The 72,089-nt window shown below is 45.5% G+C and overlaps 1 protein-coding gene across 1 annotated transcript; it reads right to left on the reverse strand.

Annotated features, from left to right (window-relative positions):
• Positions 1-11,464: 11,464 nt before the first annotated feature.
• On the reverse strand, positions 11,465-49,354 carry LOC309797587 (forkhead-associated domain-containing protein 1-like; the record flags this gene model as incomplete). The annotated part of the gene is made up of 4 exons (XM_082646079.1): positions 11,465-11,520; positions 12,533-12,803; positions 29,053-29,259; positions 49,262-49,354. The coding sequence occupies 4 exons, from the start codon at positions 49,352-49,354 to the stop codon at positions 11,465-11,467; spliced, it is 627 nt and encodes a 208-aa protein (XP_082502205.1).
• Between the last annotated feature and the right edge of the window lie 22,735 nt (positions 49,355-72,089).

Here is a 72,089-nt window from a genome sequence, read left to right on the forward strand (position 1 = left end):
AAATAAAATAAATAAATAAATAAATAAATAAATAAATAAATAAGCTAATGCACCCAAAGCACCTGCACCGGGGCCTGAACATGGTAGGCACTTAATCAAATCTAATATTGTTCTTACAAGGCTAGAAACTTGCCAACCCTGCACTCCCTGGAACTGTACTCCTCACCATGCTGTGCTCACTGCCCATTTCTAACTACCCGGGTGGCTCCCCCCAGGCTCTACCTGAGAGCTGTCACCCTGTGTTGTGACCCCAAGGCCCCGACCCACTTGTCTCTGAGCCCTACCTGGTTTTTCAAGCTCTGGATCTCTCTCTGTTGGGCATCGTCCTCTTCATGCAGAACCTGAAACTTGGGCGGGATCACCCTCTCCTTCTGCCTGGAGGCAGCTGTTTCCAACAGCTTCTGGCTCAGGTTGGCCACTTGGTTCTGCAGGCTTGCTATCACGGTGTCTTTGTATTTAGATTCAAGTTCAAAATCGGAGAGACGGCTGACTTCTTTTCCCAGCAGCAGAATTATTTCATCCTGGGTGGAGGCCAGATGGGAAATTTACTAGGTGTGGGTCTGGGTGTAAGGCTGAGCCCATTTAAAGAAAGACAGGAAAAATATGGTATCATTCTTTGGGAAGGTGAGGGCAGGCAGGGAGGGAAAAAGCAGACTTTCAAGGCTATCTCTGTCACTTCGAAAATCTCATAGAGACAAGAATTGGGTTAAAATGAGGTAAGTGTATATAGACTCCTGTAATGGATGTCTATACCTCACAGGTACGGAAACTTTCCTTTCCCCGAGAATTAGACTTTCATATTAAGAACAACCATCCCACTTGGGAACTTTTGTTGCTAGAAAGTTTACTTAGAGTGTTTTCATTTATAATATATAGCCTAGCACACTGGGGACCTAGGAAAGGTAGTTAGGAAAACAACATTCTGTTTGACCACATTCTGCCTATAATGAGTGTTATTTGTTTTAAGTTAAAACATTCTTAACTATTTGTTTTCCCTTTCCTCTCTTCTAATATTTCCTGCCTCTTTTGGCTATTCATGTATGAATTTTTTCCAGGTAACTCAATCTGGAAAGTAAATGAGACAGGAATACTGATTTATTTGCATGGGCTCATGTCAACTTTCGGCTGGAAAAACAAAATTGCTGGTAGACTGTACCCACAGGTATAATTAACCCTGTCCTCCATCTCTCCAGTGATAAAGCTCTGCAGCCAAAGAATTGGTTAGGTTTTCCAAAAAAGGAAAAAAAAATTCCCCCAAACTTCTCACCAGACGTTATCAATAAAATGTCAGAAAAACTGAAGAAGAAGAAGAAGAAAAAATTCCCCAGAGGCCTTTTCCAAAGCAGTCACGGGAGGAGGTAAATGGGCAATTTCTGGGCCAGCTCATTCCCAGGAGAGCCGTCCAGTCAGCCTCACGACCTGCTAGCTCCGTGACCTGGGGAAGGACAGGGTCTTGCTCATGAGAAAGCCTGTCTGACATTGCCAGCTGCTGCCAGGGGCCTTCCTTTGGGTCCTTGTGAAAGTTGGTGGCAAAACTTCAAGAGAGAGCATCAGACATATTCCCTACTCCTGGGCAGTTTCCCCTGTTTCACCCTGTTATGATCAGCCAGGTGCTTATTCATTTTTCATGCAACAAACATTCATCGGGCAGCAACTAAGTGCCAGGCCCCGTGCCAGTGCTGGAATATAAGAAGTTTGCAGAGGGCAGTGGACAGCTGTGGGTTCTGCTTTCCTGGTGAGGGTCCCCTTGCCCTTCTGGAGGGAGCGTTCCTCCTTCCATGGGGTCTGGGTAGGATTGTCAGTCATGTGCCCTGCTCCTTCCTGTCCCACCTCCCCATGTGCATGTGGCCCAAGCTGGTCAATCAGAGATTTCACACATCGATTACAGAGGGAGAGCATCTTGCCTTCTTTTGGATCATAAACTTTAAATATGTAGGCTTGTTTGCCTGAGTTTGTCTTTTCTGACACACAAAGCCAGCGTCATGTAGAAAGCCAGACTCTGAGGGAAACAGAGGGGAGAGGTTGGTAGTGAGGAGGTGTTCTGATGACATTATTCAAGCTCCTGGATCTAGCCATACCTGAAGCTAGTGGTCCTTTAAATTTTCCAATAAGTTGAGCTAATCGATGCTCCCCCTCAAGCTAATTTGTTTATTGTCACTTGAAGGAGTCCTGGCAAGTTAGGGTAGAAATGGCTTATAAAGAGAAAGAATTCTTTCTATTATAAATAGAAAAAATGATAAATGGCTTATAAAAATTTTCTATAAATAGAAAAAATTATAGTGGTTGCACTATATTTCCAAGTTAAAATTGAGGCAGGTTGAAAAATGGCAACAAATACTTTGCAGTTTTGCCATCCAGTCTATTTCCCCACCCTCTTGTCTGGGCTGGCCCCATGACTTGCTTTAACCAACGGAATGGAGTGGAAGTGATGCTGCATGATCTCCAGGCAAGTTCTTACAGGCTGTGCAGCTTCTGCTCTGGCCCCCTGGGAACCCCGAGACCACCGTGCTGTGATGAAAAACCACATGCACAAAGGGGCGCACCAGTCCAGGCATCCTGGCTGAGGCCCTAGATGTGGGAAGGAGGCCAATGGAGACCGACCACCAAACTGGCCAAGCCAGCGGCTGACTGAGGCCGCATGAGTGAGGCCAGGGGACGCGAGCAAAGGAACCTTCCAGGTCAACCCATAGATTCTGGGGAATAATGAATTGCTGTTTGAAGCCGCTAAGTTTTGGGATGGCTTGTTACACAGCGATAAATACAGAATCTGAGCGTGGCTTCTCGCCTTTCTGCAACATTTTTCAGAGTCTGGTCCCAGGATGCCTGGGTTGGAACCCCCTGCCTCCTGAAGGTTTGGATTTCCGTGTCTGACAAGAACCCCAGGTAGGTCTCCTCCTCACAAACTCTGAGAATTGCTGCAGGAGCAGGCCCTGGCCCTGAAGGAAAGCGAGATATTATAGACTGCTTCTTTTAGAGTAACTTTCGAGTCGTGTCTAAGTGGGGAGAAATTGACCTGGGCCCTTCCCAGGATGGCTTGAATCCACCTGTTCTGCTTGCATCCCTGCTTTAAACCTCTCTGGTTCTTTAACGAGTCTCTTGGCCCAGGCCTCCCTGACTTCAGGGCTCAATTCCTCCTGCTAGGAACGTGTTTTTGCATCACTGTTCCATCACTGAAGGTTGACCAAGTGATTACTGTGTGGGAGTTAGAAGTACCCGCTGAGAAGCTAACCAGACCTCGCTTTGAATCCTAACACTGCTCCTTGCACTGGGCAGCCGTGAACACATCACTGAACCTCTCTGAGCTTCAGTTTCCTCATCTGCAAAGTGAGGCTGATAAAATCTATTTTGAAGTTGGTGAAGATTAACGAGCTAATAAATGTCAAGTGCACAGGACATGGCCCAGCACACAGTAGGTGCTCAGTACCTTGTAGTTGTAGATGTTATTTGGGATAAAATGAGCAGTGGCCAAACCTGGCTGAATGTCTTGGGAGGAAGAGGTGGTTTCTTGGAAGTAGGAAAAAGGGACAGTCCTTGAGACACAGAGAACAAGAGGCAGTGGCAATCTCTCCATGGTCCCTCTTGCTGCTGTAGCTCTGTGCTTCCCCAAGACCCCTCACCTTATCGTGCTGGGACAGGTCCTGGTCCACAAAAATTTCTCTGTAGGGCTCTGCCCCAGGAATTTCCTCGGCCACTGATTGTTCCGACAGTTCCGCCGCGTTGGTCCACACTAACACACAAGATCAACAGAGAATGCAGAGGAGACTGTGAGTTTCCCCAAAGTCTTAAAGAATATTTTCAGATTAACCTTCACATTCATGAGACTTATGCACTGAAAGCATTACAGGAGGACTGGAAAGGGTAAGAGCTGCCTCATTTCTCTTCCCCAGCGTTAACTGCACTGATGCACTGTGGTGTGCCTCTTTCCAGACTTTTTTCTATGCCGCATAAGAGCTGATGACCTTGGGCAAGTCATTTGCTCTTTCTAAGCCTTCGTTTCCACATACATAATTCAGGATCCCTGATAGTCTCTGTTATAAAGGGCTATCTGGAGATTAAATAGAATAATGATATAGAGCAGGGGTTGGCAAACTATGGCCCTGCGGCCAAATCTGGCCTTCTGCCTATGTTTGTAAATAAAGTTTTATTGCAACACAGCCACAGTGATTCATTTACATATTATTTATGGCTGCTTTCCAGCTACAAAGGCAGAGCTGAGTAGTTGCAGCAGAGACCATGTGACCCACAAGTCCTAAAGTATTTACTATCTGGCTCTTTACAGGAAAAGTTTGCTGACCCCTCATGTAGCGCATTTAGCGCTAAACATTAGCTATATTTTTTATTGCAGTCATATCTTGTCAAAAAACAAAAATGCATTTACATGACAGAGATTCTTATCCAGCTTACTTTTCAGCTAACAATATCAAAAACATCTCCCCATGTCAGTATTTGTAGCTGTACTTGGTTCTTTTCCAGGGTAGCATTGTGGTCCATTGTCCAAGTGTGCCAAACGTGTTTAACTAGGATCCACTTGATAGACATTTAAGCTTTCCTATATTTTTTTCTTATTTACCCCAGAATTACAAGACTTTTTTATATGACTTTCAGGGATTATGGCATTGTGTTTGGGGACCCCACTCTGTATCACATCAGACATCTCGCAATTCACTCACATCAACACTGAATACATTTCTTTTTATTGGTGTAGAAACGTTTGTAAAGATTTCTATAATTCTACGTGTGAGATCACTTGGGCCCAAGCAGCATATTTTAAATTTCCAAGCGACTATGGTTTCTGGACAGTCACTGCACATTCTTATCTTCTTGTGAAGTGAGAAACTGAACAAATTGTTTTCAGTGGTGATGAAACTTTAATGAGTATTAACATTAATGATGAATGAAGCACACACTGTCATGTTTGTGGACATTCATCATTTATTCATTTTGCTTCTGTATTTTTTATTTATGCATTTTAGAGTCAAAGATTCCTGCCCCCCAGCCAGGTCTCAAACCTGTTTGTGGACCCCAGAACCTCTAGTGGACATAGCTGATGGCCTGTGGTGCCCAGAGAATGCACAGCCTTGCGTGTTGAATGAGCAGCCCTGGCCACAGTGTTTCCTGGGGCACGAGGAACACAAGGGCCTGGAACTTCAGCAGCTGCCCATTTTCTCTCCCTCCACCTCCCAACTAGGTCCATGATTAGAAAACTTTTATTTGAAGCTCACTGCCCCCATCTGACTCTCTTGGATCCTGAGCAGCAAAGTCCTAACTGACTATAGCAGCCGTGCCTGATAGAGAAATAAAGGGAGCTACAGAATGCAATTTTCAATTTTCTCGTAGTCACGTTAAAAAGGTAAAAAGAAGAGAGGAATTTTTAATGATCAATTTTATTTAACCCAATACATTAAAAAGCATCATTTCAACACGTAATCTACAAAAAATATGGAGATATTTTATATTCTTTTCCTTCGAGGCATGAAGCCTTTGAAATCTGGGGTTTATTTTACACTGATTGTGTATCTCAATTTGGAAACTGAATTTTCAGGAGGAAGATTTCATCTGTTCTCAGATTCCTCAAGAAATCGGCTCCCACTGGAGGAAGGTACTGCCTGGCCTGTGTCCCCAGGGAGGGCCACGGGGTCTGACCCTAAATGGGCCCCAGTCCAGTCTCAGCTTAGAGTTCTGGCATCTGATGCCATCTCTAGGGGTGACTCCGGCTGCCTCTGCAACCCTGTCGTGGCTGTCTTGAGGGACCCTTCCCCGCAAGATGATGGCCGGAGGGGGGACTTCATCAAACTTACAGAACAGGCTGATCGATGGGGTCCCTTTATTAGGGAAGGTGTGTTTACCGAAAGTCTTTGTGGGGCTAGAATTTGCTCTGAGACTCGCTTTCCTTACACCCAGGCAGGGAGGTGCGGGAGCAGTTACACCTCACCTGCCCCAAACTTCTTTACCGGCTACTGTTATTTATCAGAAAGAACCTAAGGGCCATGTATGACCAAACCGGCTTAACTCTAGCTGCCGGATCCTTCGGAGGTCCCAGTGGGGAGAAGCCCCAGGGAGGGTCGGGAGGGCTGGGGCAGTGGGAAGGCGGATATGGGGACGCAGGCACTTTAAGAATTTTCGGGCATGAGCTGTTGGCCAAAGGGCAGGGAAGTTACTTTAATATTTTAACAACCCCCAGCTGTCCTGGTGCGCTCCAATAATCACCAGTCTGCAGCAGGGGCAGTATGTGTGCACCTTAACTGTGTCTTTCAGACATTGTAAGTTGTAAATAAAAGTTAAATAACAATCATGGTTAGGTAATAACTTAATTTTTAAATTTTAATATTTAAAATTTAAATATTAAAATTATTAAAATATTAAAATTTAAATATTAAAATATTAAATATTTTAATATTTACTGAATGTTCGCTATGCACCTGGCGCTGTGCTCAGCACTTACACTCAGGATACGATTTCGTCTTCATAACAACCCAGTGAGATAGGCATTATTATTCCCATCTCCATTTTATACGTGAGAGGTATGAGGCACAGAGACGTCAAGTCATCTGCTCAAGGACACACAGCTGGTAAGTGGTAGAGTCAAGGGATGAACCTAAGTTTGTTGGGTTCAGAGCCTATGCTTTTAACCACTATGCAGTCAATGTATTGAAGTGGGAAGATGTTTATGATATATTATTGAATTTTAAAAAACAGGTAGGGAATTCCTTGGCAGTCCAGTGGTTAGGATTCTGTGCTTCCACTGCAGGGGGCACAGGTTCCATCCCTGGCTGGGGAACAAAGATCCTGCAAGCTGAGTGGCACAGCCAAAAAAGGAAAAAAAAAGAAGGTTACCTATGTTAGGTTCATATGATCCCATTATTGTGAAAATATATATATATATATGAATCAGGATGCTATTTTCATAGATCACTCCACATATTTTCTTTTCTCAGTAATTCTTCCCCACCTCCCATGAGCTCTTGCCATTAAGATTTGGCCTTGGAGCTGACGTTTTATTGCCTTGTGGTAAAGGAAGGATGAGTATTAACTAGAACAGGGTGATTTTTCCCCCAGGCAAAATGACGTTTTCATTTTTGACAACGTCTGGAGACATTTTTGAGAACCACAGTTGGGGGGGGGTGGTGGTGTTGCTACTGGTATCTCTGGTGGGTAGGAGTCAGGGATGCTGCTAAACACTCTACAGTGGACAGGACAGATCCTTCAACAAGGAGTTATGCGACCCACCTGTCACTGTGCCAAGATTGAGAAACCCTGACCTGATCTGCAGTAAATAAATCCTTGGCTTTGGGTTTTCAAATAGAATTTTTCAAGTCTAAAGCAAGGTGACAGTCTAACAGTAAACCAATTTAATTGGAAGAGCCCAGCTTTGCTAAGAGAGGAAAGAGCTTTCTCGGAACCCTTAAAAAGAGGTGTTTTCTGTCAAGAGACAGCATGGAGGACTGGAGCACAGAGTTTTCTCTAAAGCGTGGAGTAGAGAGGCCCAGACAGAAAGGAACTCCCCATGACACGGGAAGATGAAAGTCCTTTTCTGAGGACGCGGAGTGTGTCAGGGGAACGAGGGCAAACGTTTGGAAACATGAGACCTGGCTGAGAGGCTGAGGAGATAGAGCCCAGGTAGATGTGAGGGAATCTAAGCCATACGAATCATCCTTCATTTCTCCAGGGGGGATGCAAGTCCTTTAGAGAAGCCCCAAGTTCAACATGGCACTGGAGAAACCGGTGATTACAGTGGAAAAATTTAAATGGTGGAGTGAAAAAAAGAAAAGAAACAGCCCATGTGCCATGTGTCCAAAGGACGCATTAAAAAAACAACCCCCAAAACCCTGTATATATGTTCATAAAACAGAACATGATCCATACAACAAAATGAATGAATCTCAGAAATACTATGCTGAGTGAAAAAAGCCTTCCACAAAGGAACATGTACTACATGGTTCTGTGTACTTGAGATTCTAGAACAGGAATATCTAATCCATGGCGGGAAGAGAATTCAGAAGAGTGGGTGCCTCTGGGGCCTGGGGCTGGGAATTGACTGGGCAGGGACATGAGGGAACTTTCTGGGGTGATGGTAATGTTCTATATCTTGATAGGAGTTTGGGTTACATAGGTGTACACGACCATCAAAACTCAATGAGCACACTCAAGATCTACACCTTTCATGGTGTGGTAGCCAGTCTCCAAGATGGCCCCACTGATTCTTGTCTCCTGGTATTCAGACCCTTGCATCATCCTCTCCAATACTGGATGGACTTTATATTAGTTAGCTTGCGCTGCCATAACAAAACACCATAGGAAGTCTTAACAAAAGAAATTCATTTTCTCACAGTTCTGGAGGCTGGAAGTCCAAGATCAAGGTGTGGGCAGGGTCAGGCCTCTCTCCTTGGCTTGCAGACGGCCACCTTCCTGCTGTGTCCTCACATGCCCTTTTCTCTGTGCACGTGCATCCCTGGCGTCTCTCTCTCTCTTCTTACAAGGACACCAGCCCTTGGATTAGGGCCCACCCAATCATCTATTTAAATACACTATCTCCATATATGGTCACATTCTGCGATATTGGGATTGAGGCCTCAGCATATGAATTTGGGGGGAATGCAATTCAGTCCGTAACAAAGCTTCTCTATGTAACCAAGGATATTGCAGAAATGACACAGTTTGATTCCTGAGGTTAGATCATAAAAGACATTGCAGCTTCTGCCTCACTCTCTAGGACCACTTGTCTGGAGGAGCTGGCAGCTTGAGGATGCTCAAGCAACGTATGGAGAGGTTCACTTAGTGAAGAACTGAGGCCTCTTACCAAAAGCCATGGGAGTGACCCATCCTAGAGGTGGGTCCTCCAGCCCCAGACAAGCCTCCAGAGGACCACAGCCCAGCCACCACCATTACTGCCACCTCATGGACAATCCTGAGCAAGAATCCCCCAGCTAAGCCATTTCCAACTTCCTGACTCAGAGAAACTAGGAGATAATAAATGTTTACTGTTGTTTTAGGCCATTACATCCTGCAGTAATTTGTTATGCAACAATAAGTAGCAAATACAGGTTTGGGCACCAGGAGTGGTGCAAAATTTAACAAAAACCCTACGATGTGGAGTGGTTTGGGATGGAACAGTGGCCAGAAGCTGGAGGACTTTGGCCAAGAGTCTTTGAGAAAGCCTCAATAGTCTTAGTAGAAGCCCGATGGCCTTTGAGGAGGCAGTGAGGGAAGGGTTCCAGGAAAGTGAGGAAAATGTTACTGGGGTTAAGGGATCCTTGTTAGGTGGTGGCAGAAGGGTTCCTAACACGTTGCCTGTGGTCAAGAGGAAGGTAGAAAATGTTTGTGATGAGGCTGAATGGTCTAGCTAGAGAGAGTCCCAGACAGAGTCTTGGAAGGTGCTGCCTGGTTACTTCTTGCTACTTTTAGTGAAATGTGAGGGGGAGAGACAGTTAAAGGAAGGGCTGTTAAACCAGGGCAATGCTCTGGGCTTGAAAATTCCCTGCCTCCCCCGGTGGCAAATGAAATGTAAGAAACAGGTTCTGGGCAAAGATCAAATCAAGGGCACTCTCAAGAAAACACAGTCTAGAGAAGAAGCTGAGGGTGTGGTTGTAAAATCCTTTGTTAAGAATACAGATCCAGGGCAGTGTCCAGGAGAACCCTTCGGTCAAAGAACTGGGCTTCTAAGAAGCTTTGGTCCTTTGTCAGTCTTTGCAGAAGTCCATGGTGGAAGGGCTTGGGTCCAAAAAAATCTGTGGGTGTGGGTTTTGCCTAATAGGATGAACCCCAATAAGAAGCACTGCCAACTCAGACTGACAGAGACCCACAAAAGTCAAAGAAGCGTCTGGACCCCCAAGCTTCTACAGGCAGGAAGCAGGCTATAAAACTATGCAGCCACATCCATGGGACACCTTTCATAGGAAAGGGAGGACGACTCAGAAGGCAGAACTCAGGGACCAGCGGGCAGAGCCAAGAGCCCTGGAAAGTCATTTCTGGACAAGAGTTCGACTGAAGCCCAATCAAGGAACTGCCGATATTTTCCCAGCTGGACTTCAGAACTGCTTTGGGCCAGGGACTCCTGTGTGTTTCCTGTTTTTCTTCTTTTGGAACAAGAGGAGTGTATGTAGCAGTTATGCTATGTCTGTCCCACCAATATATGCTGGGTGTGTGAGGGACAGACCCTTTGTTCAGAGGTCTTCAGATTTCTGGAAGTAGTGCTTGATGAGCTGAATGTAAGGTACTACACCCATGAGCCCCATCTGTACCTGGATTTGATTTAGACGAGATTCTGGAATTTGAGCCGATGCTGTTACTGGGGTGAGATTTTGGGGGGCCTCTGGAGAGAGGAGGAGGAGTGTGAATCATTGAGGACCCGAGGGCAGGCTGTGGTAGCCAGCCTCCAAGATGACTGCTGATAATCCCCGCCTCCTGGTCTTCAGGCCCGTGTGTAGTCTTCTCCCACACTGGAGGGTGACGCCCCGTGTAACCAGCAGGATATTGCAGCAATGACAGAGCATGACTTCTGAAGCTTAGTCACAAGAGATGTTGCCATTTCCATCTTGTCCTCCAGGATCACTTGCTCAGGAGGAGCAGCTGCCGTGTCCTGAGAACGCTCGAGCCACTCTCTGGGGAGGTCCATGTGGTGAGGAACCAGGGCCCCCTGCTGACAGCCATGTGAGCACGCCGTCTTGGAAGTGGGTCCTCCGGCCCAGGTCAAGCCTTCAGATGACTGCAGCCTTACGAGGGACCCTGAGCCACAGCTGTCCTGCTAAGCTGCTGCCAAATTCCTGACCCACAGAAACCGTATAGATGATAACACATGTTTGATTTTGCTTTAGGCTGCTACGTTTGGGGAGAATTCGTTATGCAATCATGATAACTAATACACATTGTGTGTTCATTTTACATGAAGGAGACAAAAATGTTGAATTCTAGTTAATGGTATATGTGCTAAAGCATTTAGGGGGAGGACTACAGATGTGTGCTATTTATTTTGAAATGCATCCAAAAAATAAGATGGATTAATGCAGGACAAGAAGGATGGGTAGACAGAAATGTAATAAAGAGTACAGCAAAGTGTTAGCGGTAGAATTAGGAGGAGAGGTGTCTCTGTAAAATTCTTTTTGCTTTGCTGTAGGTTTGAAAGTTTTCACATTAAAATGCTGGGGGGAAATGGCTGAGTAATTTCTTAACTTGGGTCGTAGGTACATGAGCATTCCTTAGATGATGATGATGATTATGTAAACTGCAGAGATACCTTTCATTTGCCCCTTAGTCTGTATATTTCAGAATAATAACTATTATTTGAATGGCTGAGGGAAGTGACTAGGTGAGTGGTCCTGAGTGAGACCAGGGAAGGGTGTGGAGGCATCGAGAGACCTGGGGACTCAGAGGGGTCTGGGGCTGGGACGCAGAAAACAGAGAATGGGACCTTCACACCAGTGGCCACAGAAGAAACCTGCGAATCATGCCAGGGACTAAGTCGAGCCAGCTACTCTGCCAGTAAGGCTGGCAAGGCCGAGAGGATGGTGACAGACAGGAAGTCTCCTGCCCAAATGCCTGAGGCCTTCTCGGGGGGAGGGGGGAGAAGGAAACCCTGATGGCTGTGTGTCCCCAAAGTGACCAGGCTGTGAGTGACAGTCACTGAGATAACCAGCCTTAAATTTGACTGAAAAGCGTTATTTTGATTAGATTGAATACATAACATCCGGAGAAGTAATTTTCTCCATAAGCCTCAGTCTCCTCTTACCTGTAAAATGGTAATAAAATATTTAAAAACCTCCTAAGGCAAGAGGGATTTCAGTTACCAATATGTCTGTACATCTGAGTCGAAGTATATAAATTTAGATTCTGATACACATTCATATATATTCATATATACGTACAAACACACACACACACACACACACACACTCACCACAGAGGTACTGACGTGTGCAGATGGGCAGAGCACAGTCTTGGAGGAGTTTGTACCAAAAAGTCAACAGGGAGAATTCTGGTGATAAGGGTGACAGCTTATCTTTTACTGTTTTCTAACTTTCTGCTTATCCCAATTTTTTCACATCTGATTATGTTCTACTTCAGAACCAGAGAACATAAGCAAAAGCCAGAGAAAGACAAATATCATACCATATTGCTTATATGTGGAATCTAAAAAAAGGTACAAATGAACTTATCTACAAAACAGAGATAGAGTTACAGATGTAGAAAATAAACTTATGGTTACCGGGAATAAGAGGGGGGAGGGATAAATTGGAAGAGAGGGATTGACATACACAATACTATACATAAAGGAGATAACTAAGGACGACCTACTGGATAGCACAGGGAACTCTCCTCAATACTCTGTAATGGTCTATATGGGAAAAGAATCTAAAAAAGAGTGGATACATGTATATGTTGAACAGATTCAGTGTGCTGCATACCTGAAACTAACACAACACTGTAAATCAACTGAACCTCAATAAAAATTTTAAAAAAAAGGGGAAAGCAGAAACTGAGACCCATCCTCCTAGCAAAAGCCCCTCCCCTAAGCCACCAAGGAAGCGCCCATGAGTACCTTGCCTGATGATGGGAACGCTGTGGGCGGCTCTGTCCACCTCGAAGGAGAACATCTTCTTGCTGGCACTCATGGGCTGCCTGTGGGAGGCTGGTGGGACCATGGGGGGCTCGGGGGACCCCTGCGACCAGCTCCTCTGCACTGGCGCTGGCCAGATGCCCGGGTAGAAGGGGGTCTGTGTTGGTGAGGGTGACTGGTTCAGTTGCTGGGTGGCCCAAGGTGGCTGTGGCCTTGGCCAAGGTGCTGGGCCCCTCACCCATGGGAAGGAGACCTGCAGGGGCAGACAAGAGGGTCAGGGGAGGTTACGAGCAGCTGGGGTGGTCTTCACCTTTCTGTCCCGGCGACATAATTGCTGCCCTAGATTTCGGCGTATAAGTCACTTCTCCCAGGAAGCCCTCCCACACTCTCCCCAAATTTGGGATGGCGGTCCCCACCATGGGTCACCTTGCACACTATCGCACCACCATTTATTGGGTGCAGCCTTCGTGCCAGGCACCCAGTCAAGAGATTCACATGCATTACCTCATTTAATACCCCTGATGCTCTGTGACGAGCCCGAGGCTGAGCAAGACCTAGTGACTTTCCCAGGATCACAGATTTGGCAGTGAGCGTCTGAGCTGGTACAACGCCACCTCTGAGCTCTGAGAGGCTGACAGCTTTTTGTCTACCTTGCTCAGCACCGTATCCTCAGCTCCTAGAATAAACCCTTGGCTCATACACAGTAGGTCCTTAAATACTGGTTGAAAGAATGAATGAACACATCTCCGAGATTCAAGCCCAGCTCTCCAGGACACACACATCCACACTGTGTATCTCCCTGGCACTCCCATTCCACCTGTTCCCCGAAGCCGAGAGCTCTGGGGTGGCAGGCACCCCAACTGGCTCGAAACCCAAGTGGCTCATTAACCTGTGATCCTCAACATCTGCCACATCTGATTCTTGCCAGACGCTCCATAAATATCTATCGAGGGAACCTTTTTTCATCTGATCCAGTGGAAGATGTCTGTAGCTACTTTCATTAGAGAGCACATCAAAATCCATCTACACCGGGAGAAGCAAATGCTGAGAGGTGCTGACACCTGGCTTTGTCTTGGTTAATGCTGTTGTGGCCATCCCTCCCCGAGCCTAGTGGTTAAACCGTGACATCGTGAATGCTACCATTTACTGTAATTACTCACCGATTTCTCGCGATAGCCCTGAAGGGGAGGAGCTCTCCTTATTCCTAGCTTACAAATGAGGCTTGGAGAGGTTAAGGACTTCACCAAGCTCAGGTGGTGGTGGAGAGGGTGGTGGGACTGGGGTTCTGGAAAGCTCTTTCCCTCTCTGTCTCTCTCTCCCTTCTCTGCCCCGCCCCCAGTCTCTTGGCAGAAAAAAACACACTTTTCAAGGAAGAAGCTAAGTTCAAAGGTTTGCCGCCTGTGGCGGTCACGTTTCTCTTTCTGCAGACTGCAGACACGTAATGAGAAACAGGACAGAATGCTTCCGAAATAGGAGCACTGGCAGACAGAACTTCCTATAGCTCCAGCTGGATTGTATTCAAGAGGAAGGTTCTCCACTCACTCAGGTTCCCAAACCAGTCTTTTAGCTACAGTCTTTCCCAGCCAAGTCAAGAATCCGGTGAATTCCCCTGAAGACTTTTTTGGAGTCAGGGAGAACACTGTTCGGGAAAATCAAACTCCAATTGCCTGGTGACACCTGGCCCAGCATTTATGATGACACTGGCCCCGTTGAAACCTGTTTTAGGAACGGACTTGGCAGTGTTCCAGAACTCTGTTACCTTATGTGAAGATTCGAATTTCTCTCCACTGTGGGCACCTTGGTCTCCACCTAAGCTTTCTTCCTTTCTCTCCTTTCAGAAGCTGAGGTGTCCTGCTCCTGCCTTGCACTCACTTCTCCATCCATCCGATCCCTTCCCATCCTCTCCTCTGGGGCTGTCTTGCCTCAATCATTCCTACAACCTTTCCTCATCGATTTAATAAAGATTTATCGAATGAAAGGGCTGAAGGTGGGAAGGGGGAAATTTGAATATGTTTTACCCCCGCCTGATAGAAAACAAATCGAGAGACCACGGGTAGTGTGGAGGAATTCCCTTTTGTGCTGGGATGCTCAGGTAGATGTGCCTCACTGCCCACTAACTGCCAGGGTGCTGAAGGGAGTGGTCATATCTCATGCCTCAAGTGGTTCACTGCCGTAGTGGACAGGCCGCAACCCACCTGGCTCTTCTGGAAATTCCAGGAATCTCCCTTCTAATCTGTCCGCCTATTGCTCTGGGTGGGGCTAAGCAATAAACCTTTCACACTCCCTGGACATACTGATTGGTTCAGTGGTGGGACAAGTGATCCACTCAGAGCCAAGGAGACCCAAGAAGACTTGGCTGGACACCAGGATCTGGAGTGACCTGGTGGGACTTCAGAATGCAGCCAGCATGAGGGAGTGGAGCCCAGACATGGAGAGAGGGAAGCTGTTTATTTATTTTTCAAATTGTGGTAAATAACCTGCAACATAAAATTTATCATCTTAGCCATTTTAAAGTATACAGTTCAGTGGTGTTAAGTATATTCACATTCCTGTGAGATGGATCTCCAGAACTTTTTCGTCTTGCAAAACGTAAACTCTATTAACCATTAGAGAACAACTCCCCATTCCCTCTGCCACCCAGCCCGTGGTGACCAACATTCTGTCTCTATGAATTGGACTACTCTAAGTACCAAGTACCTCAAATAAGTGAAATCACATGGTACTTGTCTTTTTGTGACTGGCGTATTTCACTTAGCATAATGCCCTCAAGGTTCATCCATGTTGTAACATGTCAAAATTTCCTTCTTTTTTTTTATTTTATTTTTTTTGTGATAGGTGGGCCTCTCACTGCTGTGGCCTCTCCCGTTGTGGAGCACAGGCTCCGGACACGCAGGCTCAGTGGCCATGGCTCACGGGCCCAGCTGCTCCGCAGCATGTGGGATCCTCCCGGACTGGGGCACGAACCCGTGTCCCCTGCATCGGCAGGCGGACTCTCAACCACTGCGCCACCAGGGAAGCCCTTCCTTCATTTTTAAGGCTAAATAATATTCCATTTATTTATATAGTTTAGAGTGTATTTTGTTTATTCATTAAGCGTCATGGGCACTTGTGTGGTTTCTACCTCTTGGCTATTATAACTATGCTGCTGTGAACATGGTGGGGAAAATAAGGAAGCTGGTTTTGAGCCCTGCCTGGGGTGCTACCCTGAAGTGTTCCATCCCTGAGGCTGGCTAGAGCTGGTTTCTGTCGCTTGCAGCACATAGAGCCGAACGATAGGGCCCCTAGGGGGAAGGAGCCAAAGATGTATAAACGCAGCAGAGACTCCAAGGTCTTCGGGGTTAAAAATTAAAAAAATAAAGTTTTGGTTTTTTCTTTTTCTCTGAAGCATGTTGGTTGAGGGTAGCTTTAGTTGGATGGTTAAAGTTGGTTTTCTCTAGTTTGCTGGCTTGCTTTATCAGAGGGAAGGTCAAGGTTTTGGGCTGTACAGGAAGCATGGGGTCAAGGTCAGTTATCAACAAGTCTGTTTGTATTATTTATTTATTTTAGATTTAATTCTGTTTATTTTTGGCTGTGTTGGGTTTTCGTTGCTACGTGCAGGGTTTCTTAGTTACGGCGAGCGGGGGGCTCTTCGTTGTGGTGGGCAGGCTTCTCCTTGTGGTGGCTTCTCTTGTTTCGGAGTGTGGGCTCTAGGCGCATGGGCTGCAGTAGCTGGGGCACATGGGCTCAGCAGTTGTGGCACGTGGGCTCTAGAGCGCAGGCTCAGTAGTTGTGGCACATGGGCTTAGTTCCTCCGCGACATGTGGGATCTTCCCAGACCAGGGCTCGAACCTGTGTCCCCTGCGCTGGCAGGTGGATTCTTATCCACTGTGTCACCAGGGAAGTCTTCAAGTCTGTTTTTAGAAACTTTAGTTTAAAAATACACGCTAATGCCTTTTCTCTTTCTTTGTGTCTGTTCTCTGACCATATGGTATGTTGCCATGGTTGGGTTTTTTGTTTTGTTTTTGAGGTAGCATATGTGATACTCCTGATTTCTTTTCCATACTACCTTTAAAATAGCAGGTTGGGGCTTCCCTGGTGGTGCAGTGGTTGAGAGTCCGCCTGCCGATGCAGGGAACACGGGTTCGTGCCCCGGTCCGGGAAGATCCCACATGCCACAGAGCGGCTAGGCCCGTGAGACATGGCCACTGAACCTGCGCGTCTGGAGCCTGTGCTCCGCAACGGGAGAGGCCACAACAGTGAGAGGCCCGTGTACCAAAAAAAAAAAAAAAAAAAGCAGGTTGTCAACCACCTGGATTAACCATGACCACATCCACGGCTGAATTTATATTAGCTTTAATAAACACAGGTCAATGATTTACTCAAGAAATCACTATCTATTTTTTTTCAAATTATCTATTTGTTCTTTGTGTTATTTCCCCAATATCTGCTTCTAACCCTGAAAAGAGTATAAGTTGAACGGGAGACCCTAAAAAAAATTCGAAGTAGTTTGCACATCGAGTGCCTACAGTACACATGAATTCTGCCAGGAAGCCCTGGAGCCTGCAGAGAAGGTGGAAACTTAGACCTTGCCCTTGGAGAGCTTGTTATGTGCTCTGCCATTTGTAAGTAATTGTGGACAATACAACGACTATGAGCCACTGTGTAGAGAAGCCACAGATGTGCCACAGACTGTGCTGGGCACTTAATGCATGTGGTCTCATCTGATCTCCAGAATAATCTTGCAGGAGGCATTTTACCCCTCATTGTGTGGATTAAGAAACTGAAGCTCAGAGAGGTTAAATGACTTGCCCAACGTCTCACGGCCAGGAAGTGGTGACACTATTGGACTCCAATACCTGTGCTCTTAGGACTTCTAGGTTACTCGAAGTCATGATTTATTACCTGCTTTCCATACTCACAAACGGATCTTAGATGATTGGTTAGTGAATGATAGGATATTTTCCGAGTTAAAAAAAGGAAATGAACATTAGATGGTGTGAAAAAACACAAGACATCGCATGGGCTACTTAGAAATGGGATTTTCTAGGAACACTGACAACTGTCTTATGGAAGTGTTATTCATCTGGTACATGCCACGCCCTGGAAGCAGCTCAGAGGACCCCAGCCTCCATCCGGGAAGACCTGTGGTATGTTCACTGCTGTACCAGAGGAGTGCTGGGGCCAGCTGGTACCCGCCCACGAGAACCGATTGTTAAATGTCCAGGAATTTTGCCAACTGGTTGATAAACACAGCCATTAATAAGAATTAACTTCATAAATTTACCATTAAATTATATCAGAAAAAAAGGTGATACAAACTTAAAACTCACCTCTTCTTAATTATTTTACTCTATTTTATTATTACCTATGCTCTTGAGGTTATTTCACTCTACTATATGTTTCTGTTGGAAATGTTACATAGTAATGTGTTACCACACCTCTCTTTCCTTCTCTGTATTCAGGGATGTGTCATTGGGAGCTTGAAATTGACCGTGGAGGGCGTATTACACCATACAAATCAGGAAATGTTATAAATGAGGGCTTGGTTTTTAAAAAGTTCTATAAATATGTTTGATAATGGTGGTTCATGTAGAGCTTGATTTTGTTTGTTTGTTTGTTTTGTTGATTGCCTAGACTTAAGACGGTAATGGAGAAAATGTTAACAATGCAGATTATACAAAAGCATGTTGTGTCTTAGCCGTTATGTTATGAATAGAGCAAAAAATTGGGGAAACGTTCTTCCAGTATTTAAAAATTATTATCTGATGCAGCAACAAAGTCACTCATGTCACTGATGAACATGTGAAGTTCTAACGTCTTTCTTTTTTCACTTGTATTATTCATAAATCCAAAATATCCAAAAATACCCACGAGTGCTCAGGTTGGGAACTCTCTCATTCGTCAACTGCAATGAGAAATTGGCTATGGATACAAGAGTTCACCTAAAGTCAATGAAAGCATTCTGTGAGACTCAGCTGGCTATATAGAATTTACAAGAAAGAGTACTGCATTTCTTGTTACATGGAAAGACTGTGATACACATTCTTTATATCAGTAAACCTTATGCTATGCACCCATGTACTTTACTTTTTCCAGAGAGCTGGTCATTAAATATTTACCAGCAATTTCTGGCTGTGCTGGCACCCAGCAGAGTGCCTACTACTCATGGTAGGTGTTCGCTGACTGAGCTGAACAGTTGGCAAATGGAGTGTAAATAAAAAGCACTTTGATTCTGGGGCTGGGATGGGGAAAACACATGCTAAGCCTGGTGCATCTTGTAACAGCAGAGAGTAAGCAAGTGCCCAAAACGAAAAGGTGGGGAGATGCTCAAGGACACAGCAAGCAATCTGAAAGAGCTCCCAGTGGCCAAGGCTGGAAGAATTTGAGCGAAGAAATATTTAATGAGTATTGGATTATAATTCAAAGTGTAAAATCAGTATACATGGATCCATACTGACATAGATACATTAGTGAGTAAATACATAAAGGAGGGAGAAGAGACCGGCTTCCTTACAGAAAAATTTAACATACATAGATGTGGAGCTTAATTCCCATGGTCTGGAAGGGCCTGGGGGGTAGGGGTGATGGTGGCGAGCAGGGACACTGACCGCAGCATGGAGGAGCCATGGACCTGGAAAGACAGAATGGAGACTAGAAAACATGGCCAGTAGATCTCAGAAGCCAGGAGAGGGTGCTACTTGGTGCCAGGACAAATGGCCTTTATCTCAACAGCTACCGGGGTGTCACCGTAACTCAGAGACGGGTAATAATTCTATGTCCCCAAGAAAAGGGTAAATCACGTACGGGGCTTCAGTGTGAGAAATCAGGGTTATACATTTAGAACACAGAACCGCCAAGTTATACATTATTTTTAGGTTTTGGAACTTAAAAGAATTAAGTCCCTTTGAGCTGTTCAGAAAAGCCATTCGTTTGGGTTTTTCCCAGCTGTGTTAAAGGAGATCTGGCCCATCTAATTTTCCCATTTTCTTGTAAATCTTCAATCTTACGGTTTTTCCTTTCCTTTCAAGTTCTAATCAGCTTCCTGGTCAGTCCATAAAATGGGAAATAGAATCTAATGAGAAAACAGCCGGATTTTTGCAAATAGCTTTTGCTACCCCTAGACTTGGCCTGCTTCAATTGGGTCTTGCCAGATAGAGAGACGGAATGAATGAATGAATGAATGATCATCAACTAAGTTCAGAGAAGGAGCAACGTGGTTCTGATTTGGTAACAAAGGGTGTGGTCTGCCAGAGGAAGCAGGACGCGGCCTGGTTCCTGACCGAGTCTGGGTTCTGTCTCAGCAGGATGCTAAGGGTTCAGCCCGCGCTCCCGTCTCCACCTCCCCCGATGTCATTTGCATCGCCTGTAGACATCTGGTGACAACACAGCCTCAGGGGTCCTTTTGTGTGAGTTTCTGCTGCAGAGGCCGAGCCTGAGGCTGTCTGCTGCCCCGTGCCCTCCACTTCACTGGTCTCGGGAAATCGCCTTTGATATAAAACACCCAGCCTCAGGAGTTCTCATCACATAAGTAAGTCCCCACGGGACCTGTAAGAGCACAGGGTAGAGGAAATCCTACAAGGTCAGGTAGGAGATGACAAAGCTTGACCAGAAAGAGGCTTTGTTCTGAAGGGCACCATACTCTCTGGTCATTCACTCAGTTGCCGGCTTCTCAACCCCCGGTACAGTAAAGCCACATCCTCCTCAACAACGGGCCCTATTCAGAGGTCCCAGGAATGTGGAAACATCACCCTTCTTGGGGATGGACAACTAAGGCCCTGACTCTGAGCTTCTCATCACACCAGTTCACCACAGGAGAGAAATGAGCAACTCTGCTTCCTTGGAGACTGGCCTGGGACTTTTCCAATGGAAAAGTGGATTATTCGTCATTTTCCTCCCCCCAGATCCTTAGTGGCAAATCCTGTTAGGAAGGCTCCACTTAGGCAATAGGAATGCTTCCTAATGTCATGGACATCTTCTTTGTTTTTGCCTCCCCTGCATCCATTTCTTCCATCTTCTGGATGGGCACCTTAATTTTTTTTCAGGGAAGACACCCTTTCCCTGACAATCCTGAGTCCATAGAACTCTGACCCTTCCACCCCAGGGGTGAGACCATAAACCAGGCCTGGCCAATCAGAGCATTCCTGGCCCATGGCCTCAGTGATTGGTTCAGGGGAAGCCACGTGATCCAAGCCACTGTCAATGAAGATGCTGGCTCTATCCCTGGAACTGCTACTTTGTAGGGTGCTGGGGCTGCTGGTGGCCACTTTCCTACAGGTGAGGCAAGAGTCTGTCTGAGATTGGGAAGCTAACAGGGAAGAAAGAGTCAGATTCCTGACCATGATTTGGGCGCCTGGATCCAGCTGGGCCTAAGCTGCAGCTTTTGGCCTTTTCAGTTCCATGAGCTTTTTTTTTTTTTTTTTTTTTTTTTGCCTAGGCTAGTTTTAGTTGGTTTTCTGATACTTGCAAACAATCAAATTTCCTGGACAGTATGCTTACTGAGACTTTAGCATAAGCATCACTATGTACTCAGAGTGAAAGTTGTTTTAAAGGTTATGACATGCTCAAATAAAACCCACCAGACTGTCATCATGCACCAAATTTACCTTTCAACTTATAAAAGTAAAGCAGCATCTCCAGAGAAGAATGATTTAAGACCAAGGAATCAATCATAAGACAAGTAGTAAAACGCTGCTTAGAGAAACTTTGATAGATAAATAGTTCTCTAGCTACAGCAGGCTTCAGACTACAAATCCCAAATTTCTGCTTCAAAAGTGACTCAGGGAAGACATTCCATAGTTTTATTTATTTAGCTTTTTGGCCTCGCCGTGCACTTGTGGGATCTTAGTTACCTGACCAGAAATTGAACCCAGGCCCTCAGCAGTGAGAGCACTGAGAGCACTGAGTCCTAACCACTGGACCACCAGGGAATTCCCAACAGTCCACAGTTTTAAAAGAAAACTTTCCAGTTGAAGAAACAGGCAAAATTTGTAATATGCATCTGTTGTATATATAATATGTTAATGTCTAGTACATTTATCAGATCCATGTCAATGTAATTATATTATTACTATATTTGCAAATGCATATATATGTGTATGTATATTTAGAACCACATATTTCCAGCTCTCTTTTAAAGAGGTATTGAAAAGACTGTTCAAAATTTAGTTTTCCAGCTTGTCTGTTTTTTCTTATTCCTCAGTAAACTTAAGCAATTAACCAGCACATTTCCTGGCACACAGTAAGGCTCAATCTGAGTGAGTTCTTTCTCCCCAGCTCCCCCCTCTATTTTAAGTTCTTCTTTTAGAAACCAAGTCAAATGAAAGAGGCAGTACTGCATAATGTTACAAGCAGAGGCTGGTAAACGTTTTCTGTAGAGCCAGACAGTAAGCATTTCCAGCCCTGTGGGCCATATGATCTGCCCAGCTTACTCTGCCGTTGTAGCCGACAACACAGGCAATACTGAAATGAATGGGATGGCTGTGTTCCCAGGAAACTTTACAAAAGCAGGCGATGGCCCGCATTGGCCTTGGGCCATAACGTGCCGACCTCGGGTTAAGACCTTGGGATCCGGCGTCACACAGACTCTGGTCCGGCTCCCGGCTCTGCTCCTTCTCTGGGACCCTGACGAGTGTGTCATTTCTGTGCCTTGTCTGTAAGACATAGGGATACTAACAGCCATTTCTTAGTCTGTGAGAAGTGGGTGAGATAGTGCACGTGAAATGCTGGGAACACTTCCTGGTCCATAATAAATGAGCATAAAACATTAGCCATCAGGTATGATCACCATCGTCAAAAAAGAAGAAGAAAGGGGGCAACTGAATTTGTCCAGGAACGGCAGCAATATCCCTGGTAAAGAGTTAGTGGATGGACTTCCCTGGGGGCGCAGTGGTTAAGAATCCGCCTGCCAATGCAGGGGACAGGGATTCGAGCCCTGGTCCAGGAAGATCCCACATGCCGCGGAGCAACTAAGCCCATGGGCCACAACTACTGAGCCTGTGCTCTAGAGCCCGCGAGCCACAACAACTGAGCCCGCATGCCACAACTACTGAAGCGCATGCACCTAGAGCCCATGCTCCGCAACAAGAGAGGCCACCGCAATGAGAAACCCGCGCACTGCAATGAAGGGTAGCCCCCGCTCGCCGCAACTAGAGAAAGACCGCGCGCATCAATGAAGACCCAACACAGCCAAAAATAAATAAATAAAATAAATAAAATAATTAAAGAAAAAAAGTTAGTGGAGCCAGGGACTTCCCTGGCCGTCCAGTGGTTAAGATTCCACGCTTCCAATGCAGGGGGTGCAGGTTTGATCCCCGGTTGAGGAACTAAGATCCTGCATTGGTGTAGCCAAAAAAAAAGTTAGTGGAGCCAAACAAGCAAGGAAGCCAGATAACTGAAAATGCATTTTCTTCTATTATCAGTGGCTTTCGTTTTTACCCACATAATGAATCATCCCCTGTCAGAGTGTGAAATTGCAGGTTGGACTGGGAATTGCAAGACCTTCCTTAACCGCTGGGCAGTGAAGGACCTGCCTGGGCTCTCACGGCCCCACGATGCTTCGTGCTATTAGGAAAAGCCTCCAAGGGACTCAGGAGAGCTGGCTTTTAATCCTGTCTCTGGATCTATATGACTGATGCCTAACCTTGGGGAAGTCGCTGAAACTCTCTGAGCCTCAGTTTATGCCATGATAGGGGTGGTCCCAGGGACCTCTATAAAAACAACTGAAGGGGGAAAGGGGACCTGGGATTAATGAGTAGCTCCTTGGCAGAAATTGGAAATTGAAGCTCAGAAAGGTAAAGTCAGTTGCAGCTGGCATTTCAACTTGGGTCCATCTAACTCCAAAGGCCTTGCTTTCTCGATTGTGTTCTGCAGAGCTTCCCCATTAAAGCAGCAAGGAATATTGGCCGACAGAGGGCGCTCTTCTCGCAAGACAGGACGTCATGACATTGCAGGGACAGAGGACAGTATCCAGGAGCCACGTGGGAGAGTCTGGCTGGACTGGGAACAGGGCAGAGCAGGCTACAGGGAAGGCCAGACACAGGCAGTCATGGGGATGGGGGCTGCCGCCAAGGAGCTGTCAACCCCCTCATGGAACAACTCGGCACGTCATTTGTGGCGCCTGGCTTCCTTTTTCATTCTGGCCATTTCCATCCGTTTTGCCGTATTTCAGAACAGAGAAAGACACGATTGATACATACGGGTGACGTGGGTTTCCTTACTCAGCTGCCTTGTAAGAACGGCGCCACTGTGACTAGCACAGCTTGTTTCCACACCTCCTTTCCCAGAGCTCAGAAAGCACGAGTAAAGGCAACAACCAACAAAACCCACAACACGGCAGCACACCTGACTCTGGGACTTCAATTTCCCACGCCTGGTGCCAAGACTCTATGGGATTAATCAACGGTTTCTTCAGGGCATTGCAGATGGCCCTGCGGGTTTTGTCCTGCACAGTTTCAGTGGGCGCCATCCACATGGACTACGTTGTGAATGGTGACCCTGGAGTTGTGCAATATGGCAGCCCTAGGTTATACTTTGATGAGAGAGGTATAATTTACAAAGTATGGTCCTGGGGGCTTCCGTGGTGGCGCAGTGGTTGAGAGTCCACCTGCCGATGCAGGGGACACGGGTTTGGGCCCCGGTCCGGGAAGATCCCACATGCCGCAGAGCGGCTGGGCGTGTGAGCCTTGGCCTCTGAGCCTGCACGTCCGGAGCCTGTGCTCTGCAACGGGAGAAGCCACAACAGTGAGACGCCCGTGACCACAAAAAAAAAAAAAAAAGGATGGTCCTGGGCACAACCTGGCTGCCAATGCACTTTGTCAAACAAGAGTTTTTCTTTATATTTTTCCATCTTGTATGTTATTCTATGGGTAATTTATCTGCAAATATATTTATCTGCTAGCGGGGGCAGGTCTTGGGAGGTTTCCCTGTCCAAAAGGACACTTACAAAGGAGGCATCTTGGCTGCTCCATGCTGGTTTGCTTGACTCTAAAGCTGAGGGTTATCATGTGCTTATTAGGTGCCAGATGCTGGACTACGCAATTTACGCACTTTGCCCACTTAATACCACAGTCACTCAAGGTGGTAGGAACTATTGTTACAGGAGTGGGGACCGAGGCTCTGAGAGGTAGATGATTTGTGCACGTCCAGTATAAAAGCCGGTCAAGAGCAGGGCTGGGACGGCGCTGGAGTCAGCCTGACCTCAGGGCACGTGCTCTAACCACTGTGACATCTGCAAACACATCTGGATTCCTAAGCGCCCCGCACCTCACCCCCCTCCCCCAGTAAAATGCTGTCACACCCTCCTCTATTGGTTAGGGTCACCACAAAACCTGAACTAAATGCTTTCATTTGGGAACTCTTTGTCGGGAGAAGAACAGTTCTCATCATACTTAATCTGTATGATATCAGGGCAGTCCTCCGTGGAAACTCCATCCAAGGAGGAAACACAGCGCCCTCACCAGGGACCCCAAAATCAATTGGAAACAAGAATAGGCCGGAAGCAAGACGGCCACGAATTTTTTAGAAAAACTGGGCTTCAAAATATTTGATGACAGATGCTCTTCAATACCTCTCCCTTTTCCCCTCTTCCTTTCTCTTCTTTTAAATAGCCAGCAGGTTGGGGACATCAGGAAGTGGAATTTGTAGGAAGGTGTCAGTCAGTCCACAGGCTGCCCTCACACGGACGCTGCAAAGGACCCCTGCATGAATATGAGCATCATGGATGGAAGCTTCTCAAGCTGGGGACGCCCCGGCAGAGAGCACTTTTGAGAAGATGGGGCTGTGGAGAGTCCTGCAAAGTGCCCTGGGCACAGGCCAGGGGAACACTTGTGCAGCTGCCTGCAGTCAACCAAGGAATGAAGCAAGGTGCAAGTGCGTGTAGGAATAAGAATTGAAAAACTCCGTGTATATTCGAGTGACCGTGAGAGTATGCTTTCCTCGGTGTGAAAACCAGTCAAGGCTACTGCTCCAGCTAGCATCAGACTAAATGGTTTTCTCCCCTCCTTTTTCCGCAAGTGGGGATAGTGTTTAATTTGCACTGACAAGCTGTGTGGCCCTGGGGAAATTACTTAACCTCTCTGAGTTTCGGATTCCTTGTCTGTAAAATGGGGATCATGGGAGAACCCATCTCATAGGTTGCTGTGAGCGTGAAATAAGGGAGAGCAGGTGAATTGCTTAGCACAGTGCTGTTCACGTCAGTGATTCCTCCTGCTGCTCTCCTGGTTTCTCTTCTTACAAAACATCTTCTTCCGTCTTATCTGCTCAAGGTTAGAGGTCGTCATCACTGTTTCCCACAATTATATAAGAAGCACCTTGTAAAATAAAGTCCCCATTCCATAGTTGTACACCCGTGTTCATAACAAACTTACTCAAAATGGCCAAAAGGTGGAAGCAACCCAAGTGGCCATGGATGGATGAGCAGATAAACAAAATGTGGTGAATCCATACAATGAAATATTCAACTGGAATGAACCATGAGGATATCATACTAAGTGAAATAAGATGATCGCAAAAGGACAAACAATGTAAGATTCCATTTATATGAGGAACCTAGAATAGTCCAATTCACAGACACAGCATGGTGGGAGGGGAGGAAGGAAGCAGGGGGTTTGATTTGATGGGCTTAGAGTTTCAGTTTGGGAAGATGAACAAAGTTCTGATGATGGATGGGGATGATGGCTGCACAACAGTGTGAATAGATTTAATGCCACTGTGAACTGTACACTTAAACATGGTTAAGATGGTAAATTTTATGTGTATTTTACCATAATTTTGAAAATTAAAAGTTAAAAACAAACCCCAAAATGAAATACCTCCAAGGTTTCTCCAAGGTTTGGGGTGATAGAAATGGATGAAAGTGTTCTGAAAGCAGGTTGTGGTGATGGCTGCACAACTCCATCAATATATTCAAATTGATTGAATTGGACACTTAAAATGGGTGAAGTTACTGTTATGTAAATTGTACTTCAGTGAAGCTGTTAAGAGCAAGCAAGCAAACAAACACTTGCTGTGATCCGGAGGAAACTTTGGAGGATGAAGGAGCTGTTCACTGTCTTGATTGTGGCTGTGGTTTCACAGGTGTACCCATATGTCAAAGCCCATCCACTTACAGACTTTAAACATGTGCCGTTTATGGCATGTCAATTATATCTCAAGAAAGCTGTGTTTTAAAAAGGCAGAACAGTATTCCATATATAAACAAACTCCTTATAATATATTAAACTCCTTAGAATATATTAAACAATATAATTTATTAAACAATGCCTCCTTTGTTTTGTTTTTTTTTTTTTTTTTTTTTTTTTTGCGGTATGCGGGCCTCTCACTGTTGTGGCCTCCCCCGTTGCGGAGCACAGGCTCCGGATGCGCAGGCCCAGCGGCCACGGCCCACGGGCCCAGCCGCTCCGCGGCATATGGGATCCTCCCAGACCGGGGCACGAACCCGTATCCCCTACATCGGCAGGCGGACTCTCAACCACTGCGCCACCAGGGAGGCCCTAAACAATGCCTCCTTTGGATGGAAATTTAGGTTTCAAATTTTATGCCCCTATCAATAATATTTCAATAAATATCTTTGTAGGAAAAAAAAAAAGAAAAAAATGCAGATATTATTTGCTGCTCCCCTATTCTTCTCCCCACAGGCAAGCCACAGAGTCAGAATTTCCCAGGGAGGGGGCCTGGGAACCTGTAATTTTACTGAACATTCCTGAAAATTCCTTGGAATCAGACATGTTGGGGCACATTGATTCAAACTTCATGAACTTGGATTTTCAGGCTTGGGAGTGTGAAATCCCCTTTTCTTTGATCCCTAAAAAATTCTGTAAGTGTTCCATACAAATGATTCTAAATTTCGGTTTCCCTCCTATTGGCGGTGCATCAGAATCATCAGGGAGCTTGTGAGAATGCATATTCCCAGGCCCTACTCCCAGGGAGGATGTGTATGGTTGCCAGATTTCGCATAAATAAAGAAATGAATAAATCAATATATAATAAACTATAGGGTGTCCGTTAAATCTGAAGTTCAGATAAACACCGAATAATTATTTTAGCATAAGTGGTTCCTTGCAATACTTGGGCCACACCTGTACATAACAATTATTTGTTGCTTCTCTGAAATTCAGATTTAACTGGGTGTCCTGTATTTCATCTGGGAATCCTAAGTATGAGTCCTCAGGCCTGGGGTGAAGCCCACATCTGCACTGTGGGTCTGCTCCCCACGTGCTTCTGACGAGGCGGATCCTTAGAACCCATGTTGAGAACCCCTGATCAGGTCAACACCTTCTGGGTCAGGAGCCCCTCCTCAGGGCGGCCAGTGGATCCCAGTGCATCCCACAAGTGAGCACACTTTAATGTTGGTCCAAGGAGGAAAAGGGGGCTGAGAAGCAGCAGGAGAAAACTGTCCCAGGTTTTCAAAGCCAAACGTGGTGGATGCGGTGTCACGAGCCCTGCAGCCTGAGGGACGGTGCTCATCTTCTCTGAGTGGGTATTTAGGGCTGCCTAGGGGACCCACACCCAGGATTCTGCCTAGATTCTCTAAACTTTATTTATTTATACCCAGCCTCGTCCCCGAAAGGACTTTAAGCCTCGGAGGTCTCAGTCCATGCAGCGTTCTTGGTGCTGGGGAGTGAGGTTAACACGCCGTCTCTCTGGGACACACACGACAGGTATTAATTGTGTGCTCACCACGAATGGGCATTATTCTGGGAGTTTTACAATTAGAACCATCTCATTTAGCCCTCGAGATAAGCCTGCAAGGTCATTGCTGTCGTTGGCCCCATTTTGTAGATGAGGAAACCGAGGTTCCGAGGGGTCCAATGGTTTGTGCAAGAGTGCACCGAGTAGGCCAGTGGCAGAGCTGGGGTTCTGACCCAGGACTGTGTTGCTAACCAGCCCCCATCCTGCCTCCCTACTGAACCAGATACTTCTGGTGACTGAGCTTTGCTGGGCGAATTTTGGCTTACGTTCCGCTTAACCTGGGGCCATACCTTAGGTCCTGATCCCGGGAACATTTCTGATCCGGTGTGATAACAGCTGGCAGGCCTTGAGCGTCTACTCTGGCCAGAGACTTTGACTTTTTATACATAGATACTCTCTCAACGCCCTGCACCGCTGAGAAGACCCAGACCCAGGCATACAGAGAAGCCTGGCCGAGGTCACAAAGCTAGGAAGTTGCAGAGCACTGATCTGCCTAAAAAGGAAGCATCCATCTCTGCATCTTCAAAAGCACACACTTGCTTTCCACCTCCCCTCGCCAAGCTTCACTTTTCAGGAAAACGCTCTCCCTCGGGGCTGGTCGCTAGGCAACCCTTGCATGTAATTCCACGAAATGCCCAGAAGAGGGCGCGAGGACTCGCTCTCCCCGGGCACCCACGCGATGGGGCTGAACTTCGCAGAATCGCGAAAGGAAGAGTGACGCGCTCCAGACGAACTCCACCTGTGGCCGTACCCGAGCCCTAGGCTGCACGGAAGGTGACACAACACGGCACCTCTGCACCCCACCCCACCCCACCCCCGCAGGGGCCTGGACTCACCGAGGCTGGGTTTTCGATGACCAGTTCGTAGGTCAGCCCTCTGGACCCAAACCTCAGGATGTCTCCGGGTAGGAGCTTCACAGCCACGTTCTGAATGTGGCACTCATTGACGAACGTGCCGTTGCAGGAATTGAAGTCGTGGAGAACAAAGCTGCTTTCGGCCTCATTATATTCAATGAGTGCGTGATGGTTGTCGACGTCTGCAGACTGAAATGCAGAAGGGGGACAGTCAGAGCCAGGAATCTCAGGAATAACAAGGAATAACTAGTGCCACTGACACTGGGGGCCCCAATGTGCTAACCACTTCATCTGGCTGGACGGTCACTGCAATCCTCATTTTAAGAGGAGGATGCTGAGGGTCAGAGAGGTTAAGTGACTTGCCTAAGGCCACACAGCTAGTGAGTGGAGGGTCACCAGACCCTGACAGCAGACCGAGACTAGATGCCCAGTTTTGGGGTAGGGCGTCAGGCAACACAGAGGCAAGAGGGAACTCGGGGGGAATTGGCCAGGAATTGGCCACGTGATAGTTCTCTGATCCCATGCAAGTATCCTTTTGGTTGTCCCGAGTGGCAAGACAGCAGAAATGGTCCAACACAAACCAGAAAGGTCAGTTGGCAAGTGACAACTGTCCATTTACTGCAAGTGTTAAAGTTCAGGGGAGGTTTTGTAATAATTGTTGTTTTCATTTGTTTGTTCTATTCATTTTTAAAATAACATGTTTTTTCTAATAATGCAGAAAATGAGAACTAGAGAAAAACACAAAGAAGACATTAAAATCACTTAGACTCCCGTCCCCCAGAGGCAGGCACTGAGAACACGGTGGTTCACATCATTCCAGTCTTTTCTCTATGCTTACAATCTTTTTAAAAAGTTTAAACACGGGCCTCCCTGGTGGCGCAGTGGTTGAGAGTCCGCCTGCCGATGCAGGGGATACGGGTTCGTGCCCCGGTCTGGGAGGATCCCATATGCCGCGGAGCGGCTGGGCCCGTGAGCCATGGCCGCTGAGCCTGCGCATCCGGAGCCTGCGCGTCCGGAGCCTGTGCTCCGCAACGGGAGAGGCCACAGCAGTGAGAGGCCCGCATACGCAAAAAGAAAAAAAAAAAAAAAAGTTTAAACACAATTGAGCTCACACCACAAAACATAGTTTTATAACTACCTTTTAAAAGCCTTGGTGTATAATGAAGGTTTATCCCATGTGATTAATTATTACTGTTGCTTCTTAAAAGCTACTCAGAATTACCAAAGATGATCTATTTTTCAATAGGAGCCCTGGTGTGACCACATTTCCCTCAAAAGAGAGAGACCCCAGACAGTGATTTGTCAGTGGCGTCAGAAACCTCCTGTGTAACCACTTTAATAAGAAGAATGAGCAAAACTCGGCACCAAGGAGGAAATATCACATCCCCCCCTGGCCCCGGCGCCCTGGACTATGGGCTGCAGGGCACGTGCGAAGTCCTCTGTCTTCTCAGGACACTGCCTATGAGCCATCCACTCCAGCCTGAGACTTTGCAAATATTTTCTAAGTCAGTCTTCTCAGAGTGCCTCATCCAACTTTCATAGAGAGTACTTGGACTTAGAAATCTATACTAATGTCCCACAATATAATTATAACCAATAGCTTTTATTAATAATAGCTTATAGTATATGAATAGATAATAATATAACTGCATATATTAGTAGAATATATTAATGACACATTATGTGTAATTACACAAATGCCAGGAAATTTGCTAAGTGCTTTACTGCATTATCCCGTTTCATCTTCACAATAATTCAAAGGGATACTTCCTCATTTCAAAAAAAATTTAATTTTTTATTGAAGTCTAGTTGATTTACAATGTTGTGTTAGTTTCAGGTGTACAGCAAAGTGATTCAGTTATACATATATATAATATCTATTCTTTTTCAGATTCTTTTCTATCACAGGTTACTGCAAGATATTGAATATAGTTCCCTGTGCTGTACAGTAGGTCCGATAGTTACTCATTTCTTAGATGAGGAAACTGAGGCATAGAACGATTAAGTGTGCCCACAGTCAGCCACTTTGACTTGCTTGGCTTGTTCCCAGGTTTGCCTGATTCAAATGACTGTGCCTTTACCCACTTTTCAAATTCCTACCAAACACTTTGGCACTTAAAATACTGAAACACAAGAAGAAAGCAGGAGTAGCTCTATTAATTTCAGGCAGAGCCAACTTCAGAGGAAGGAAAGTTATCAGGGATAAAGAGAGGCGATACATAGTGATAAAGGGGTCGATTCTCCAAGCAGACATAACAGTCCTTCATTGTATGTACCCAACAATAGAGCATCAAAGTATGGAAGGCAAAAACTGATAGGACTGCAAGGAGAAGCAGATGAATCCATCATGGTAGCTGGAGACCTCAACAGCCCTCTGTCAGTGACGGGCAGACCCACCAGGCAGAAAATTAGTAAGAATGAAGTTGAACTGAACAGCACTACCATCATCTGGATCTAACTGGCAACCACACAGCTTCATCCCACAGCAACAAAACACACATCCTTCTCAAGCTCCCATGGAACATTCACCAAGCAGACCACATTCCAGGCCACGAAATATACCTCAACAAATGTAAAAGAATACAAATTATGCAAAGTACGTTTTCAGAACACAATGGAATTAGGCTAGAAACCAATACCAGAAAGACAGCTGGAAAATCCCCAAATATTTGGAGATTAAACAACATACCTCTAAATAACAGATGGGTCAAGGAGGGAGTCTCATGGGAAATAAAAATTTATCTTGAGCTAAATGAAAATGAAAATACAACCTATGAAAATTTGCAAGATGCAGTGAAAGCAGTGCTTGGAGGGAAGTTTATGGCATTGAAGGCATACATTTGAAAAGATCTAAGCTTCCACCTTATGAAACTAGAGAAAGAAGAGCAATATAAGCCTACCACAAGCAGAAGAAAAGAAGCAATGAATGAAATAAAAAGCAGGAAAACAAGAGAGAAAAGTCAGCAAAATAAAGAGCTGTTTGGTCTTTTTTTTTTTTTTTTTGTAAAGATCAATAAAATTGACAAACCTCTAGCAGGATAACCAAGAAAAAAAGAGAGAAGATACAAATTACTCAAATCAGAAATGAGGGCTTCCCTGGTGGCGCAGTTGTTGAGAATCCGCCTGCCGATGCAGGGGACACGGGTTCGTGCCCCGGTCTGGGAAAATCCCACATGCCGCAGAGCAGCTAGGCCCATGAGCCATGGCCGCTGAGCCTGCGCGTCTGGAGCCTGCGCTCCACAACAGGAGAGGCCACAACAGTGAGAGGCCCGCGTACCGCAAAAAAAAAAAAAAAAAAAAGAAATGAAAGCGATGGCATCACTACTGATCTCATGGACACTGAAGGGATACTAAAGGAATATTATGAATAATTCTATGCCCACAGATTTTATAAGTTAATGAAGTGGACCATTTCCTTGAAAGACACAATCTACTGAAACTCACACAAGGAGAAATAAATACTCTGAATAGACTCATATCTAGTAAAGAATTTGAATCAATAATGAATAACCTTCCAAAATGGAAAGCACCAGGCCTGGATGGGTTCACTGGTCAACTCTATCAAACATTAAGGAAAGAATGATCCCAGTTCTCAATAATCTCTTCCAGAAAATAGAAGAAGAGAGAACACTTCCCAGCTCATTCTGTGAGGCCAAGCTTATTCTAATAGCAAAACCAGATAAAGATATTGCAAAACAGGAAAATTGCAGACCAATACCTCCCATGAACATAGATGCAAAATCCTCAACAAAATATTAGCAAATTGAATCCAGTGATGTATAAAAAGACTTCTACACCACAGTCAAGTGGGATTTATTCCAGGTATGCAAGGCTGGTTCAACATTTGGAAATCAATTAATGTAATCCATCACATCAACAGCGTAGAAAAGAGAAATCGCATTATCATAACAGTAGATGCAAAAAGAGCATTTGACAAAATTAAACACCATCCATGATAAACTAACAAACCACCAAACCACCACAACAACTCTTGGCAAATTAGGGATGGAGGGGAACTTCCTCAACCTGATAAAGTACATCTATAAAAACCCTAAAGCTAACGTCATATTTAATGGTGAGAAACTAGAAACTTTCCAATTAAGATCAGGAATAAGGTGAAGATGTCCCCTTTCACCATGCATTTTCAACATTGTACTGTATGTCCTAGCTAATGCAACAAGGCAAGAAAAGAGAATAAAAGATAGATTGGGAAGGAAAAAGAAATCTTCTTTGGTGAGGTGTTTGTTCAGATCTTTTGCCCATTTTGCAGATGGCATGATTGTCTATGCAGAAAATCCCAAAGAACCGACAGAAAGCCCTCCTGGAACTAATGAGCAATTGTACCCAGGTTGCAGAATACATGATTAATATACAAAAGTCAATTGCTTTCCTATATACCAACAATGAACAAGTGGAATATGAAATTAAAAACACAACACCATTTACATTAGCACCAAAAAAAAAAATGAAGTACTTAGGAATAAATCTAACAAAATACTTAGCTATATGAAGAGGTATATGAAGAAAACTACAAAATGTTGATGAAAGAAATCAAAGTAGTCTAAATAAATGAAGAGATATTTCATGTTTATTTGAAATTCCTTAATGATATATGATGTTTAACATCTTTTCATATGCTTATTTGACATCTGTAGATTTTCTTTGGTGAGGTGTCTGTTGAGCTCTTTTGCCCATTTTTAAGTTGGGTTGTTTGGTTTCTTATTGTTGATTTTTAAGACTCATTTATATTGTTTATTTATTTATTTTATTGAAATGTAGTCGATTTACAATGTTGTATTAATTTCTGCTGTACAGCAAAGTGATTCAGTTATACATATATATACATTCTTTTTAAAATATTCTTTTCCATTATGCTTTATCACAGGATATTGAATATAGTTCCCTGTGCTCTACAGTAGGACCTTGTTGTTTCTCCATCCTGGATGTAACAGCTCACATCTGCTAACCTCAACCCCCCACTCCATCTCTCCCTCAACCCCCTCCCCCTTGGCAACCACAGTCTGTTCTCTATATCCATGAAGACTCATTTATTTTGGATACATGCTTACAGCATCTTTCTTCATAACTGCCAAAAACTGGAAGCAACCAAGATGTCCTTTAAAAGGTAAATGGATAGACAAATTGTGGTACATCCATACAATGAAATACTAGTGATAAAAATAAATGAGTTATCAAATAACAAAAAAGACATGGAGGAATCTTCAATGCATATTGCTTAGTGAAAGAACCTAGTCTGAAAAGGTTACATACCATATGATTCCAACTGTATTAAATTCTGGAAAAAGTAAAACTATAAGGAGAGTAAAAGATCAGTGCTTGCCAGGGGCACGGGGGCTCTGGGGCTCAGAATGAAGAGGAGGGGCACAGAGGATTTCAGGGCAGTGAAAATATTTTTTATGATACTGTAATGGTGGATACTTGTCACTATACATTTGTCAAAAGGAAAGAACGTACAACGCAAAGAGTGAACCCTAATGTAAACTATGGACTTAGTTAATAATAGCATATCAATATTGGTTCATCAGTTGTAACAAATGTACCGCACTAATGCATGATGTTAATAATAGGGGAAACTGTGTGTATTGGAGGGGTGGATATATGGGAACTCTCTCTATTCTCTGCTCAATTTCCTGTAAACCTAAAACTGTTCAAAAAATAAAGTATTTAAAAAAATGAAAACACATTAGTTCTTTGGAAAATGTCACCCACATCATCTTCATCACCATTGCCATTGATCTTTGTGTCCTTTGAACATTTGATAACCCATGAATGAGAGAAATTCTGTGTGTTACATTTTGTTTGTCTCTTGCCAGGCTTCACTGCTTTCAGTTCCTCAAAACCTGTCAAGCCATTATTAAGAAATCAAAGCAAGCAGGAAGTTTTAAATGACTCCACAAATTTGGGTGAGCCTCTACCACATGTTAGGCCAGGAGACAGCTTCCTAGTTTGGCCCTATAATATCACTCGCTCCCTTTACTTGGAAAATTGCTAAATGCTGCTACTGTACAGACGCCCTGCTGCTAATACAGACTGACTCTATAAGCCCCAGCCTACTGAGCTGTCCAACTATGAGATGAACTGTTATTTATTTATTATTATTTTTATTATTATCCTTATCATCCTCTAACATATTTTGAGGGCTTCCTGTGAACTGGGCCCTGCTGAAGCATTTTGTGTGCATTTTTATCATTTAATCTGCATGACAGCCCTAAACAGGGTCTCTATTATTATCTCCATCTTAGAGATGAAGAAGCTGAGACTCAAAAGGTGAAGTGAGAGGACAGCATTACCTTGATACCAAACCCAGACAAAGACACTACAAGAAAACTACAGACCAATATCTCTTATGAACACTGATACCACAATCCTCAACAAAATAGGAGGAAACCGAATTCAACAGTACATTAAAAGGATCATACACTATGACCAAGTGGGATTTATTCTTGGAATGCAGACTTGATGGTTCAACATATGAAAATTAATCCACGTAATACATCACATTAACAGAAAGAAGGAAAAAAATGATCATCTCGATTGATGTACAAAAAGCATTTGACAAAATGCAACACTCTTTCATGATAAAAGCACTCAACAAACAGGGAATACAGGGAAATTACCTCAACATAATAAAGGTCAAATATGAAAGGCCCACAGGTAGCATCATACTCAAAGGTGAAAGACGGAAAGCTTTTCCTCTAATTTCAAGAATAAGATAAGGATACCTGCTTTTGCCACTTCTATTCAACAAAGTACTGGAAGTCCTAGCCAGAGCAATTAGGCAAGACAAAGAAATAAAGGCATCCAAATTCGAAAGGAAGAAGTAAAATTATCTCTGTTCACAGGCAACATGATCTTACATGTACAAAATCCTAAAGAGTCCATGAAAAACCACAACCCTCCTAGAACTAATAAATAACATTCACTAGCAAAATCGTAGGACACAAAATCAACACACAAACATCAGTTGTGTTTCTATATGCTCACAATGAACAATCTGAAAAGGAAGTTAAGAAAATAATTTCATTTACAATAGCATCAAAATGAATAACATATTTTGGGATAAATTTAACCAAGGTGGTAAAAGATGTGTACACTGAAAACTACCAAGTGCTGCTGAAAGAAATTAAAGACACAAATAAATGGAAAGACACCCTGTATTCGTGGGTTGGAAGACTTAATATTGTTAAGATGTCATTACTACACAGCAGGATCTACAGATTCAAAATCCCAACAGCAGTTTTGGCAGAAATAGAAAAATCCATCCTAAAATTCATATGGAATCTCAGTGGGCCCCAAATAGCCAAAAGAATCTTGAGAAAGAAAAGCAAAGCTGGAGGTCTCACACTTCCTGATTTCAAAACTTACTGCATACAAAGGTACAGTAATCAAAACAGTGTGATACTGACATAAGGTCAGGCACATAGGCCAATAGAATAGAATAGAGAGCACAGAAATAAAACTTTGCATGTATGGTCCAATGATTTTTGACAAGGGTGCCAAGATTATTCAATGGGGAAAGAGCAGTATTTTCAACAAATGATGCTGGGAAAGACTGCAAAAGAATTAAGTTGAACTCTTACCTTACACCATGTATAAAAATTAACTCAAAGTGGATCAAAGGCTTAAACATAGTCTAAAACTATAAAACTTTTAGAGGAAAGCACAGGAGGAAAGCTTTATGACATTGGATTTGGCAATGCATTATTGGATATGATACCAAAAGCATAGGCAGCAAAAGTAAAAATAGATAAATTCAACTATATCAAAAATTAAAACTTCAGTGAATCAAAGGACACAATAAACAGGGTGAAAGGCCATCTAGAGAATGGGAGAAAATAGTTGCAAAACACAAATCTGAAAAAGGGTTAATATGAAGAATATATAGAGAACTATAACTCAACAACAACAACAAAAAAGAACCCCCAAATAACTTGATCAAATATGGGCATAGAACTGGAATAGACATTTCTCCAAAGAAGATATATAAATGTCCAACAAGCATATAAAAAGATGCTCAACATTACTAGTCATTAGGGAAATTCAAATCAAAACCACAGTGAGATACCACCTCATACCCATTAGGATGGCTACTATCAAAACCAAACAAACAGCAACAGAAAATAACAAGTGTTGGCAAGGATGTAGAGTAGGGGAACACTTATGCACCGCTGAGAATGTAAAATGGTGCAGCTGATATGGAAAACAGTAGAGCGGCTTCTCAAACAATTTAGAATAAAATTATCATATGATCCAGCAAGTCCACTTCCGGGTATATACCCCAAAGAATTGAAAGCAGGAACTTAAAGAGTTATTTGTACACTCATGTTTATAGTAGCATTATTCACAATTGCCAAAAGGTGGAAGCCACCCAAGTGCCCACTGACTGATGATTGGATAAGCAAAATGTGATCCATCCATACAGTGGAATATTATTCAGTGTAGGAGGAAGGAAATTCTGACACATGCTACAACATGGATGAACCGTGAGGACATGATGTGAAATAAGTGTCACAAAAAGGCAAATTTTGTATGATTCCACTGTGTGAGGTACATAAAGTAGTCAAGCTCATAGAAACAAAATAGAACGGGGGTTGCCAGGAGCTGGGGAAGCGGAAACGGGGAATTGTTGTTTAATGGGTACAGTTTCAGTTTTGCAAAATGAAAAATTCTGAGGCTGGTTGCACAACAATGTGAATAACTTACAACTACTGATCTGTACACTTAAAAGTGGTTAAGACGGTAAACTTTATAGGTATTTTACCATGATTTAAAAAATGGCTAAGATGAAGGGACTCACTCAACATCAGGATGCTGGCACAGGGCAATGTCAGGGTTTGAACCCAAGGCTAATTCCAAAACTTGTACCTTTGATTTGTACCCTGTGATTTTCAGAGTAGAGAGTGATTTAACAATGAGAGAGGAGACAGGCAGGACCTAATATACAAAACAAGTGCATTTTTTAAGGCTCCTGCATTGAAAATGTCTTTAAAAAGTATATAGTGAGTCCATAAAATATTGAGACGTTTAAACTTCTATTAACAATGACCATCTGCTCTGATGACCCCTGTGCTTTAAGGAAGCCTCCTCAGGAAGCTGACTTAGTTATGACATTGCCCTGAGGTTCACTGACATTGTCGCTGAGGTTCGACGTGTACCTGGAACCGTCCTTTGGAGCTAGGTTTCAACCTTGCATCACCTGGCACTGGGAAGCCCCATCTCAGACCATAACCTCCCACTCCCGGCCTTCCTTATCCTCTGTCTCGTCCTCTCCTTGAGTCACGTAGCCTTTGCTCCCTGTTTGCTCCCTATGGGTAATGCCCTATACTCACTCAGCCTGGGCCCTGCTCAAGCTCACCAGCTCCTTCAAGTCCATCCCGGCCCCTAAACCCTCCTGCCACCCTCACACTTCTGTCCTGAGGCTGGCCTAGTGCCCTTTGGGCCCCCCAGCCAGCAGGTCCCTGCTCTCAGGCTTTTCATTCTACTTTGACAACAGCCTCCTAGGTCTTCACCTCCTGCACCTGCCTGCATCCTCTGTCTGCTTCTCCCGACCCTCCTCCATCCCTTTACACGGCGCCTTCTGCCCAGCAGGCCCACCTGTGCGGCTACATCCATGGGCTGATGGGCTCCTTGTGTCTGGTTTCTTGTTGGGTTTGGCCAATGGGGGGGTTAGATATCAGAGCAGGGAGGAGAGAGCTTGGGGTACTTACTCCCCTGGCTTCCATTCTCTGGGGCCACACAGCTTCCCTCAGAGGACTCTACCCAGCCCTCGGGGTCTCCGGGTCCCAGGAAATGCCCCTGCCCCTCACCCCTCAGCTCTGGGTGTGGGAACAGTCCTCACTCATACTAGCTCTGGGCCCTGCACTATCCTTTGAGGTTTCTCTGAGCCCTGCCCACTCCCTATGGAGTCCCTTCAGGAAACTCCCCTCCATCACTCCACACCCCTTTGAATGTGCCTTCAGCTCCCTGCCAGGACCTGGACTTCCCAGGCATGGAGAAGCTCCTAGATGGGACCTTCAAGGCTTCTCCTAGCTGCCAAGGGCCTCCGGGTGGTCCTGCCTTCATCCCACCCTGGTCTGGTCCCTCTCCTCAACCATCTCCTCTTCTGCATCCTCACCTTGACAGTGTAACTTCCGTCTAACCTGTGAACATGCTCACCACCCCCTCGGCCTGGAAACACCGCCTCTTCCCCCTTCCTTTCCTTTATTGTCAAATGGCTTCAAGAGGTTCCTCTCCCGCTGGGTCCTCAACCCACTGCCATTGCCCTCGGGGGCCTCCTCGGGCTCTCGGCCTCCCTGTGACATGTGACACAGTTGTCAGAGAGAGGCACATGGCCTGGTGGTTCAGGGGTTGGGGGAGCAGGGCAACGTGGTGGTTATTAGACTGGGCTCGAGTCCAGCTCTCCTACTTCCTAGCAGGGTGACCTTGGGCAAGTGATACCTCAGCTTCCTCATCTGTAAGGTAACAAAAGGACAGTCTTATAAGCTACTGGTGATGTATAAATGATATAATACATACAAAAGCACTTAGAAGAGAACATAGGGCAAATGGGAAATGTTCTCTGTTATGAGCAAGAGGATGGGCTCTGGAGTTAGAAAGCCTTGAGTTCAAGTCCCACCTCTGCTACCTTCCAGCTGTGCAGCCTGGGGCACGGTTCTTTGCTTCTCTTTGGTTGCTCCCTGAGCAGCAAAAATGAGTTTGATAAGCTGGGCTTCGTAGGATTGACAAAAGGTACTGCTTGGTGACATGTTCAAAGGAGTGGGATAACATTTTTGAAATTAACTTGTGTGTGTGTGTTTGTGTGTGTGTGTGTGTGTGTTTTATCTATTTCTTTTAACCTTTTGGTTCTAGGCTATCCCATCCCCCAGCCCCATCCCCCCACTGCCTCCAGAAAGGGATGTAGTGCAGAAATAGTAAAAAAAAAAAATGGGGTTTTCAAAAGAATAAGGATATGAGGAAACGGCCAGGCGCTGGTGAGACGACGAGTCTGGGATTGGAAGGAAAGAAGAAGCTCCTCTGCTTCCCCGTCAGCTGGATCCTTCCTCCCCGGTCTCCCCGGGAGAGCCCTGTGGACCGGTAAGGCCTCAGGAGAGGCTGGTCCTGAAATCAGACTGCCCGAGCGTGGTGCCCAGTGCCCCAGCCTCCCTCTGTGACCTCAGGCAGGATACTCAGCCTATCTGTGCCTCAACGCCCTCATCTGTAAAGTGGGGCAAACAACACTAACCTCCTAAGGATGAAATGAGTTAATACACTCGAAAGTGCCCAGAACAGTACCTGGCACAAAGCAAGCTGTCTCTGTGATGAATACCCTCAGCCTGGAAGCAGCTCTCTGGCTCCCTCACCTCTCTGACTGCTTCCAGGTCTCCACGCCGGGCTCCTCTCCCCTCAAATGTCCGTTTCCTCCGCACTCTGTCCATGGGCTGGGGCCACTGTGCCACCCCGTCGATTCGCAGGTGTGTATTTCCAACCCCTGGCTCATCTCCAGGCCCCAAACTGCCTGGCCGCTTCCGGGATGTTGAGGTGCTCACTCAACCAGTCCTGCTTCCTGCCCTCTTGGTAACGGTATTATCACCTGCCAGCTCATCCAGCCATCTTTCTCCGTGGCCTGTGGCATTGATCCTACTGATTCTTCCAGAAAGCTCTCAGACCAGTCCCAAAGCAACGGTCCAGTCAGGTGGTAGTATTAATGTGGTGGGCAGAATGGTCTCCCAAAGATGCCCATGCCCTGATCCCCAGAACCTGGGAGTATGCTCCATGACGTGGCCAAAGGGACTGTGCCGATGTCAAGGTTACTAATCAGTGCTCTTAAAAGAGGGAGACTAAGGACTTCCCTGGTGTGGCAGTGGTTAAGAATCCGCCTGCCAATGCAAGAGACACGGGTTCGAGCCCTGGTCCGGGAAGATCCCACATGCCATGGAGCAACGAAGCCCGTGTGCCACAACTACCGAACCTGCGCTCCAGAGCCCACGAGCCACAACTACTGAGCCCACGTGCCACAACTACTGAATCTGCGTGCCTAGAGCCCGTGCTCTACAACAAGAAAAGCCACTGCAATGAGAAGCCCGTGCACCGCAACAAAGAGTAACCCTCACTCGCTGCAACTAGAGAAAGCCTGTGCTCAGCAACGGAGACCAAACCCAGCCAAAAACTTTTAAAAAATTTTTTTAAAAGTGGGAGACTATCCTGGGTTATCCAGGTGGGACTAATTGAACTCCACCAGTCCTTATAAGCAGAGAACTTACTCTGGCTGGATTGGAGAGATAAGTGGTGTTTCTTGCTGGGCCCCCACTTAACAGCCCCAATGCTCCTCTTCCTGGGAAAGCACCAGGTCAACGTTTCCTCTTTACCCAAATCGCCCCCTAGATGGCGCCACCTCAGTCTGTTGCATGAATGAGGATCAGGAGAACATTGATCTCACATTTCACTGACAACCCCCATTCTGGATTCCACAGGGTGGAATTTCCCTAGCTTACTCAATTCTCTTGTTATCTCAGTTAACTGAGAATTTCCAATTTAGATATTAGATGTTCCCAAAGCTAAATTTACACTCAAAAAGTGAAGCTTCTGTTTTTAGAAGCTTGAGTCAGCTCAGTCTGAAACTCAGCCTCACCTCCCCCGTCTAGCTGTGTGATTTGGGCCAGTTCCTTAACCTTTCTGAGTCCCATGTCCATGTCATCAAATGAGGATAATAATGATAATAGTAGTTCTCACCTTCACAGGATTTGTTTTGAGGATATAATTCTGTAAATATATATACAGAACATACATAGATGATGTATAAAGCCATGTGAGATACAGTAAGTAGTCCATAAATGTATGCTGTAGCTATTTGTATTATGTATGCTATTCAAAAGATTATGATCGAAAATTTCTTTCATCTCACATCCATCAGAATGGCTACTATAAAAAAAAAAAAAAAGGGAAGGGCTTCCCTGGTGGTGCAGTGGTTGGGAGTCTGCCTGCCGATGCAGGGGACACGGGTTCGTGCCCCGGTCTGGGAGGATCCCACATGCCGCGGAGCGGCTGGGCCCGTGAGCCATGGCCGCTGAGCCTGCACGTCCGGAGCCTGGGCTCCGCAACGGGAGAGGCCACAACAGTGAGAGGCCTGCGTACTGCAAAAAAAAAAAAAAAAAAAAAAAAAAGGAAATAACAAGTGTTGGTGAGGACGCAGGGAAAGTGGAACCCTTGTGCCCTGTTGTGAGAATGTAACTTGGTGCAGCCACTATGGAAAACAGCATGGCAGTTCCTCAAACAATTAAAAATAAAATTATCATATGATCCAGCAAGTCTACTTTTGGGTATATATCCCAAAGAACTGAAAGCAGGGCCTTGAAGAGATATTTATACACCCATGTTCATAGCATTGTTTGCAACAGCCAAAAGATGGAAACAACCCAAGTGTCCATCAGTAGATGAATGAATAAACAAAATGTGGTGAATCCACACAATGGAATATTATTCAGCCTTAAAAAAGGAAGGAAATTCGGACACATGCTACAGCATGGATGAACATGGACATTATACTCAGTGAAAGCATATTATACTCAGTGAAAGAAGCCAGTCATGAAAAGACAAATACTGTTATGATTCTACTTATATGAGATACCCAGAGTAGCCAAGGTCATAGAGACAGAAAGCAGAACGGTGGTTGCTGGGGGCTGGGATGGGGGGACAAGGGGAGTTGTTGTTTCATGGGTGCAGTTTCAGTTCTGCAAGATTCAAAGAGTTCTGGAGATGGATGGGGGTGATGGCTGCACAACAGTGTGAATATATTTAATGCCACTGCACTGCACACTTAATAAAAGTGGTTAAGATGGTAAATTTTATGTTATGCATATCTTACCACAATAAAAAAAAATGAGAAAAATGAGATCACGATCTAGCCCTTTCCTCTGAACATTTTCCTCTTGGAAGCCCTCCATCTGCTGGTGAGAAACTAGTCCCATCAATTGCTGTGGTGGGTACTGACCAATGAAACCAGCTGCCAGTTCCCAAACAGGGGACAAAACATTCCCTGAGGACTGGTGAGACCAAACAGGTGAACCCCCAGAGCAAGGAGCACTTGGGGAGAAGCCAAGGGTGAGGTGGGGGTGAGGGGGGAGGATGGGAGCACGACCCAGGCAGGAGGACAAGCGCGATGCAGATGGGGAGCCAGCAAGTGCACCCTCCCAGGCCTGTTTCATTCCGTGGATTTCCCCACAGAGAGTCCACCTGTCACCTTCTGTCTCAAAATGCAGGTGTTCGCTTAGAATAACAGAAATGTGAATTAAAATGACACAGGTACCATACTTCACCCCGTAGATCAGTGAAGATCCAATGGGGGGTCAGCACCCTAGGCTGGGGAGGGAGTGGGAGACGGGCGTCCACTGCTGGCAGGACACCACATCCGGAAACCTCTGGTGGGCAATTTGGCCATGCCCATCAGAGTTACAGCTGTATGTGTCCTTTGACAGAGCAGACATACCTGCACGTCCGTGAAATGATGCAAATAATAGGAGAATCCCAGCAGCCTTGTTTAATAATAATAAACAAGATTATGGTGTAGGCTCTGGTTCTTTTCTGAGAGGGAGCCCAGAACTGGCAGGGGCCAGGAAAAGGGACGAGAGTCATCTGGCTGGATGGGATCTGGGGTGTGTGTATGAGATCAGTCTGGCTTCACGACCCTCAGATCCCACGCTAGAAGGGCTGACACAGGCTGGAGAGATGGCTCCACCCATGAGAAAGGAGATGGCTGGCAGGACACTGATCACCGAGGGTGAGGGGTGGACACCAGCATTTCATCCCCCTGTCATGTCTGTTCTTTCTTTTTCTCTTCCATCTCCACCCTCGTAGCTGCAGCCCTGCGCTGACTTGGGCTGTCCTAGAGCTCAGTCTTCTAGGGATCCTGGGACTTCCCCAGGGTGGGACTGAGGGAGTCCCTGGGGAGGGGTAGGGTCAGTCAGCCCTTCATTGTTTACCCTTCGCTTCTCTTTTCCTCAAAACAAAGTTTATTGAAAGAATACACACACACACACACACACACACACACACACACACACACACACACACACACACAAGCAGGAGTTCTGCTGATCAAGAACGGAGAGGGAGGGAGCACTGATGGTGGGGTTCTCAAAGTGTGGTCCTGGAGCCAACTCCAGGGGACTCCATTCCCCCCACCTGAACCTGGGGAGCATATAAATGTGAAGATTCCTGGGCCTTACCCCAAACCCACTGGGTCAGAATGCCTAGGAGTTCATGTTGAACAACCACTCTTAAACATACGGAAAATCCAACAACCACTGGCTTTGGTGTTTCTTCATTCTGGAAGAACTGAGTCCCTTTCTCAGCAGAGTTTAAATAACAGCCACATCCAACTCTAAAGATTACAGTTTACAAGGCACAACAAATCATATAAATTATAACTTGCAAGGTTTAGCTGTGAAATGAGCAAGGCTGAGGCTTTTGAGCCATGTAAAATGGGAGAGGGGAGATTGTGAATAGAGCTCCTGATGGCTCGCCTGCACACAGCAGCTGGGATGTTCACTGGCAGGTCTCCCCCTTGTTTACAATCCTTCAAGCCTTCTTCCCACTGCTTTTCAGATAAAGATCAAAACCCTTATGGTGACATGAAGGAGGCCGACTTGTCCCTTAGCCCTCCTCCTTCCCACTCTGACTTCTGGATGCCCTGGTTTTCTCTCAGTCCCTTGGGTTCACAATATGCTCTTCCACCTCAGGGCCCTTGCACATGCCATTCCCTTCTCCTATTGTCTAGTTAAGTCCTCCTTGTCTTCCATATTCCTTTCCTTTACAGCCCCAATGTTGGAATGGAATTAGTCACACCTTTGTGGGATCATTTGACTTATTTCTCTCTCTCCTGGCAGCTTCCTGATGGCAGGGACCATGTCCAGTTCTGCCATCACTGTACCCCTAGACTTGGCTCGGTGCTGAGGCTCTGGGTAAATACTGGGCAATGAATGAGTGATAGCAACAGTTATCACTGTTGACTATAAACAGTTCTCACTAGCCTGGCTATAAACAGGCTTCCTATTGCCTTAGGGAACCAAACTCCTTACAGGATATAGAAAAAAGTCTGGAAGGTAAAACCCTGCAAATATCAATATTGATATTTCCCTGAGCCAAATGATTACAAGTGACTTTTATTTTCTTCCTTATATTTTCCTTTCTCCCAATTTTTAAAAACAAGAAGCATGTAACTACCTTCCATTATCGGAAAGAGTAAATGATGTCGAAATACTACGATACCAATAGTCAAAACAACATGTCAGCCTTGCTGATGAGTAGAAATCTTTAGAAGCATGACTGCCTATTCTTTAGGATTGATCCAAGCAAATAAAACAATCTTTTTTATTTGCTAGATGTAACCTCTGGGTAAATGCAATGATGACTTTTTAGTAATATAAATCCCTGAATTTTTTTTTTTTTTTTTTTTTTTTTTTTCGGTACGCGGGCCTCTCACTGTTGTGGCCTCTCCCGTTGCAGAGCTCAGGCTCCGGACACGCTGGCTCAGCGGCCATGGCTCACGGGCCCAGCCGCTCCGCGGCATGTGGGATATTCCCGGAACGGGCACGAACCCGTGTCCCTTGCATCGGCAGGCGGAATCTCAACCACTTCGCCACCAGGGAAGCCTAGTGACGTATTTCTTAAGCTAAGTCCGAGGAGCAGTAAGCAGTGAATTATTTATATACAATGAACGCAACTCAACTTCTGTCTAGTTAATAACTGTCCTCATTAGTTCCCTTTTCCAAATGGCTTATTAATGTCAGTGGATCCTCATCTCAACCCTGTGCACCTCTGAGGATTCTTCTCAGTCTCTGTTTTAGGAGACCATAATAATGATCATTGTGTCATTCACTGAGCACCACATGCCAGGCTCTTTATATGCATTTCTCACTTAATCCTCAGAATAACCCTGTGAGGTAAGAGGTTTACAGACAGGGAAAAGGAGCTCAGAGTGATTAAGTAATTTGGTTGAAGTCACTCAGCCACAAAGTAGCCTAATGAGATTCAAACCCAGCTCTGTCTATCTCCAAAGCCTGTGCTTTTAAAAATTACTACAGTTTTCTAATATCATAGTCCGGTTCAAAACAGAGATCTCTGTCTCTACTTTAGCCAGACAGGAAATAAAACTACCCCAAATCTATGCCTTGTTAGGATAAAGAAGAAACTACAGTTCTTCTTCTTCTTCTTTTTCCTCCCACTTTGCACACTGAACAGATGTTCTGTGTCCTTGAAGGGAGACCATATCATGGAGGAGAATCTCACGGGGACGTTCATGGAGTTATCTTTAAATCTGTTGCGTTTACAATAAACATTCTCAGAAAACTAGGAATAAAGGGGGAAATTTCTCACTTGGTAAGAACATGTATAAATACCCTACAGCTAACCTCGTACTTAACGGTTAAAGACTGACTTTTTTCCCCTAAGGTCAGGAACAAGTGAATATAAGGATTTATACACTGCTCTTGTTCAGCAGAGTCCTGGAAGTCTTAACCAGGGAAATAAAGCAAGGAAAAGAAGATTCAAGACATTCACATCTCCTTTTCTGAAAGGAGAAATAAAATTGTTCTTATTTGCAGATGACATGATTGTTTATGTATAAAATCCCAAGAAATCTACAAAAGCCCTTATATAAGAAAGTGCAGTTAAGGTTCCAAGATACCAAGAAGCATACAAAAATCAACTGTATTTCTATATACTGTCAATTAACATGTGGACACCAAAATTAAAAATATAATACCATTTACAATCACTCAAAAAAAAAAAAAGAGAGATATACTTAAGTGTAAATCTAACAAAACATGTTCAGGACTCGTATGCTGAAAACTACAAAACACTCATGAGAGACACTGAATAAATGGAGAAATATACCATGATCATGAATTGGAAGACAATGTAGGAGTATATCAATTATTCTCACATTGTTATATAGGATTAAACACAATTCCAATCAAAATTACAGCATGATATTTTGTATATACAGACAGGCTTACACTAAAATGTAAATGGAAAGGCAAAGGAACTAGAATAGGTTAAAAATTTTTTTTAAAGAAAAGTGGGAGGAATCACACTACCTGATTTAAGAGTTACATAGCGACAGTAATCAAGGCTATCTCATAATGGTAGATCCATTATGACAAATAGATCCATGAAACATAATAGGGAACTAAGAAGTAGCCCCCCTAGAAAGTATGGCCAGATTATTTTTGACAAACTTGCAAAAGCAATTCAATGGAGAAAGGATAGTCTTTTCAACAAATGGTTCTGGAACAACTAAATATCCACATGCAAGAAAAATGAACTTTGACCTAAATCTCACATCATAAACGACAGTGAACCCAAAATGGTTCATAGATTTAAACATAAAAGTATAAAACACTTAGAAGAAAACATAAGAGAAAATCCTCAGGGTCAGGGACCTTGTGGCATGTTCTTAGACATGACACTAAAAGCATGATCTATAAAAGAAAAAATAACTACCTGGACTTCATCAAAAGTTAAAGCTTTTGCTCTGTGAAATACTCTGCTAAGAGAATGAAAAGACAAGCTACGGATGGGAGAAAATATTTGCAAACCATCTATCTGACAAGGGACTCATATCTAAAATACAGAAAGAATTCTCAAAACTCAATGGTAAAAAAATTAACAATTCGATTAGAAATACTTAAAAGATATGAAGAGATATTTCACTGAAGAGGATATGCAGAAGGCAAACACGTACATGAAAAGACATTTAACATCACTATCGATTTGGGAAATGCAAGTTAAGACTATGATGAGATACCACTACACACTTACTAAAACAGCTAAAATGAAAAACAGTGTTTAGGCTAATTGCTGGTGAGGATGTATCTCACACATTGCTGGTGGAAATGAAAAATGGTACAGCCACGCTGGATAAGCCTGGCAGTTTCTTTACAAACCGAATCTATATAAACACATATGTTAATCCATGCAATCATACTCCTGAGCATTTATCACAGAGAAATAAAAACTTATGTTCACACAAAAACCTGTACACAAATGTTTATGGTACATTTATTTGTAATAGCCCCAAATGGAAACAAAATGTCCTTCAAAAAGTGAATGGTTAAACATAGGTGATACGTCCATACCGTGGACTATTACTCAGCAATAAAAGAACAAGCTAATAACCTAAATGGATGTCAAGGGCATTACAATGACTAAAAAAAAAAAAAAAAAAATCAATCGCAAAGGTCATAGATAAATGATGAAAATTATAGAGACGGAGAACAGATTAGTGGTTTTCGGAGCGTGGGGACGATGGTGGGAGGAGGAATTGTGACTATAAAAGGAGCATCTCAAGGGACATCTCTGATGATGGAATACTCCTATATCCTGAGGGCCACACCCAAATCCACACATGGTAAAATGGCACAGGACTCCACACATGCTTCGTGCCATTCTCTCTACCATTTGTGCATCTATAATTATTTCAAAATAAAGTTTAAAAAACTCTGTTGAGTGAAGTCTGAGAGTGGTCTGCCTTTCACAGTCCTAAAGGGATTCCATTGCATTTCTCTTTCTGCTTCAATATTTTAATCCCTTTCAAAATGTTAAAAGGCTCAAAGCCACTGTTTTTATAATTCCTTACTTACAATTTCTTCCAACTTCCTTGGCTGTCAATGAGCTGGGACTGTGGACCAAGCCACAGCTAATTCAGAGAATGGAATGAAATGAAGTGAGAGAGCACTGAGGCCATGCCCAGGGCTTACCCTGATTTACTACTTGGAGGTACGTGGGCGGGGGAGGGCTCTGAGGGGCCCATAGTCTCCAGAAGCTCTGGAAAGGGCGAGAGGCCATTGCTCAAGCTGGGCACTTCAGGTGGCCGTGGCTGCCACACGCGGAGCAGGTGAAGGTCAAGCATCAGCTCTAAGCCCACCTTCCAAACCACGCCATCAGGGTGGGACACTGCAGACACAGTCAGCAAAGGACACAGGGCCCATCGCACTTTGCACTGTGCTCATTCTTACCACATGTGCCAGGGAGACCCAGCACATGCCGGGATTGGTTATTGGTGGCACACCGAGGAAGGCTGGGACTGTTAGCCAGAGGCTGTGCTTTACAAGAGACTGGAGTCCACAGAACAGTAAGGACTTTTGGTGGTGTGAGAGGTAGGGAGGGTTGGGGACTGGCTAGGAAGAGGTCTTACCTCTAAAACAAGGTCTGAATTTTCATGCCTTCCAATCGTAGTGCTTTTATTCAGGACAAAATAGCCTTCTGCACTCTTTAGATAGGCTTTCATATTCTCTGCTTTCCCTATAAAAGGTTTTCAGAAAACAATTTTGTTAGAAAAATACAGTCCTCTAATTATTCAATGTCATATTTAGAATGAATGGAATACACCATAATGTCCACAGGAGAAGTCAGCAGAGGTAGGAGTGGATAGCTGGATTTAACAATGATCACAATGATAATTCCACACATTTTTAAGACTGTCCTTTTAACAGTGATAGCCGGCATAGATGAGCTTGCTTCTGATCACAAGAGGACATCCTTTATGTAACTCAGAGCACAAACAAGCAATAGCAAAAAAAAAAAAACCAAACAAATCTGAATTCCACTGATAACCGCTCTCCACCTCCCATTAAGTTTAGTTTGGGGTTAGTTATCTGACAGAATCAAATACTCAGTGTTACTAACCCACCACTTACTAGCTCTGTGACTCTGAGTGAGTTACTTATTCTCTCTCTATGCCTCTGTTTCCTCATCTGTAAAATGGGGCTAATGATACTCTGTATCCCAAAGAGTTTTGTGAGGATTAAATGTGAAGCATCTAGAATGGTGATTGCTACACTAAACACCCATTTGTCCTACTGTGATTGTGACTGTTATTAATCTTGGGCTTCTGAACTTTGACTCAAGAAACTCCAACTTCTACAGAGCTTCTTAAAGTGTGGAAGAGTCAGTCATCAAGGAAATGGGCATTAGAAGATACTTTCTTTTTAAGTCACTGCATTCCTTCATATATTTAGGTTGAAAAAAAAAATGATTTCCAAAGACAAAATATCAAGATTATAGCTTGGCTGTACGGTCAAGACTCTGTACGTATCTTTTCCTGGCATTTTATTAGGAAAATGTCAAACACACAGAAAAGTTGAAAGAAGTGGATGGTGAACTTGTATAGAACCACCACTCAGATTCTACAATCAACATTTTGTTCTATTTGCTTTATCACATATCTACCCATCTATACATTTTATATTTTAATGCATTTCAAAGTAAACCCTATACATGTTTTTAAATTTTATTTATTTATTTTTGGCTGTGTTGGGTCTTCGTTCCTGTGCGAGGGCTTTCTCTAGTTGTGGCAAGCGGGGGCCACTCTTCATCACGGTGCACGGGCCTCTCACTATCGCGGCCTCTCATGTTGTGGAGCACAGGCTCCAGATGCGCAGGCTCAGTAGTTGTGGCTTGCGGGCCTAGCTGCTCCGCGGCACGTGGGATCTTCCCAGACCAGGGCTCGAACCCATGTCCCCTGTATTAGCAGGCAGATTCTCAACCACTGCGCCACCAGGGAAGCCCTATACATGTTTTTTATTTTTTATTTATTTATTTTAATTATTTTTTTTTTTTGCGTTACGCGTGCCTCTCACTGTTGTGGCCTCTCCCGTTGCGGAGCACAGGCTCCGGACGCACAGGCTCAGAGGCCATGGCTCACGGGCCCAGCCGCTCTGCAGCATGTGGGATCCTCCAAGACCGGGGCACGAACCCGTGTCCCCTGCATCGGCAGGCGGACTCTCAACCACTGTGCCACCAGGGAAGCCCATATATACATGTTTTTTAAAACATAAAAATTTCAGTGACTTCAGCTGGTTCCAAGATATTGATGATAATTCACATGATATTTGAATTCTGATCCATCTCAGTGCCATGTCAAAGATAGCCTCTTTTCTTTTTTTTCCTTTTTTTTTTTTTTGGCTCTGTTGGGTCTTCGTTGCTGCATGAGGGCTTTCTCTAGTTGCGGCGAGCGGAGGCTACTCTTCCTCACAGTGCGCAGGCTTCTCATTGTGGTGGCTTCTCCTGTTGTGGAGCATGGGCTCCTGGTGTGCAGGCTTCAGTAGTTGAAGCACGTGGGCTCAGTAGTTGCGGCACTAGGGCCCTAGTTGTGGCTCGCTGGCTCTAGAGTGCAGGCTCAGTAGTTGTGGTGCACTGGCTTAGTTGCTCCGAGGCATGTGGGATCTTCCTGGACCAGGGCTCGAACCCGTGTCCCCTGCATTGGCAGGTGGATTCTTAACCGCTGAGCCACCAGGAAAGTCCCCAAAGTCTCTTTTCAACTGAAAGGTCACTGAAGTGTGAAGTTGTTAAACTGTGGATAAAAACAAAAATCTCTAGGTCTGACCGTAGAGGGTCTCCTGTCTGGCTCTGCTTTCCATCAACATCTCCATCATCATTCCATCACTGAATCCCTACTAAGTGCCAGGCACTGGGCTATCCTTTTACACACATGGCCTCTTTTCATCCTCAGAACCACCCTGCGAGGCAGGTGTCAGTATTGTCCCGCTTTACAAATGAGGAAACTGAGACTCAGAGAAGTTAAGGTCACACAGTAGTAAGTGTGTGACAACTCTGGGCCTTTGCATGTAACCAGTGTACAAACCTCCATTGCTGCTGGTGGGGCAGAGTAGGGGTGGGGGAATTGCACTGTCTGCTGACACTTGGCACATGTAATAAAAGAAAGTCCTTGAAACCAGCATTCTATCCTCTGAAAGGAAGACGAGACCCTACCTGGGGGTAAGAGAAATAAAAATAAGCAGCATAGTTTATATTTGTAAACTTTGAGGCCTGTGGATGTCCCACAAATATTGATGCTTTCAGATAATGAGAAATACATTCGATTAAGTTCGCTGTCATGTATACAGGGGAAAAGACATTTCCTCTTCCCAAAGAACCATGCTCTGCTGCCTTCAGTTATTAATCTTCAATTGCAGAGGACCATGTTAGCACGCAACACATTCAAGTCTAATTAACCTAAAATGGAAACTTCCAAGAAATGTCTCTTCTGCAGGAAAACCACAGGAAACGCCACTAATCTAAAACTTAAACTTGGATTATGCACATATTTGTTTTTTAGCTCTCACCCCAGACGTCCCCAAGGCTGGGGTCTTCTCTCTGCTCAGACGTCCCCACTCGGGGCAACCACCTGACCACTCTGGCTAAAGGCACCCTCAGTCATGTTATTCCCCTGCTAGTTTTCCCCTGCTGTGTTTCCTTCCTTGTACTTATCATTCTCTGACATGTTCTTGTTCCTTTCTTTAGTTATGCTTGCTGTTGGTTTCTCTTTCACTAACATATATGTTCCTGGAAAACCAGAACTGTGTTCATTTTGTTCAGAAGCAATTCTTCATGGGTATGTTGTGTTTGTACCCATCTTCAGAGCAAAGGCATTGAAAGATTTTGTCCTGCACTCACTTTCCGAGGATGCTTGTATGGCAAACAGCTTGGGAGGATAGAGGTAATGTTTCTAATAAAGATAACGGCTCCTTCTGGGGCAAAAGTTGGGCAGGTTTGCTAGCAGCCCCTTTCAAAGATTGCAGTTTCCTGAGTTTGGAGTTCCTTACCTGGGACACAGACCCACTGTGCGCACAGCATCCACACTGGCTGCTCTGCACCACCCCGAGGGACTTTCAGGGCAACAGGAACCAATGCGCATATGCAGCTCTGCTGCCTGTTATGTCGGCTGTGCTGTGAGTAATCAAGTTCTTTGTTTCTGGCCCAGGAGTCTCTTGTCTTCTGCCAGGAACTATAAGCTGGGCAGGCTAACTTACTAACTTTCAAACAGGGTCAAATGTCAGACCCTTTGCAGTTCCTGCCAGTTCTGTGCATTACCCCTTCTCCAGGGTAGGGGGCGGCGGGGGGGCAGAACCTGACACATAGTAGGTGCTTGGGAAACACTTGCTGAGTGAATGAAAATACAAAGGGCACCTCAAAGCAAGTCAGTACAGCGAGCTGGCTAGGAAGCTTTGATAGTAACTACCTTTCATTTTTCCTGTCAGTATCTAGCTTAGATGACTCCTTGGAAAACCTAAATTCTATCTCTTTAGCTTTTGGATTGGACAATATTTCTCCACCTTCATTTTGCCCTGTGCATCACTTCCTTGCGTGAAAACACTGTCAAAGTAATTTGAATGTGTGGAGCTCTGTGAATTCGTTCTTACTCAGTGCCATGGAGCACCAGCCACAGGAAAGAGCAAAAGGGCTTCAGTCATCTGCGTTCCCCCGACCACTTTGGATGGCTCAGAATTGGGCTATAGGAGCAAACTTTCTTTTGAGGTTTACAGTGGCCTCAAAGTTCCTTAAAGAAGGGGAGTTCAGGTAAGGGGCGGGTGTGTGTGTGTGTGTGTGTCTCTGACCATTGGGTGGGTGTTGTCCATAAATCAGGGGAAACAGGGGTTCCTCTCTTAATCCCAGCTATACCCACAGGACATCCAAGAGCTGGTGCCCAGGAGAGGCTTAAAGCTCCCGTGCCGCCTCCCTTGGGGGGCGAGGTAGGGGCTGCACTTAGGAAGGAACGGCTGGTGTTGGGGCACCTTTTCTGGGGTGCTCCTGGCGACCCGAGCCTGGATCAGAGAGTTCGGACTCGGCTGGCGCCGGGTCCCCTGCCTATCCCAACACCCTTGACCTCGCAGGGCTGGCCTCCTCCGGCCCAGGTTTCCTCCCGCCGCCTCCTCGCGCGCCGCTCTCACCTGGCCTGAGGAAGAAGCCCACGCCTCGTCCTCTGCCAAGAAGCCCTGACCTCCGCCCTGCCGCCCTCCCGCGGAGTCTCCAGGCGACAGCCCGCAGCCCGCGCGCCCGCCCGGCCTGTGTATGAACGTCGCCACGGCAACGCCATTCTGACGGCTGAGCTGGGGAGGGGCGTGGCGTGCGCGGCGCCCGAGGATGAGGGGGAGGTGCGCTGGCAGCACCCGGCCAATTACAGCCCGCTGCAGCGCTGCGAGCCCTCCCCGACCTGCCCCCTAGAGGTCCCCAGCCCCGTTTCCAGGATGGGGAAACAGGCTCAGTGTTCACAGAAGTAGCTCCAAGTCTTACAGCGGGGAAGGAGCAGACTCGAGAATCCTTCCTACTGACCTTAGCTCTAGGCTCGGTGCGTTGAGGAGGGGGTGGTCAGGCGTGGGAGGGTAATGGAGCTGAACCACGAGAAGCCTGGAGGTTAGTCCCCCCGTCCCACCCGAATCTCTAGTTCTCTCTGTTGTGGAGGAGAAAACAGAGTAAGCTGGGGGACCATCACTTCTGGGGATGGGGGTGGAGATGGGAGATAGGTGCGGTGGAAGGAACACTTCTGAAAGAATGGAAGATTCTCCCACGTGCTAGGGAAGGGGTATTTACAAGCCCACAACCTTACTGTTCCTGTCCTTCCCTGTCAAAACTCGCGTTTATTCATTCATGTGTTCTTTACTTCTACAAACATCACCTGAGTCCCTACAAGGTCAGACGGTGGCCCCAGTGTTGACCTGGATCAGATCCTTAAGAAACCCCCCCCCCGCACTCCCCATGGGCACGGGGCTGGGGGGATGGAGCGTGTGGAGAAGACATGCAAATGCCAACTATCTCCCCTCACCCCATGTCACCTCTTTTCAGATCAGCCCCTTCTGTCTGGGAGCAGAACAGCCCCGCTGACTACCTACAGAATGCCTCATTTCCCTGCCAGGAAATGACTGACAAGGTGCCCCAAGACAAACTCAAAATATTCATCTGAGAAAGATGAAAGATGGCAGACTCCACTCTAGTCAATTAGAAGAAGATATACGAGAGAAAAATCATGGAAATCGATATGGGATGGAATATATGGTAAAGATGCTCCCACATGCCTAGAGGCTCTTGGAAATGCACATTCCCTGGCACAGACCTCAGAGATTCTGATTAAGCAGCTCTGGAGCATGGTCCAGGAATGAATTTGTTGCATTCTTGCAAATTCCTTGTGCATTTGTTAAAAGCTTGGCAAAACCTCAGGACTTATTCAAACCTGCAGTTGAATCGCAGAGCCCTCCCAGCACTTGTGCCTAGAAATATTTTCCAGGCCCTCAGTCAGCCTGGAAGGTTCTGCCTGGGTTAGTTCCCTTCGACCAGAAAGACCTTAGGAATGTATGAGGAGTGACCACAGAGGCCGGGGCCCTGAGTGGTAACTTCAGAGGAACAGAGAGGGTCAGGCTCAACTCTCCAGGCACATTTCTGCCTCAGGGCCTTTGCAGTTACTGTTTCTTCTCCCTACCAGGCACTTCCCCCAGGGATCTCCTTCAGCTCCTTTAGATTTTTACTCAAGTATCACCCTATTTAAAAGGGTCTTGGAATTCCCTGGCGATCCAGTGTTTAGGACTCAGTGTTTTCACTGCCCGGTTCGATCCCTGGTCGATCCTGCAAGCCCCATGATGCCACCCAAAAAAACAAAACAAAACAAAAAACACCCCCCCAAAAACATGAATAACAAAACAAACACCTCACTCTATTGCTCTTCCCTTCATCTTACCACTCCTCTAACATGCTATTTATTTAGTTTTCTTCTCTTATTTGTTGTCAGTCTCCCCACTCCCAACTCCCCCCTGCCCCCAACTTAAGCTCCATGAGGGCAGGGATTTTTTTCTCTTTTGTTCACTGCTGTATCACCAGTACCTAGAACAGTGCCTGAATGAACGAATGAGTGAATGAACAGGGCCAACCCTTGCCACCCGCCCACAGCCTTGCCTCCTACTCTTGAGCTGCTGAGCTGAACTGTCCTTACCCCAGGACCTAGGCTTCTGTAGCCTTGGCCCTCCCCAGCCCCACCCCCATCTCCATGCTTGTCTTCAGTCTCATCAACATGAGCACAGAATGCAACCCTGCTCACTGTCAGTCAGACCCTATGGAGCCCATCCAGGCCAGCCTGGAGCCGGAGCTGCCCATGGCCCCCTGATAGGCTTGGGAGAGCATCTGTTACCATTAGTCCATCTCTCGATGAGGAAATACTAAACAGAGAACAAAGCTGACATTCAGGCTCACTGGAGCAGAAATTGCCAAATCTTGATTGGATCCTGCCGCTCCCCACAGGATGCCACAGTCATCTGAAAGGGTGTGTGAAAGTCTAAAAACCCAGTTCAATGTCATCCACTTAAATTTCAAAAACAGAAACTAAAATACCCCAATAACTCATGGCTTTATCATAGCATGTCCTGGGCTGAGTGAGAGTTGTACTTTGCGATGATAGGGTGATCAAAATACTGCACCTGGGGAATTCCCTGGCGGTCCACTGGTTCGGACTTGGTGCTTTCACTGCCATGGCCCGGGTTCAATCCCTGGTGGGGAAATTAAGATCCCGCAAGCCACACGGCATGGCCAAAAAAAAAAAAGAGGTTTCTAGCTTATATGGGCTCCTTGGTGATGCCTGTAATCAATCAATCTTATTGAGCTCTGGGTGGCTACCAAGGCTGTACTGTATCTCCATCAACATCAGGATGTTGGTGTCTGAAAGGCCTGGGTCCATGTCCCAGCTTTGTCATTCCCAGCTGTCCTCCTAATACTGGAGCGAGTGATGTTAACTCCGGGCTTTCCACCCACAGGGCACTGTCCCAGTCCTTCCTGTAGATCATCTCATTTAATCCTCACCATAACCTGGGGCAGTAGGTGTGTCTGAAACACCTGGAACAGGGAGCTCTGCAGAGAAACGCTCAAAAATGTCGTGATGGGTATTATTTCTATCACATCACTCCCACTTGAACAGGAAAATAAGGCTCAAGAGACATGGAGGTATGTGACCAAGGTGACACAGCCAGAAAAGGATTTGAATCTAGATGACTGTGCTGGGAAGGTATTTTCCCCGGGGACCACAGGTGACAGGTGTCACAGCCACGAGACACCCATGCTCACCACCTGCTTTCCCTCAGCCCTGAACAATCTGGGCTTCTGGCTGTCCTGAAGTTTGGGCAGTGCCTGCAGCAAGAGGGGGAGGGAGCTGAGGCCAAGAGGACGTAGCTGGGGCTTGCCAGGGACCTCTCCTGCCACCCACTGGGCTTCTTTCCTGCAGGACCTCTGCCCCATAAAATCTCATTGGGCCGCAGTTACCTTCCCTGGGCTGTCCTTGACTGGGAGAGCCCATTCACTGTGCCCCCTCCCCAGATCTGCTTGTTGTCCCCTGCATTCCAACAAGAAATGAATGCTGGCCTCCTGCCTGGAAGAGGTAGGGAGCTTGCCCAGCCTTTAAGGGGTAAGAGAGAGCCAGGGAAAGAGCTAGAACAGGAGAAAGGGAGTGTAAAAGAGAGAGAGAGCGCTCGAAGATCAGGAAGTAGCTAAGCTGTTGAGTAGGTGTCAGATGGGAGAGCAAAGGGCCATTGGAGGCTCCACAGTCCATTCATAACCTGACGCTATGGGCTAAGGAAATGCAGGTTTTTATACACACACACACACACAGGTTCACAAAAATAAATTCAAACCACAAAATCACAGCTGGTCACTGAGGCCTTCTGCAGCCGTGCTCACCCCCTTCCCCTGTCAGAAAATGAGAAATCACCCAGGTGTTTTCTCAGATAGAGACAAGGCTGGTTGGGACCTTCATCACTTGCAAATCAGAGCTTTGCCAGGGGGCTTCCCTGGTGGCGCAGTGGTTGAGAATCTGCCTGCCAATGCAGGGGACGTGGGTTCGAGCCCTTGTCTGGGAGGATCCCACATGCCGCGGAGCAACTAGGCCCGTGAGCCACAACTACTGAGCCTGCGCGTCTGGAGCTTGTGCTCTGCAACAAGAGAGGCCACGATAGTGAGAGGCCTGTGCACCGTGATGAAGAGTGACCCCCGCTTGCCACAACTGGAGAAAGCCCTCGCACAGAAACGAAGACCCAACACAGCCAAAAATAAATTAATTAATTAATTTTAAAAAATTAAAACAAAAACAAAATACTACTCTCTCTAAAAAACAACAACACAGAAAAAAAGGTTTGCCAGGGAGGTCAGTCTGTATGTTCTGTTTGAAAACTGCAGATGAAGGGTGCTGATCCCACCTCTGATCGGCCTGGTTTCGTTTGTTTGTTTGTTTTATTCTGTCTGTACCTCACTTCTCTCACCTGTAAAATGGAGGTAATAACAGCATTGACTGTAAAGACCAAATGGGTTAATATGTGTGAAGTAGTAAACTGTGCCCGGTACCACAGACTCCTTCTGTGAATGTCCGCGTTGCTGTCTGTCTCTTTGCTTGTTTTTGTTGCTTTCTTGATGATGTGGGAGGACAGCACCATCTCAACCCGATCACAGCCATCCTGGGGAGAGCTTTGATTTGCATCGTCTCAGTCCCAACCCAGAGCAAACTTGACCTCAGAACACTCGCATATCATCTTGCTTGTTGCCCAGGGACCTTTCTGGGTGTGGGTGTCAGAGGCAGGCTGAGCTCCCCTGATCGCTGCTAGAGGGATTCTGAGAATCCAGCTGGTCTCTGTGGGGTGGCACCTGCAGGACAACTCCATAAATTCGACTTGCAGGCATCCAGGCAAATCAACCTCCACTACTTCTTTTTTTTTGAGATTAACAATGAACCATTATGAATGAGGTGAACCAAACTAGCTAATATTTATTGAGGCTTGTTAGGTACCAGCCACTATGCCATGCACTGTTTTATTTAATTCTTAGCCCAACCCATTTTACAGAGGCGGGCTCAGAAAAGTCAAGTAACTTGCCCAGTTACAAATCTTGTAAGTGATAGGTCCAAGATTCGAACCCTAGCTGTTGGACTCCAGCATATTGTCTTTTTTGTAAACTTTTGTTTTCAAAATATAATATACATCTCGAAAAGAACACAACTGATAAGTGTACGCTTGAAGAATTTTCACAAAGTGTATGCACCCACCCTAACCAGAACCCAGAACAAGAAGCAGAACATCACCACCCGCCCCGGCCCCTCTGAGAAGACTCCCTGTGCTCACTTCTGGTTACCCCCACCCGCTTGTCTGACTTCCAATCATAGATTAGTTCTGCTTGGTTTTGAACTTCATGGAAATGGAATCTTACAGATTCCATTCGCTGCCTGGTTTCTTTCACTCAACTATGTGAGGTTCGACCACGTTGTCTGATGTAGCTGTGGTTCATTCATTCTCACTGCTGCATTGCTTTACACTCTGTTATCTATTCCTGCAGAACAAATTATGGCAAACTTAACGGATCCAAAAAAACACACACTTATGTCACAGTTTGTGTGGGTCAGGAATCCGGGCACTGCTTAGCTGGGTTCTCTGCTCAGGGTCTCTCCCAGGCTGCAATGAGGGAGGTGGCCAGGGCTGGGGTCTCATCTGAGGCTCAGCTGGGGAAGGACCCTCTTTCCAGTTCATGTGGTGGTTGGCAGGATACAGTTTCCTGAGGGTTGTTAGTTAGTCTGAGGGCCTCACCTCCTTGCTGGCTGTTAGCCAGAGATCCTGCACTGTTTCTTGCCATGTGGGCCTCTCCATAAGGTGTCTTGCTTCATCAAAGCCAGTGAGAGTCCATAGAGAGAGTCTCCAGGCAAGATGGAAGTTACAATCTTCTGTAACATAGTCACAGAAATGACATGCCCATCACCTTTGCAGCATCTACTGATTAGAAATAAGGTACAGTCCTGCCTACTCTCAAGGGGAGGGGACACAGAGGTGTGAACACCAGGGATAATTGGGGGCCGTTGTGTATGCCTTTTGGTCTGCACATGTGCACATATCTCTTGGGTATATATCTAGGAGTAGAATTTCTGGGTCCCACATACGTCCCGCTTTACGAGATTCTGCCAAACATTTTTCCAAAGTGCAGGTACCCTCTACACTCCCTCAGCAGGCTATGAGCTTCCCAGTTAGAGCACATGCTTTCAATACACTCCTCCCCTCTCTCCTTACAGAAGGGGTGTTTGAGCTGGGGCTCTTTGGGACGACAGGTCCTAATTCTAGCCCCTTGTCAGAATCACTGAATTCCCGGGCCGCTTCGCCAGACATTCTGATCATTTGAGGGCTCAGATACAAACTGGAAGGTCCACTCCATGAGGCGAGGATCCCTGTACCCTTGGTGCCCGGAGCAGTACCTGGCAGCAGTGCCTGGCAGGTACCAGGGAGCTGGCACTCAATAAATGTTTTTTTGATTAAGTGAATGAGTTTAGGAAATATTGTTCAAGAGATGGGCCCCAGGGCGGGTATAAGCTGCTTAAACGGGAAGGAAACTTTGTTGTGACTGAGGCTGTGTGCATTTTTCTGGGAAGAGGGCTCAGAACCTCAACCAGGTATGTCCCCAACAAAGGTTAAAGGCCGCTGTGATTGGCTACTGTCCGGCTTAGGTATTTTATCACATGAAGAAACAACTGGTCCCACGGTAGGAGGCATGGGAACTGTGGACAAGGTCCCATGGTCCTTAGAAGTAAAAAGCGAGACAGTGCTTGCCTGGGGTGGCTCATAAACTGAGACCTTGCTTGTTTTGACCTTTGACCCATGGTAGGTCTTTTGGTACATCTAGCAACTGCCTGGCCTCCTGGGACCCTCCCTGTGTCTGTCTGTTGAACAGAAAATTCCAGAAGGCCTCGGTGCCCTGAGTTTCCATCAGGGGCAAGCCAACATGAGCCCTAGCTTTTGAAAAACCCCTTTCAATCCATAGAAAGCCTCCCAGTTTATCTGGTTTGAAATGACCTCATCCTTTGTCACCTTCTCTCTTGTTTTCTGGAGGTTTCTCAGCGTCTTGTTGCTGTCTGCATTCTTTTCTCATGTGAACAGTGCACCTATTTTGGGCATTTTGTCGTTGTTGTTTTGGGTCATTCCCGTCACACATTTTTTGTATTCCTTTACAGTCAGATCAATCTCATGCCTCTCTAGACATTTCTTCTCAGGTTTCCTCTGAATCATTTCGTTTGGTCTAAATATGTCCAGTGGTTCCTCCTTCCTCACTGCACTCCACATAGACCCTCTCTTTTCCCCGGAACAACTGTTCTTTTCTTTCGAATCCCTGACCCAAATCCTCATCTTTCACCATGTTTTCTGACTTCTCCTAAGAACTGATTGTTTTTTGAAACTTAAGCCTCAAATATCATCCCTTCTAATCTGCGTCTGAATTTGGATCACGGTCAAGAAGCAGGGGAGACAGGAACGTGGCTGCGTAATTAGGATCCTCAGCAGAAGGGCTGAGTGTTCATCGGGGGGGTCACAGGGGCCTGGGGATGGAGGGAGAGGTATCTTCTTCTGCCTCGGGTAGGGCTTAGGGTGGGGTTGTCAGGAAAGCGCTAAGAAAAAAGGACCCATTTGACTTGAGTTCTGAAGGATGAGTAGGATTTCCAGAGGCAGAGCAGGGAGAGAAGAGGATGGTCCAGGGCAGGAGCAGTGGGAATGGAGGCTAGAAGATGAGTCATCAGAGAAGCTAGGGACAGGAGTACAGAAGGAGAGGGTTGGCCAGGTGCTGAGACCGCAGACTGAAGGTCCCTGGTCAGCCCTCAGATATGTTTGTCTAGCTTTCCCAGCGTGTTAAAAGACTTTTAATTAGTTGCTGAATGGAGAGGCCTCTTTCTGTGTAGTGACAGAGAAACCTATTCAAATTGTCTTTAGCACGAATGCAAATTCACTGGTTACCAAAAATGAAAAGTCTAGAGGGAAACTCTGGGTTCAGGCTCAGATGATTTCATGAGGCCTTGGCCTCTCTCCAGCTCTCAGGGTATCTTTGAACCACGTGGATCCAACCTTAGACAGAATATCTGTATAATGGTCACAAAAAGCTCCAGCCCTTACATCTTCTCAGCTTTGAATTCCATAGGGAAGGATAAGAGTCTTTTTCCTAAGCTTCCCCCAATGGCCTCACTTCTTCTCATTTTCTCTGGGTGGGTCACAAGCCCATTCCTGAGCCAATTATTGTGGCCCAGGAGACTGCTCTGATTAGCCAACGTGCCCATCCCTGAAGCCAGAGGTGGAATCAACACCATCTCTGAGAAACTGGACTGAGACTAGGAGAAAGGTGTTGTCCCCAAAGGGGGATGATAACACCATAATATTTTAGAAGAGAGGTGAATTGTTATTAGGTGACAAAAACCAGATGTCTACCACAGTAGCCAACATGTACAGATCATTGACATCTGGATTTATGCCTTTTTTTGCGAAAATGGGAATATCTGGCAATACCTGGACTCTCTTCTTGTATATAGATCAACAATCTGCTGGGGTTGAGAAGAGGCTCCCTCTTTAGATACAGCCTATGTTCTGCCTGCCCAATGCACTGCTCATATTTCCTCTCTGGCTCCTGGAAGCACTTGAATATTTATTGCCAGCATAATTTGATTCTGTAAAGAAATCTGTTTTCCCCACCAGAATGGAAGAGCCAAATGTACAGGGGTCAAATAGCTCTCCTGTGCTCCCACAAACTCCTGAGGACAAATGTCTGGCCATTTTGATAGTCTCATTCCTTGCTCATTTTAAAAGCCTTCTTTAAAAAAAATATTGAATACATAGTGATTTTAGAATCTGTTATCTGATAATTCCAACATCTGAAGTCTTTGGGTGGGAGTGGCGGGGGGGGTCTCAATGTCTTGTTTGTTGTGTCTGCTTACTCTGGCTCATACTGACTTATTGCTTGGATGTTTAGTAATTTGACTGTGATCTCATTCTTGATTGAACTTAATCTGTGGGAATCCTGAGGGGTCTGATTCCTGGCTGCTTTGCTCTCGGAAGTCTTTTTTGTTTGTTTCAGCTGGATGCCAGGGATGCTAATAACCTCTGAACACTGACATTTATTTCCTCAACTTGGAGTTTTCCCACTGAATACATGGAGTGTAAACTTGAGCCCCAGACCCACGTGGTTACAAACCTTCAGGGTGATCATCATCATCATCAGTATTGTGGCCATTATTAGTTTTCCCCTCCAGAGCCACATTGAAAACTTCAGGTTTTCATAGGCTGCGCTTTCTGAAAGACCAGAAAAAAAAAATTTAAGCCCTCCTCTTGCCAGGGTGTGGAGCATCTTTGAGGGTGCCAGCTTAATACAGGCATCTTAGACTTGGTTAGCTCACTTTGCAAGGCCCAAGGCTTAATCTACCGTTTCCTGCACTTATTAAACGCAAATGGCTTCCTCATTTGCTTACGCTTTGGTTGTAGCTCACTCTGTTTGTGTGTGTGTCTGTATGTTCCTTTGAGATTGCCTACATAAAAATTGTTTTTTATTATGGGATTTTGGAAACACACACAAAACTAGAGAAGCCTGCGATTAACTCCATGTATTCATCATCCAGCTTCAACATTTTCCCAGTGTTCTTTCATTCTTTTTTCTTCCTTTTTGAGTTTTTTTCTAGGTTAATTTAAAGCAAGTTGTGTCATTTCACCCATAAAGACATCCTAACTGAAAGGACTTTTTTTTCCTTTACATTATCCCCGCCTGGACATGATCACAGCTAAAAATACTTATAATCATTCCTGAATATCATCTAATATTCAGTCCATGCTCACATTTCCTTGATTCTCTCAGAAATATCTTTTTTACTGTTGGTTTGTTAGAATCAGGATCCAGACAATGTCCACACATTACACTTGGTTGTTATGTCTCTGAAATGTCTTTAATTCTGTAACAGCAACTCCCCGCCTCTGACCTTTTTTATCCCCCAGCCACTGATTTGTTGGAGAAACTGGGTCTTGTGTCCTGTAGAATATTCACATCCTGGATTTGGCTGATCACTTCCTCTTGGTTTCAGTTAACTTGTTCTTCTTTTCCCCATGTTTCCTGTAAACTAATAGTTAGATCTAGAGGACTGAGGAGATCAAAGTCTTTTTGTTGTCCAGACGCCTTCATAGGCGGTACTGTGTGATCCATCCTGCATCACACAGTGAGCACATAATGTCTGGTCATCCTGTTTTTAACGATATTGAGATTGAATGGTAGGTCCAATGCTAACAGACTGAGCCATCCATTACAACGTCTCCAACGGCTCTTTTTCCCCCAATAATTGACATTTTTAATTATTCATTATGGTAAAATATACATAACATTTACCATCTTAACCATTTAAAAATATACAGTTCACTAATGTTAAGGATATTCACATTGTTGCTTAACCAACCTCCAAAAACTTTTCATCATGTTAAACCGAAACTGTGTACCCCTTAAACAACTACTCTCCATTTTCCCCTTACTGCAGCCCCTGGCAACCACCCATCTCTTTTCTACTTCTATGAATCTGGCTACGCTAGGGACCTCATATAAGTGGAATCATACGGTATTTGTCTTTTTAGTGACCGGCTTCTTTCACTTAGCATAATATCCTCAAGGTTCATCCATGTTGTAGCATGTGTCAGAATTTCCTTCCTTTTTAAGGCCGAATAATATTTCCTTGTGTGTATATACCTTGTTTTATCCATTCATTTGTAAATGGGCACTGGAGCTCATCCATCAACTTTTTACCTAATAGTTTTAGCATCCTTTGAGGATCATTCCCTGGATCCGTATTTCTTGTGGGGTCGCAGAGTTGTGATTTTTTTCTGATTGTTATTCCTTTGGTAATTATTAGCTAGAATCCTTCATCAACCATTTGTTTATTTGTTTATCATAAAATACAGTTGGTTCAGGGAAGGCAGAATAAGAGATGGGTTCTTTCCTCCTATGTGTCATTATTCAAAGAAGCAACTGCCAAAGTGACCAGTGAGTTTTAAAAAATATCATTAGGAGTCTTTGATTTAAACAGTGTAGATGTGTTTTAATCCACTGAACTCATTATGTGGTTTGAGGCTCGTACTATGCCACCTCAGGGGTTCATGCAGTTTGGCTCCCGTGTTTTTGTTTTTCCAGGTGGAAACTACGCAGTATTTACTGGTAACCACCTATGTTTGTATTGCATTGGTGTGGTCTTTAGACAAACAACTCTGCCTGTCAGTTTTCCTTCGCTGTACAAGGAAGTTGGACAAAATGAGCTCGAGCACCATTCCTGTTCAAAACTCTCCCTTTTGTAGCATTTTCATTACATAGAACAGTATGATTGAGTCATTGGATTCTTCCAGTCCTGTGACTGAATGCAGTTACCAACACCTTCCTTTCAGAAACATGAAAATTGCCACCCTGCTGATACTGTTTTTAGTCTACTTCTCCATACTGCATTTCCCCCCAGTAGACTTAAAGCTGTACCTCTCAGTTAGGGATATTTTGCCTCCCAGGGGACTTTTGACAATGTCTAGAGACATGTTGGATTGTCACACCAGGGAGGAGCTACTGGTATCCAGTAGGTAGAGGCCAGGGATGCTGCTAAACATCCTACAGTGCACAGGACGGCCCCCCTCACGTAAATGCTCTCTGGCACCAAATATCATTAGTGGCAAAGCTGAGAAACCCTGACTTGAAGAAATCCATAGAGATAAAATCATATTCCTCTTACTTATATGTTTCAGTGAAAGGAAGTACATATAAAAATGTATACATCACAGAATTCGGCTATACATGACGTAGGACAATGAGATCGTCTGTTTTTAACCTACCCTTAGAATTTAGTCATTTGATGTGCATCTCCTTACTGTTTCCCATTCAATCTTATTTCTGGCTCCTATTCTACCCCTTGAGACCTTTCTATTATTGGCTTGAGGGAAGGTTAATGGACAATTTTTACTGCTTTCAGGTCAATGGAAAAATCTTAGGTCTTAAATTTTTTTTTTAGACTCGGGAAATAAACATCAAAATCAACTTTTATCGTAAATAGCACTTAGATATTTTTGGTCCCAATTCCTCTTTGCCATTTTAATTCATTGAGTGGATATTTTCAATAAACTTAGCATTACCTTTCAAATTATTGCTCTCTTCTGCTCACAGCATCTCCTGTGAGATGTGTATTCCTGATTCTTTCTCTCTCATGCTGTTGTGCTGATTTGAAAGAACCCACTTGGTGCTAAAATGAATTTATCATTGGCAACTGCTAGAATGGTGTTTCCTTTCCTAATCAAAAAGTCAATTCGTGGGCTCATACTTTGAATCTGATTTTCAAAACAGACAACTAATTTGTCAGAAACAAAAAAAAATGCAGCTTTTATCTTTTTTGTGGTTGTTGTTCAGCTTTGAAAGAGGCAGCATTTAGATAAGGCAGGTACATTTATTTTTATTTTTGGCTGCGTTGGGTCTTTTTTGCTACGCACTGGCTTTCTCTAGTTGCGGCGAGCGGGGGCTACTATTCGTTGCGGTGCGCGGGCTTCTCATTGCAGTGGCTTCTCTTGTTGCAAAGCACGGGCTCTAGGCACATGGGCTTCAGTAGTTGTGGCACGCGGGCTCAGTAGTTGTGGCTCACGGACTCTAGAGCACAGGCTCGGTAGTTGTCGCACATGGGCTTAGTTGCTCCGCGGCATGTGAGATCTTCCCAGACCAGGGCTCGAACCCATGCCCCCTGCATTGGCAGGCGGATTCTTAACCACTGTGCCACCAGGGAAGCCCAGGTAGGTACATTTACTCACTTGTTTATATCAAGTATTCACACAATTTCTCTTACCAACACATATATTCACAGCTTGTCAAGTTTTACCCAAAAAGTGAAGGAAAAAGCTTGCTATCCCATTATTATATGATTTTTCTCTCTTTTGTGTTTTGTTAAAGTAGATGCTGATGATTTTTCTTGACTGGACATATCATCAAGGATGCTTTCTGAAATAAGTCATCTTGATGATAAACACTAAGGACATTTTCTTGCATTTAAAGTTCCCATGCACTTCTCCAATTTTATACAGTATTGAGCCTAGGTGATCTCTGAGATGCATGCTGTATTGTTTGACATTGGTTCTTTTTTCTGATAAGGAAGACCTATAGCCCAGAAGGCTTTTTGCCATAACTTTTGCTTCCCAAATTGTATTCTAGTTGGTTTTGTTGTGGTTATTCACCCTCCATTAGTTCCAAGTATGCTTTTAAATAATCTAAAATTTCTCCCAATCAATTTGAGTTTCTAACTACTACTGACTCTTTTCTTTCCCACATTTTTTATATTACAATTAAATTCCAGGTTTTAATGCACAGAGTTGGGACTGGAGATAGAGAAAAGGAGAAAGGGAAGAGAAGTCTGTTTATATCATGCCATGGAGAATTTGATTTATAGTTCTGGACTGGGGAGGGATAGGAAAACAGTCTTTGTAAAAGACTGTTTCTTTAAAGGAAAATGGTAAGTACCACACTCAGACTGGTCTCCAAGGATGATTGTTTCCTGCTTCTTTCTTATGGAACTGACACCGGGTGTCCAGGCTCTCTGCTGGGAATCCTCACTGCCCAAGAGAATGGATTTTCCTTTGTTCAGGGCAGCGTTTTTCAAACTCGGCCCCATTGACTGTGGGGTAGAACAGTTCTTTGTTGTGGGGACTGTCCTATGCATTGGTGGGTGTTTAGCAGAATCCCTGCTCTCCTAGATGCCAGCAGCAGCTCCCCCTCCGGCCACTGTGACTTTGCCAAATGTCCACTGGGGGCAAACCCAATCCTGGTTGAGAACCACTGATCTGAGGTGAGAACATTCAGTTCTGGCGTTGGCTTGAATCCTTAACAGTGTCACTGCAAGCTGAGAACGTTTTGTCACATGTTGCATCTGGGAGCTGGTCGGCTTGTATCAGCATGTCATCCACCTAACTGCCTTCCTGGAAAGTGCAGAGTACCAGGGGTCTGATGAGACACATGGCAGTCAGGCGGGTTGGTCCCAAGGAAACTCCTGTTGCCAGGGCTACGTTTTAAAGGTGTCTGGTGCACGTGTATACATGTTCTCTCTAGTGGCTTTTCTGGAGAAATTTGCATCTGTGTATTGTGTGCTCGTATTTCCCTATCTTTCCCTCCCTCTCTGGGTCAGCTTGCTTCGCAATGTCCAAGGAGAGCAGGTTTCCTGACCACTACTCTCCTTCAGTTATTGGAGGATCTGAGCCTGATGTGCTGTGGCTCGCTGTCACGTACCATCCCATCTTCAGGCACTCTGGGACATCGCTTCCTAGGCCAGCTGCATTGCTACAAAGAAACCGGGGAATGGCTTTCTCCTGTCGGCTCAGCATGAAAGGTGCTTCTGAATGGTCTGATGGTGCCTTGCGAACCACCACCCACACAGGTGGCAAGAACTTTGGAAAGCATCCACCCCTCTGCCATGAGGCTGTCATGAGGGGGTGCAGGCTTCCCATCAGAGGCACACGCTTCCCTGTCGGGGAGTGGACACAGGGGGGTCTGAGCTGGAGGTTCCAGGCGCCTGTGCCTGGCTCATCCTGCACCCATGAACTTGGTTCTACCCCGCTGCCCACCGCCACCACTGCCAGGCGCTGCTGGGCCATCTTAGTGGCTTGCCCTTACTGGTGATCTGCGATCTGAATGCCACCTAGCGAGAAAGCTGATGGACGACTTCATCAATGAGCTGTAGGACTATGGGCAACCCTTGTCTGCTCTGGGCCCATTTCTCCCCCTGCAGAATATCACATGTGGCTCCATCACCATTCCCTGCAGGGTGTTCTGTGAAAGCTGACCCTGGAAGATGCTCTGTGGGGAAAAAGAGTTTTGTGGCCAAATGGGTTTGGGAAATGTGACGTCATACAGCATCTGTTTGGAGATTCATAATGCGCACAAACATTTGAGAGATTTTCCGGAATTCTCTGCACCCAGGTGTCCATGTGGCTCACTCGTCACTTTTCTGCAATGTGATTTCCCTCGAGACTTTTCCTGATCACCCAGATCTGTGATCCCTTCTCATCTGTCCTTTACCCTGCCTCATTTGTCTTCACAGCACTTCTCATTTTCTGACATTGCATCATATTTTTATTTATTGGTTTATTTTATGTCCCCCCTCCACCCAAGATGTGCCCTCTGTGTCAGCAGGGACTTGATCCATTTGTTTGCAGATTATCCCTAGCATGTGACCCATAGTAGGTGCTCAATAAAAATGTGTTGAATGAATAGACTGTTTAACTTGGAGATTCCCAAATGGAGCTCATCAGTGACGTTTTCCCATGAAAATCCTGGGAAATGTGCTTGGGGACTCACCAGGAAGAGGGTGGCTAAACTCCTGATGGCTGTGGTTCCTAGTACCAGCCACTTAGTTCTGAGTACACAGACAACTTGGCGTTAGACTGAAAACAAACAAAACGGACGTCATGAGAGTTGCCATCACGTGCCTTGAGGAACCAAGCCTTGTGCAAGGCTGACCCCAGGGCTGCCTCAACTGGTCTTACCTAGGTGGCCCTGCTGCCGTTTTCCTGAGATGGCTTTATATGAAGATCCCTTGCAAACTATTGGTGGCGCCTGGTGAATTTTCCCAAAACACGGTTTCAGAAATGAGTGTGAGGCTCACACTTGGAGAAGTGCTTGAATCTTCAAGTTCTCCATCAGGAGACTGTGGTCTAGTCACAGCCACCACGTGGCAACTCCCCCCCACACCCCCGCCTCCACTCTGTGTCAGGTGTAGCTTTGGCACTTTGCCTGTGGTTTCCTCAGGTGCTCAAAAGTAGGAAACTCCAAGGCTTCCCTGGTGGCGCAGTGGTTGGGAGTCCGCCTGCCGATGCAGGGGACGCGGGTTCGTGCCCTGGTCCAGGAGGTTCCCACATGCCACGGAGCAGCTGGGCCCATGAGCCATGGCTGCTGGACCTGTGCATCTGGAGCCTGTGCTCCACAACGGGAGAGACCACAACAGTGAGAGGCCTGCGTACCACAAAAAAAAAAAAAAAAAAAAAAAAAAAAATTAGGAAACTCCATTTTGCTGGTGTAGAGAGGAAGGCTCAGAGGGATCCAATTATTTGCTCACGATCATCCTTCTAGGAAGCAGCAGTGCTTGGATTAAAACAAAGTCCTCCTCAGTTGAAAGCCCATCTCTCGCCCTCTGTGCTTGCATACAGAACAGGGGCTGTCCTTTTGTACCTCCACACTTAAATACTCAGCACAATTTGTCCTAGGAGCTAAATGGGCCTGGCCAGGGCCCTTAAGGCAACAAATGAGACCAGTAATCCTCAGAAGGGCTCTTCGTGTACTGCCCATTTATGGCCTGTGGTTTGATTGATCCATCCATTTCCAGGGATAAAGCTGTGTCCCATTTTCAGTTTTGCTCCACAGTTGTGGGTTTAGTTTAGAGTTCCCATCTCACACGTGTTCATCCAGAGCCAAGGCGTCTCAGAACATTGGGCATCAAGCAACAGAAACCCACTGCAACTCGTTTAAGCATAAGATAGGACTTTATTGAAAGTAGCCTGGGGCATCCTATAGGACAGTGAGTGAGGCCAGGCTAAGGGGAGCCCAGAACTGTCTCTTTCTCTGAAGGACTGTTTTCTCCGTGAACCTCTGCTTCGTGAGTCTCCTCTTGCAGAGCAGCTTTCTCTGTGCACGTGGCTCCCTGGTGGCTTTCAAGTTGATTAGATCCAGTGCAAGTAGCCAGTCCACAATGACCATGGTCATGGTCACCCAAGGCCACGGGACCCACTTTGGGAAACACTGTTCAAGCAAGGACCCTTCCCATGGAGAGCGGGGCTTCATGCTTTGTCCCCAGAACCCAGAACAGTACCCTGGCACATATCTGTGGAGCTCCATACTTACCTGTGGGTGGAAGCAGCTGACTTAGCTGCACACACACACCAGGCAGCGCTCTGCACTGCAGTCACAGTTGTGCTCCAACACGATCTTTATCTCAATCATCTGCTTGTGGCTCCCCTTTTCAGAACTGTAACTGGTCTGAGAAAAGTGAAAATCAAAATCGAGACCAGGTGGAGTATCCACTGTGGGCCCAGCACTGCCTGATATGATGCAAAGGCAGGGCGCGCCTTCAAGGACATGGACTACATTTAGGATCCGACCTTAAAAGGGGAATTTATTGGGAGGACACAGCATTTCTTGTGGAACCCAGGGGCAGAAGTACAGCTGGGCTTTCCAAGGCATCAGGACCAAAGACCAGAAAGTCATCAGGACACAGCTATGTCTGAGGTCTCATCCTCATGTCGGCCTCTTTCAGCAATCAGCTTCTCTCTGTGCTGAGGTACGTCCCCTGCTTCACTCACCTGTGGCCCCTTAATCCCTGGTACCACATTGCCCAACCCAGGACCTGGGAGAGATGAGCCTAGCACAGCCCAGCTTCTGATTGGTTCTCCTGGGTCAGGTGAACACATACCTATCAGCTGTGACTTGAGAGGGTGGAGGTCACATGGCACCAATATGGCTGCTGAGATTCCTCCTTTTGGGTGGGGTGGGAGTGCTGGGGGTAATTTTCTTTGCTCTTTCATAGCCCTGGGGCCAGTTAGGGCCCAAGAACAGGTGAGGTGGGTGGCTTTTGATTTTTCTCCCCTGTCTCTGCCTTTCTTATATTTAGTCTAAGAACAAAAACACGGCGGAGAGGAAAGGAAGGGCCAGGGTCTTTCTTCTGGTTTTTACCTTTTTAGCTTTTTCTGTAGTGAAAAGATAGAGAGCTCTGAGAAGTCTGAACCAGTGAACAAGCAGGACGAGTGTGCCTTCGGGAATTTTGAGGTGAAAGTGACCTCCTGCTTTGGTTTTAATTTACTCTTGCAGATAACTTCCTTGTCTTCCTAGGCACTATTCAGGGCTCCAGCCTATTGCTACCATTCCCAGCTAACATTCTCCCTGCCTTCCTTTTAGACGGAGGTGCATCCATGCTCCATATTTTACGTACTAAACATCCATGAGCTATTCTCTGAACAACGTGAATAATTTTCTACTTGATTGTTTCCACACATACAAAACAACTAAGGTCCTTTGTGCAATTCCCACAGCACTCCTGCCGTATAGGAAGAGTCCAGAAGTGTTCAGATCAAAGTGGGGGGCTGGTCTCTAATGAGTTGAAGATTGAGCCCCGTGTTGGTTTGCTAAACACAGTGATGAATTCCCACAAGCTTAGTGGCCTAAAACAACAAACGTATTCTCTCATGGGTCTGGGGGCTGGAAGCGCCAAATCAGCATCAGCTGGGCTGCAATCAAGGTTTTTCAGAAGGACCAAACTCCCTTGGATGTTCTAGGGAGGAGTCCATCCCTTGCCTCTTCCAGCTCTGGTGGCTGCTGGCATCCCTTTTTTCTTTTTCTTTTTTTTTCTCGCTATGTAGGATTCCCATCTAGGGAAATACAATAATTTATATGTGCATTTTCCTGTT

Source organism: Mesoplodon mirus (assembly GCF_964341445.2).
Source record: "Mesoplodon mirus genome assembly, contig: HAP1_SCAFFOLD_759, whole genome shotgun sequence".
Classification (NCBI taxonomy): domain Eukaryota; kingdom Metazoa; phylum Chordata; class Mammalia; order Artiodactyla; family Ziphiidae; genus Mesoplodon; species Mesoplodon mirus.